Source organism: Schistocerca serialis, unplaced genomic scaffold, assembly GCF_023864345.2.
Source record: "Schistocerca serialis cubense isolate TAMUIC-IGC-003099 unplaced genomic scaffold, iqSchSeri2.2 HiC_scaffold_1417, whole genome shotgun sequence".
Classification (NCBI taxonomy): domain Eukaryota; kingdom Metazoa; phylum Arthropoda; class Insecta; order Orthoptera; family Acrididae; genus Schistocerca; species Schistocerca serialis.
This window is the reverse complement of record NW_026047644.1, coordinates 24,818,297-24,890,385: the sequence shown is the minus strand read 5'-3', so window position 1 is coordinate 24,890,385 and position 72,089 is coordinate 24,818,297.

Below are 72,089 nucleotides of genomic sequence, written 5' to 3'. Positions count from 1 at the left end.
GAAGCTTCGGAATCTAAAACTGGACTCACAGGAGAGGTTCCAATCATAGAAAGTGAGAGTGTCAGTCCTCTTGTACTTAAGTCGGCATTGTGCCTTTTGAATTTAATTCCGATGCAATTTCTGTGTTTCATCGTCAATAAGAAGGAGCAAGGTATACAGTAAACCTGAAGTGAAGCATCGGAATCTGAAACTGGACTCGTAGGAAAGGTTCAAATCATTGAAAGTGAGAGTGTCTGTCCTCTTGTACTTAAGTCGCCATTGTGCCTTTTGTATTAAAATCGGATCCAATTTCTGTGTTTCATCGTCAATAAGAAGGACTAAGGGATACAGTAAACCTGAAGTGAAGCATCGGAATCTAAAACTGGACTCACTGGAGGGGTTCAAATCGTAGAAAGTTAGAGTGTCATTACTCTTGTACTTCAGTCGGCATTGTGACTTTTGTATTAAATTCGGATGCAAACTCTGTGTTTCATCGTCAATAAGAAGGTCCAAGTGATACAGTAAACCAGAAGTGAAGCATCGAAATCTAAAACTGGTCTCACAGGAGAGGTTCAAATCATAGATAGTGAGAGTGTCAGTCCTCTTGTACTTAAGTCGGTATTATGCCATTTGTATTAAATTCGGGTGCAATTTCTGTGTTTCATCGTCAATAAGAAGGTCCAAGGGATACAGTAAACCTGAAGTGAAGCATCAGAATCTAAAACTGGACTCACAGGAAAGGTTCAAATCATAGAAAGTGACAGAGTCGGTTCTCTTGTACTTAAGTCGGCATTGTGCCATTTGTATTAAATTCGGACAAAATTTCTGTGTTCCATCGTCAATAAGAAGGTCCAAGGGACATAGAAAACCTGAAGTGAAGCATCGGAATCTAAAACTGGACTCACGGGAGAGGTTAAACTCATAGAAAGTTAGAGAGTCAGTCCTCTTGTACTTAACTCGGTATTGTGCTATTTGTATTAAATTCGGATTCAATTCCTGTGTTTCACAGTCAATAAGAACGTCCAAGGGATACAGTAAACCTGAAGTGAAACATCGGAATCTAAAACTGTACTCACAGGAGAGTTTCAAATCATAGAAAGTTAGAGTGTCACTCCTCTTGTACTTAAGTCGGTATTGTGCCTTTTGTATTAAATTCGGATGCAATATCTGTGTTTCATCTTCAATAACAAGGTCCAAGGTATACAGTAAACCTGAAGTGAAGCATCGGAATCTAAAACAGGACTTGCAGGAGAGGTTCAAATCATAGAAAGTTAGAGTGTCAGTCCTCTTTTACTTAGTCGGCATTGTGCCTTTTGTATAAAAATTCGGATGAAATTTCTGGGTTTCATCGTCAATAAGAAGGTCCAAGGGATACAGTAAACCTGAAGTGAAGCATCAGAATCTAAAACTGGACTCACACGAGAGGTTCAAATCATAGAAAGAGAGAGTGTCAGTCCTCTTGTACTTAAGTCGCCATTGTGCCTTTTGTATTAAATTCGGATGCAATTTCTGTGTTTCATCGTCATTAAGAAGGTCCAAGGGATACAGTGAACCTGAAGTGAAGCATCGGATTCTTAAACTGGACTCACAGGAGAGGTTCAAATCATAGAAAGTTAGTGTGTCAGTCCTCTTGTACTTAAGTCGGCATTGTACCTTTTGTATTAAAATCGGATGTAAACTCTGTGTTTCATCGTCAATAAGAAGGTCCAAGGGATACAGTAAACCTAAAACGAAGCATCGGAATCTAAAACTGGACTCACAGGAGTGGTTCAAATCATAGAAAGTGAGAGTGTCAGTCCACTTGTACTTAAGTCGACATTGAGCCTTTTGAATTTAATTCCGATGCCATTTCTGTGTTTCATCGCCAATAAGAAGGTGCAGGGTATACAGTAAACCTGAAGTGAAGCATCGGAATCTAAAATAGGACTTGCAGGAGAGGTTCAAATCATAGAAAGTTAGAGTGTGAGTCCTCTTTTAGTTAAGTCGGCATTGTGCTTTTTGTATTAAATTCGGATGAAATTTCTGTGTTTCATCGTCAATAAGAAGGAGCAAGGTATACAGTAAACCTGAAGTGAAGCATCGGAATCTGAAACTGGACTCGTAGGAAAGGTTCAAATCATTGAAAGTGAGAGTGTCTGTCCTCTTGTACTTAAGTCGCCATTGTGCCTTTTGTATTAAAATCGGATCCAATTTCTGTGTTTCATCGTCAATAAGAAGGTCCAAGGGATACAGCGAACCTGAAGTGAAGCATCGGAATCTGAAACTGGACTCACAGGAGAGGTTAAAATCATAGAAAGTGAGAGTGTCAGTCCTCTTGTACTTAAGTCGGCATTGTGCCTTTTGAATTTAATTCCGATGCAATTTCTGTGTTTCATCGTCAATAAGAAGGTGCAAGGTATACAGTAAACCTGAAGTGAAGCATCGGAATCTAAAACTGAACTCACAGGAGAGGTTCAAATAATTGAAAGTGAGAGTGTCAGTCCTCTTCTACTTAGGTCGGCATTGTGCCTTTTGAATTAAATTCCGTTGCAATTTCTGTGTTTCATCGTCAATAAGTAGGTCCAAGGGATACAGTAAACATGAAGTGAAGCATTGGAATCTAAAACTGGACTGACAGGAGAGATTCAAATCATAGAATGTTAAAGTGTCACTCCTCTTGTACATAACTCGGTATTGTGCCCTTTGTATTAAATTCGGATGCAATTTCTGTGTTTCATCGTCAATAAGAAGGTCCAAGGGATACAGTAAACCTGAAGTGATGCATCGGCATCTAACACTGGACTCACAGAAGAGCTTCAAATCATAGAAAGTAAGAGTGTCAGTCCTCTTGTACTTAAGTCGCCATTGTGATTATTGTATTAAATTCGGATGCAATATCTGTGTTTCATCGTCAATAAGAAGGTGCAAGGTATACAGTAAACCTAAAGTGAAGCATCGGAATCTAAAAGTGGACTCACAGGAGAGGTTCAAATCATAGAAAGTGATAGTGTCAGTCCTCTTGTACTTGTCGGCATTGTGGCATTTGTATTAAATTTGGATGCAATTTCTGTGTTTCATCGTCAATAAGAAGGTCCAAGGGATACAGTAAACCTGAAGTGATGCATCGGCATCTAACACTGGACTCACAGAAGAGCTTCAAATCATAGAAAGTAAGAGTGTCAGTCCTCTTGTACTTAAGTCGCCATTGTGATTATTGTATTAAATTCGAATGCAATTTCTGTGTTTCATCGTCAATAAGAAGGTCCAAGGGATACAGTAAACCTGTAGTGAAGCATCGGAATCTAAAACTGGACTCACAGAAGTGGTTCAAATCATAGAAAGTTAGAGTGTCAGTCCTCTTGTACTTAAGTCGGCATTGAACCTTTTGTATTAAATTCGGATGCAAACACTGTGTTTCATCGTCAATAAGAAGGTCCAAGGGATACAGTAAACCTGAAGTGAAGCTTCGGAATGTAAAACTGGACTCACAGGAGAGGTTCTAATCATAGAAAGTGAGAGTGTCAGTCCTCTTGTACTTAAGTCGGCATTGTGCGTTTTGAATTTAATTCCGATGCAATTTCTGTGTTTCATCGTCAATAAGAAAGAGCAAGGTAAACAGTAAACCTGAAGTGAAGCATCGGAATCTGAAACTGGACTCGTAGGAAAGGTTCAAATCATTGAAAGTGAGAGTGTCTGTCCTCTTGTACTTAAGTCGCCATTGTGCCTTTTGTATTAAATTCGGATCAAATTTCTGTGTTTCATCGTCAATAAGAAGGACCAAGGGATACAGTAAACCTGAAGTGAAGCATCGGAATCTAAAACTGGACTCACAGGAGGGGTTCAAATCGCAGAAAGTTAGAGTGTCATTACTCTTGTACTTAAGTCGGCATTGTGACTTTTGTATTAAATTCGGATGCAAACTCTGTGTTTCATCGTCAGTAAGAAGGTCCAAGTGATACAGTAAACCAGAAGTGAAGCATCGAAATCTAAAACTGGTCTCACAGGAGAGGTTCAAATCATAGATAGTGAGAGTGTCAGTCCTCTTGTACTTAAGTCGGTATTGTGCCATTTGTATTAAATTCTGGTGCAATTTCTGTGTTTCATCGTCAATAAGAAGGTCCAAGGGATACAGTAAACCTGAAGTGAAGCATCAGAATCTAAAACTGGACTCACAGGAAAGGTTCAAATCATAGAAAGTGACAGAGTCGGTTCTCTTGTACTTAAGTCGGCATTGTGCCATTTGTATTAAATTCGGACAAAATTTCTGTGTTTCATCGTCAATAAGAAGGTCCAAGGGATATAGAAAACCTGAAGTGAAGCATCGGAATCTAAAACTGGACTCACGGGAGAGGTTAAAATCATAGAAAGTTAGAGAGTCGGTCCTCTTGTACTTAACTTGGTATTGTGCTATTTGTATTAAATTCGGATTCAATTCCTGTGTTTCATAGTCAATAGGAACGTCCAAGGGATACAGTAAACCTGAAGTGAAACATCGGAATCTAAAACTGTACTCACAGGAGAGTTTCAAATCATAGAAAGTTAGAGTGTCAGTCCTCTTTTACTTAGTCGGCATTGTGCCTTTTGTATTAAATTCGGATGAAATTTCTGGGTTTCATCGTCAATAAGAAGGTCCAAGGGATACAGTAAACCTGAAGTGAAGCATCAGAATCTAAAACTGGACTCACACGAGAAGTTCAAATCATAGAAAGAGAGTGTGTCAGTCCTCTTGTACTTAAGTCGCCATTGTGCCTTTTGTATTAAATTCGGGTGTAATTTCTGTGTTTCATCGTCAGTAAGAAGGTCCAAGGGATACAGTAAACCTGAAGTGAAGCATCGGATTCTTAAACTGGACTCACAGCAGAGGTTCAAATCATAGAAAGTTAGGGTGTCAGTCCTTTTGTACTTAAGTCGGCATTGTACCTTTTGTATTTAATTCGGATGCAAACTCTGTGTTTCATCGTCAGTATGAAGGTCCAAGGGATACAGCAAACCTGAAGTGAAGCATCGGAAACTGAAACTGGACTCACAGGAGAGGTTAAAATCATAGAAAGTGAGAGTGTCAGTCCTCTTGTACTTAAGTCGGCATTGTGCCTTTTGAATTTAATTCCGATGCAATTTCTGTGTTTCATCGTCAATAAGAAGGTGCAAGGTATACAGTAAGCCTGAAGTGAAGCATCGGAATCTAAAACTGAACTCACAGGAGAGGTTCAAATAATAGAAAGTGAGAGTGTCAGTCCTCTTCTACTTAGGTCGGCATTGTGCCTTTTGAATTAAATTCCGTTGCAATTTCTGTGTTTCATCGTCAATAAGTAGGTCCAAAGGATACAGTAAACATGAAGTGAAGCTTCGGAATCTAATACTGGACTGACAGGAGAGATTCAAATCATAGAATGTTAAAGTGTCACTCCTCTTGTACATAAGTCGGTATTGTGCCTTTTGTATTAAATTCGGATGCAATTTCTGTGTTTCATCGTCAATAAGAAGGTCCAAGGGATACAGTAAACCTTAAGTGAAGCATCGGAATCTAAAACTGGACTCACTGGAGAGGTTCAAATCATAGAAAGTTAGAGTGTCAGTCCTCTTTCACTTAGGTCGGCATTGTGCCTTTTGTATTAAATTCCTATGCAATTTCTGTGTTTCATCGTCAATCAGAAGGTGCAAGGTATACAGTAAACCTGAAGTGAAGCATCGGAATCTAAAACTGGACTCACAGGAGATGTTCAAATCATAGAAAGTGAGAGTGTCAGTCCTCTTGTACTTAAGTCGGCATTGTGCCATTTGTATTAAATTTGGATAAAATTTCTGTGTTTCATCGTCAATCAGATGGTCAAAGGTATACAGTAAACCTGAAGTGAAGCATCGGAATCTAAAACTGGACTCACGGGTGAGATTCAAATCAAAGAAAGTTAGAGTGTCACTCCTCTTTTACTTAAGTCGGTATTGTGCCATTTGTATTACATTCGGATGCAATTTCTGTGTATCATCGTCAATAAGAAAGTCCAAGGGATACAGTAAACCTGAAGTGAAGCATCAGAATCTAAAACTGGACTCACAGGAGAGGTCAAATCATAGAAAGTTAGAATGTCAGTCCTCCTGTACTTAAGTCGGCATTGTGCCTTTTGTATTAAATTCGGATGCAATATCTGTGTTTCATCGTCAATAAGAAGGTGCAAGGTATACAGTAAACTTAAAGTGAAGCATCGGAATCTAAAAGTGGACTCACAGGAGAGGTTCAAATCATAGAAAGTGAGAGTGTCAGTCCTCTTGTACTTGTCGGCATTGTGGCATTTGTATTAAATTTGGATGCAATTTCTGTGTTTCATCGTCAATAAGAAGGTCCAAGGGATACAGTAAACCTGAAGTGAAGCATCGGAATCTAAAACTGGATTCACGGGAGAGGTTAAAATCATAGAAAGTTAGAGAGTCAGTCCTCTTGTACTTAAGTCGGTATTGTGCTATTTTTATTAAATTCGGATTCAATTCCTGTGTTTCATAGTCAATAAGAACGTCCAAGGGATACAGTAAACCTGAAGTGAAACATAAGAATCTAAAACTGTACTCACAGGAGAGATTCAAATCATAGAAAGTTAGAGTGTCACTCCTCTTGTACTTAAGTCGGTATTGTGCCTTTTGTATTAAATTCGGATGCAATATCTGTGTTTTATCTTCAATAACAAGGTCCAAGGTATACAGTAAACCTGAAGTGAAGCATCGGAATCTAAAACTGGACTTGCAGGAGAGGTTCAAATCATAGAAAGTTAGAGTGTCAGTCCTCTTTTACTTAGTCGGCATTGTGCCTTTTGTATTAAATTCGGATGAAATTTCTGGGTTTCATCGTCAACAAGAAGGTCCAAGGGATACAGTAAACCTGAAGTGAAGCATCAGAATCTAAAACTGGACTCACACGAGAGGTTCAAATCATAGAAAGAGAGAGTGTCAGTCCTCTTGTACTTAAGTCGCCATTGTGCCTTTTGTATTAAATTAGGATGCAATTTCTCTGTTTCATCGTCATTAAGAAGGTCCAAGGGATACAGTGAACCTGAAGTGAAGCATCGGATTCTTAAACTGGACTCACAGGAGAGGTTCAAATCATAGAAAGTTAGTGTGTCAGTCCTCTTGTACTTAAGTCGGCATTGTACCTTTTGTATTAAATTCGGATGTAAACTCTGTGTTTCATCGTCAATAAGAAGGTCCAAGGGATACAGTAAACCTAAAGTGAAGCATCGGAATCTAAAACTGGACTCACATGAGTAGTTCAAATCATAGAAGGTGAGAGTGTCAGTCCACTTGTACTTAAGTCGGCATTGAGCCTTTTGAATTTAATTCCGATGCAATTTCTGTGTTTCATCGTCAATAAGAAGGTGCAGGGTATACAGTAAACCTGAAGTGAAGCATCGGAATCTAAAACTGGACTCACAGGAGAGGTTCAAATCATAGAAAGTTAGAGTGTCAGTCCTCTTGTACTTAAGTCGGCATTGTGCCTTTTGTATAAAATTCGGATGCAAACTCTGTGTTTCATCGTCAATAAGACGGTCCAAGGGATACAGTAAGCCTGAAGTGAACCTTCGGAATCTAAAACTGGACTCACAGGAGAGGTTCAAATCATCGAAAGTTATAGTGTCAGTCCTCTTGTGCTTAAGTCGGCATTGTGATTTTTGAATTTAATTCCGATGCAATTTCTGTGTTTCATTGTCAATAAGTAGGTCTAAGTGATACAGTAAACCTGAAGTTAAGCATCGGAATCTAAAACTGGACTCACAGGAGAGGTTCAAATCATAGAAAGTGAGAGTGTCAGTCCTCTTGTACTTAAGTCGGCATTGTGCCATTTGTAGTAAATTTGGATAAAATTTCTGTGTTTCATCGTCAATCAGATGGTCAAAGGTATACAGTAAACCTGAAGTGAAGCATCGGAATCTAAAACTGGACTCACAGGAGAGATTCAAATCATAGAAAGTTAGAGTGTCACTCCTCTTGTACTTAAGTCGGTATTGTGCCATTTGTATTACATTCGGATGCAATTTCTGTGTTACATCGTCAATAAGAAGGTCCAAGGGATACAGTAAACCTGACGTGAAGCATCAGAATCTAAAACTGGACTCACAGGAGAGGTTCAAATCATAGAAAGTGAGAGTGTCACTCCTCTTGTACTTAAGTCGCCATTGTGCCTTTTGTATTAAATTCGTATGTAATTTCTGTGTTTCATCGTCAATAAGAAGGTCCAAATGATACAGTAAACCTGAAGTGAAGCATCGGATTCTTAAACTGGACTCACAGAAGGGGTTCAAATCATAGAAAGTTAGTGTGTCAGACCTCTTGTACTTAAGTCGGCATTGTACCCTTTGTATTTAATTCGGATGCAAACTCTGTGTTTCATCGTCAGTATGAAGGTCCAAGGGATACAGCATACCTGATGTGAAGCATCGGAATCTGAAACTGGACTCACAGGAGAGGTTAAAATAATAGAAAGTGAGAGTGTCAGTCCTCTTGTACTTATGTCGGCATTGTGCCTTTTGAATTTAATTCCGATGCAATTTCTGTGTTTCATCGTCAATAAGAAGGTGCAAGGTATACAGTAAACCTGAAGTGAAGCATCGGAATCTAAAACTGGACTCACAGGAGAGGTTCAAATAATAGAAAGTGAGAGTGTCAGTCCTCCTCTACTTAGGTCCGTATTGTGCCTTTTGAATTAAATTCCGTTGCAATTTCTGTGTTTCATCGTCAATAAGAAGGTCCAAGGGATACAGTAAACCTTAAGTGAAGCATCGGAATCTAAAACTGGACTCACTGGAGAGGTTCAAATCATAGAAAGTTAGAGTGTTAGTCCTCTTTTACTTAGGTCGGCATTGTGCCTTTTGTATTAAATTCGGATGCAATTTCTGTGTTTCATCGTCATTAAGAAGGTCCAAGGGATACAGTGAACCTGAAGTGAAGCACCGGATTCTTAAACTGGACTCACAGGAGAGGTTCAAATCAAAGAAAGTTAGTGTGTCAGTCCTCTTGTACTTAAGTCGGCATTGTACCTTTTGTATTAAATTCGGATGCAAACTCTGTGTTTCATCGTCAATAAGAAGGTCCAAGGGATACAGTAAACCTAAAGTGAAGCATCGGAATCTAAAACTGGACTCCCAGGAGTGGTTCAAGTCATAGAAAGTGAGAGTGTCAGTCCTCTTGTACTTAAGTCGGCATTGTGCCTTTTGAATTTAATTCCGATGCAATTTCTGTGTTTCATCGTCAATAAGAAGGTGCAGGGTATACAGTAAACCTGAAGTGAAGCATCAGAATCTAAAACTGGACTCACAGGAGAGGTTCAAATCAAAGAAAGTTAGAGTGTCAGTCCTCTTGTACTTAAGTCGGCATTGTTCCTTTTGTATTAAATTCGGATGCAAACTCTGTGTTTAATCGTCAATAAAAATTTCCAAGGGATACAGTAAGCCTGAAGTGAACTTTCGGAATCTAAAACTGGACTCACTGGAGAGGTTCAAATGATAGAAAGTTATAGTGTCAGTCCTCTTGTACTTAAGTCGGCATTGTGATTTTTGAATTTAATTCCGATGCAATTTCTGTGTTTCATTGTCAATAAGTAGGTCTAAGTGATACAGTAAACCTGAAGTTAAGCATCGGAATCTAAAACTGGACTCACAGGAGAGGTTCATATCATAGAAAGTGAGAGTGTCAGTCCTCTTGTACTTAAGTCGGCATTGTGCCATTTGTATTAAATTTGGATAAAATTTCTGTGTTTCATCGTCAATCAGATGGTCAAAGGTATACAGTAAATCTGAAGTGAGGCATCGGAATGTAAAACTGGACTCACAGGAGAGATTCAAATCATAGAAAGTTAGAGTGTCACTCCTCTTGTACATAAGTCGGTATTGTGCCATTTGTATTACATTCGGATGCAATTTCTGTGTTTCATCGTCAATAAGAAAGTCCAAGGGATATAGTAAACCTGAAGTGAAGCATCAGAATCTAAAACTGGACGCACAGGAGAGGTTCAAATCATGGAAAGTTAGAATGTCAGTCCTCTTGTAATTAAGTCGGCATTGTGCCTTTTGTATTAAATTCGGATGCAATATCTGTGTTTCATCGTAAATAAGAAGTTGCAAGGTATACAGTAAACCTAAAGTGAAGCATCAGAATCTAAAAGTGGACTCACAGGAGAGGTTCAAATCATAGAAAGTGAGAGTGTCAGTCCTCTTGTACTTAAGTCGCCATTGTGATTATTGTATTAAATTCGGATGCAATTTCTGTGTTTCATCGTCAATAAGAAGGTCCAAAGGATACAGTAAACCTGTAGTGAAGCTTCAGAATCTAAAACTGGACTCACAGAAGAGGTTCAAATCATAGAAAGTTAGAGTGTCAGTCCTCTTGTACTTAAGTCGGCATTGAACCTTTTGTATTAAATTCGGATGCAAACATTGTGTTTCATCGTCAATAAGAAGGTCCAAGGGATACAGTAAACCTGAAGTGAAGCTTCGGAATCTAAAACTGGACTCACAGGAGAGGTTGTAATCATAGAAAGTGAGAGTGTCAGTCCTCTTGTACTTAAGTCGGCATTGTGCCTTTTGAATTTAATTCCGATGCAATTTCTGTGTTTCATCGTCATTAAGAAGGAGCAAGGTATGCAGTAAACCTGAAGTGAAGCATCGGAATGTGAAACTGGACTCGTAGGAAAGGTTCAAATCATTGAAAATGAGTGTGTCAGTCCTCTTGTACTTAAGTCGCCATTGTGCCTTTTGTATTAAATTCGGATCCAATTTCTATGTTTCATCGTCAATAAGAAGGACCAAGGGATTCAGTAAACCTGAAGTGAAGCATCAGAATCTAAAAGTGGACCCACAGGAGAGGTTAAAATCATAGAAAGTTATAGTGTCAGTCCTCTTGTACTTAAGTCGGCATTGTGCTATTTGTATTAAATTCGGATTCAATTCCTGTGTTTCATAGTCAATAAGAAGGTCCAAGGGATACAGTAAACCTGAAGTGAAACATCGGAATCTAAAACTGGACTCACAGGAGAGATTCAAATCATAGAAAGTTAGAGTGTCACTCCTCTTGTACTTAAGTCGGTATTGTGCCTTTTGTATTAAATTCGGATGCAATTTCTGTGTTTTATCTTCAATAAGAAGGTCCAAGGTATACAGTAAACCTGAAGTGAAGCATCGGAATCTAAAACTGGACTTGCAGGAGAGGTTCAAATCATAAAAAGTTAGAGTGTCAGTCCTCTTTTACTTAGTCGGCATTGTGCCTTTTGTATTAAATTCGGATGAAATTTCTGTGTTTCATCGTCAATAAGAAGGTCCAAGGGATACAGTAAACCTGAAGTGAAGCATCAGAATCTAAAACTGGACTCACAGGAGAGGTTCAAATTATAGAAAGAGAGAGTGTCAGTCCTCTTGTACTTAAGTCGCCATTGTGCCTTTTGTATTAAATTCGGATGCAATTTCTGTGTTTCATCGTCATTAAGAAGGTCCAAGGGATACAGTAAGCCTGAAGTGAACCTTCGGAATCTAAAACTGGACTCACAGGAGAGGTTCAAATCATAGAAAGTTATAGTGTCGGTTCTCTTGTACTTAAGTCGGCATTGTGCCATTTGTTTGAAATTCGGACAAAATTTCTGTGTTTCATCGTCAATAAGAAGGTCCAAGGGATATAGAAAACCTGAAGTGAAGCATCGGAATCTAAAACTGGACTCACGGGAGAGGTTAAAATCATAGAAAGTTAGAGAGTCAGTCCTCTTGTACTTAAGTCGGTATTGTGCTATTTGTATTAAATTCGGATTCAATTCCTGTGTTTCATAGTCAATAAGAACGTCCAAGGGATACAGTAAACCTGAAGTGAAACATCGGAATCTAAAACTGTACTCACAGGAGAGATTCAAATCATAGAAAGTTAGAGTGTCACTCCTCTTGTACTTAAGTCGGTATTGTGCCTTTTGTATTAAATTCGGATGCAATATCTGTGTTTTATCTTCAATAACAAGGTCCAAGGTATACAGTAAACCTGAAGTGAAGCATCGGAATCTAAAACTGGACTTGCAGGAGAGGTTCAAATCATAGAAAGTTAGAGTGTCAGTCCTCTTTTACTTAGTCGGCATTGTGCCTTTTGTATTAAATTCGGATGAAATTTCTGGGTTTCATCGTCAACAAGAAGGTCCAAGGGATACAGTAAACCTGAAGTGAAGCATCAGAATCTAAAACTGGACTCACACGAGAGGTTCAAATCATAGAAAGAGAGAGTGTCAGTCCTCTTGTACTTAAGTCGCCATTGTGCCTTTTGTATTAAATTCGGATGCAATTTCTCTGTTTCATCGTCATTAAGAAGGTCCAAGGGATACAGTGAACCTGAAGTGAAGCATCGGATTCTTAAACTGGACTCACAGGAGAGGTTCAAATCATAGAAAGTTAGTGTGTCAGTCCTCTTGTACTTAAGTCGGCATTGTACCTTTTGTATTAAATTCGGATGTAAACTCTGTGTTTCATCGTCAATAAGAAGGTCCAAGGGATACAGTAAACCTAAAGTGAAGCATCGGAATCTAAAACTGGACTCACAGGAGTGGTTCAAATCATAGAAGGTGAGAGTGTCAGTCCACTTGTACTTAAGTCGGCATGGAGCCTTTTGAATTTAATTCCGATGCAATTTCTGTGTTTCATCGTCAATAAGAAGGTACAGGGTATACAGTAAACCTGAAGTGAAGCATCGGAATCTAAAACTGGACTCACAGGAGAGGTTGAAATCATAGAAAGTTAGAGTGTCAGTCCTCTTGTACTTAAGTCGGCATTGTGCCTTTTGTATAAAATTCGGATGCAAACTCTGTGTTTCATCGTCAATAAGAAGGTCCAAGGGATACAGTAAGCCTGAAGTGAACCTTCGGAATCTAAAACTGGACTCACAGGAGAGGTTCAAATCATCGAAAATTATAGTGTCAGTCCTCTTGTGCTTAAGTCGGCATTGTGATTTTTGAATTTAATTCCGATGCAATTTCTGTGTTTCATTGTCAATAAGTAGGTCTAAGTGATACAGTAAACCTGAAGTTAAGCATCGGAATCTAAAACTGGACTCACAGGAGAGGTTCAAATCATAGAAAGTGAGAGTGTCAGTCCTCTTGTACTTGTCGGCATTGTGGCATTTGTATTAAATTCGGATGCAATTTCTGTGTTTCATCGTCAATAAGAAGGTCCAAGGGATACAGTAAACCTGAAGTGATGCGTTGGAATCTAACACTGGACTCACAGAAGAGCTTCAAATCATAGAAAGTGAGAGTGTCAGTCCTCTTGTACTTAAGTCGCCATTGTGATTATTGTATTAAATTCGGATGCAATTTCTGTGTTTCATCGTCAATAAGAAGGTCCAAAGGATACAGTAAACCTGTAGTGAAGCTTCAGAATCTAAAACTGGACTCACAGAAGAGGTTCAAATCATAGGAAGTTAGAGTGTCAGTCCTCTTGTACTTAAGTCGGCATTGAACCTTTTGTATTAAATTCGGATGCAAACACTGTGTTTCATCGTCAATAAGAAGGTCCAAGGGATACAGTAAACCTGAAGTGAAGCTTCAGAATCTAAAACTGGACTCACAGGAGAGGTTGTAATCATAGAAAGTGAGAGTGTCAGTCCTCTTGTACTTAAGTCGGCATTGTGCCTTTTGAATTTAATTCCGATGCAATTTCTGTGTTTCATCGTCATTAAGAAGGAGCAAGGTATGCAGTAAACCTGAAGTGAAGCATCGGAATGTGAAACTGGACTCGTAGGAAAGGTTCAAATCATTGAAAATGATAGTGTCAGTCCTCTTGTACTTAAGTCGCCATTGTGCCTTTTGTATTAAATTCGGATCCAATTTCTATGTTTCATCGTCAATAAGAAGGACCAAGGGATTCAGTAAACCTGAAGTGAAGCATCAGAATCTAAAAGTGGACCCACAGGAGAGGTTAAAATCATAGAAAGTTATAGTGTCAGTCCTCTTGTACTTAAGTCGGCATTGTGCTATTTGTATTAAATTCGGATTCAATTCCTGTGTTTCATAGTCAATAAGAAGGTCCAAGGGATACAGTAAACCTGAAGTGAAACATCGGAATCTAAAACTGGACTCACAGGAGAGATTCAAATCATAGAAAGTTAGAGTGTCACTCCTCTTGTACTTAAGTCGGTATTGTGCCTTTTGTATTAAATTCGGATGCAATTTCTGTGTTTTATCTTCAATAAGAAGGTCCAAGGTATACAGTAAACCTGAAGTGAAGCATCGGAATCTAAAACTGGACTTGCAGGAGAGGTTCAAATCATAAAAAGTTAGAGTGTCAGTCCTCTTTTACTTAGTCGGCATTGTGCCTTTTGTATTAAATTCGGATGAAATTTCTGTGTTTCATCGTCAATAAGAAGGTCCAAGGGATACAGTAAACCTGAAGTGAAGCATCAGAATCTAAAACTGGACTCACAGGAGAGGTTCAAATTATAGAAAGAGAGAGTGTCAGTCCTCTTGTACTTAAGTCGCCATTGTGCCTTTTGTATTAAATTCGGATGCAATTTCTGTGTTTCATCGTCATTAAGAAGGTCCAAGGGATACAGTGAACCTGAAGTGAAGCATCGGATTCTTAAACTGGACTCACAGGAGTGGTTCAAATCATAGAAAGTGAGAGTGTCAGTCCTCTTGTACTTAAGTCGGCATTGTGCTATTTGTATTAAATTCGGATTCAATTCCTGTGTTTCATCGTCAATAAGAAGGTCCAAGGGATACAGTAAGCCTGAAGTGAACCTTCGGAATCTAAAACTGGACTCACAGGAGAGGTTCAAATCATAGAAAGTTATAGTGTCGGTTCTCTTGTACTTAAGTCGGCATTGTGCCATTTGTTTGAAATTCGGACAAAATTTCTGTGTTTCATCGTCAATAAGAAGGTCCAAGGGATATAGAAAACCTGAAGTGAAGCATCGGAATCTAAAACTGGACTCACGGGAGAGGTTAAAATCATAGAAAGTTAGAGAGTCAGTCCTCTTGTACTTAAGTCGGTATTGTGCTATTTGTATTAAATTCGGATTCAATTCCTGTGTTTCATAGTCAATAAGAACGTCCAAGGGATACAGTAAACCTGAAGTGAAACATCGGAATCTAAAACTGTACTCACAGGAGAGATTCAAATCATAGAAAGTTAGAGTGTCACTCCTCTTGTACTTAAGTCGGTATTGTGCCTTTTGTATTAAATTCGGATGCAATATCTGTGTTTTATCTTCAATAACAAGGTCCAAGGTATACAGTAAACCTGAAGTGAAGCATCGGAATCTAAAACTGGACTTGCAGGAGAGGTTCAAATCATAGAAAGTTAGAGTGTCAGTCCTCTTTTACTTAGTCGGCATTGTGCCTTTTGTATTAAATTCGGATGAAATTTCTGGGTTTCATCGTCAACAAGAAGGTCCAAGGGATACAGTAAACCTGAAGTGAAGCATCAGAATCTAAAACTGGACTCACACGAGAGGTTCAAATCATAGAAAGAGAGAGTGTCAGTCCTCTTGTACTTAAGTCGCCATTGTGCCTTTTGTATTAAATTCGGATGCAATTTCTCTGTTTCATCGTCATTAAGAAGGTCCAAGGGATACAGTGAACCTGAAGTGAAGCATCGGATTCTTAAACTGGACTCACAGGAGAGGTTCAAATCATAGAAAGTTAGTGTGTCAGTCCTCTTGTACTTAAGTCGGCATTGTACCTTTTGTATTAAATTTGGATGTAAACTCTGTGTTTCATCGTCAATAAGAAGGTCCAAGGGATACAGTAAACCTAAAGTGAAGCATCGGAATCTAAAACTGGACTCACAGGAGTGGTTCAAATCATAGAAGAAGAGAGTGTCAGTCCACTTGTACTTAAGTCGGCATGGAGCCTTTTGAATTTAATTCCGATGCAATTTCTGTGTTTCATCGTCAATAAGAAGGTGCAGGGTATACAGTAAACCTGAAGTGAAGCATCGGAATCTAAAACTGGACTCACAGGAGAGGTTCAAATCATAGAAAGTTAGAGTGTCAGTCCTCTTGTACTTAAGTCGGCATTGTTCCTTTTGTATAAAATTCGGATGCAAACTCTGTGTTTCATCGTCAATAAGAAGGTCCAAGGGACACAGTAAGCCTGAAGTGAACCTTCGGAATCTAAAACTGGACTCACAGGAGAGGTTCACATCATCGAAAATTATAGTGTCAGTCCTCTTGTGCTTAAGTCGGCATTGTGATTTTTGAATTTAATTCCGATGCAATTTCTGTGTTTCATTGTCAATAAGTAGGTCTAAGTGATACAGTAAACCTGAAGTTAAGCATCGGAATCTAAAACTGGACTCACAGGAGAGGTTCAAATCATAGAAAGTGAGAGTGTCAGTCCTCTTGTACTTAAGTCGGCATTGTGCCATTTGTATTATATTTGGATAAAATTTCTGTGTTTCATCGTCAATCAGATGGTCAAAGGTATACAGTAAACCTGAAGTGAAGCATCGGAATCTAAAACTGGACTCACAGGAGAGATTCAAATCATAGAAAGTTAGAGTGTCACTCCTCTTGTACTTAAGTCGGTATTGTGCCATTTGTATTACATTCGGATGCAATTTCTGTGTTACATCGTCAATAAGAAGGTCCAAGGGATACAGTAAACCTGAAGTGAAGCATCAGAATCTAAAACTGGACTCACAGGAGAGGTTCAAATCATAGAAAGTGAGAGTGTCACTCCTCTTGTACTTAAGTCGCCATTGTGCCTTTTGTATTAAATTCGTATGTAATTTCTGTGTTTCATCGTCAATAAGAAGGTCCAAATGATACAGTAAACCTGAAGTGAAGCATCGGATTCTTAAACTGGACTCACAGAAGAGGTTCAAATCATAGAAAGTTAGTGTGTCAGACCTCTTGAACTTAAGTCGGCATTGAACTCTTTGTATTTAATTCGGATGCAAACTCTGTGTTTCATCGTCAGTATGAAGGTCCAAGGGATACAGCATACCTGAAGTGAAGCATCGGAATCTGAAACTGGACTCACAGGAGAGGTTAAAATAATAGAAAGTGAGAGTGTCAGTCCTCTTGTACTTAAGTCGGCATTGTGCCTTTTGAATTTAATTCCGATGCAATTTCTGTGTTTCATCGTCAATAAGAAGGTGCAAGGTAAACAGTAAACCTGAAGTGAAGCATCGGAATCTAAAACTGGACTCACAGGAGAGGTTCAAATAATAGAAAGTGAGAGTGTCAGTCCTCTTCTACTTAGGTCGGCATTGTGCCTTTTGAATTAAATTCCGTTGCAATTTCTGTGTTTCATCGTCAATAAGAAGGTCCAAGGGATACAGTAAACCTTAAGTGAAGCATCGGAATCTAAAACTGGACTCACTTAAGAGGTTCAAATCATAGAAAGTTAGAGTGTTAGTCCTCTTTTACTTAGGTCGGCATTGTGCCTTTTGTATTAAATTCGGATGCAATTTCTGTGTTTCATCGTCATTAAGAAGGTCCAAGGGATACAGTGAACCTGAAGTGAAGCATCGGATTCTTAAACTGGACTCACAGGAGAGGTTCAAATCATAGAAAGTTAGTGTGTCAGTCCTCTTGTACTTAAGTCGGCATTGTACCTTTTGTATTAAATTCGGATGCAAACTCTGTGTTTCATCGTCAATAAGAAGGTCCAAGGGATACAGTAAACCTAAAGTGAAGCATCGGAATCTAAAACTGGACTCACAGGAGTGGTTCAAGTCATAGAAAGTGAGAGTGTCAGTCCTCTTGTACTTAAGTCGGCATTGTGCCTTTTGAATTTATTTCCGATGCAATTTCTGTGTTTCATCGTCAATAAGAAGGTGCAGGGTATACAGTAAACCTGAAGTGAAGCATCGGAATCTAAAACTGGACTCACAGGAGAGGTTCAAATCATAGAAAGTTAGAGTGTCAGTCCTCTTGTACTTAAGTCGGCATTGTTCCTTTTGTATTAAATTCGGATGCAAACTCTGTGTTTAATCGTCAATAAAAATTTCCAAGGGATACAGTAAGCCTGAAGTGAACTTTCGGAATCTAAAACTGGACTCACAGGAGAGGTTCAAATGATAGAAAGTTATAGTGTCAGTCCTCTTGTACTTAAGTCGGCATTGTGATTTTTGAATTTAATTCCGATGCAATTTCTGTGTTTCATTGTCAATAAGTAGGTCTAAGTGATACAGTAAACCTGAAGTTAAGCATCGGAATCTAAAACTGGACTCACAGGAGAGGTTCAAATCATAGAAAGTGAGAGTGTCAGTCCTCTTGTACTTAAGTCGGCATTGTGCCATTTGTATTAAATTTGGATAAAATTTCTGTGTTTCATCGTCAATCAGATGGTCAAAGGTATACAGTAAATCTGAAGTGAAGCATCGGAATGTAAAACTGGACTCACAGGAGAGATTCAAATCATAGAAAGTTAGAGTGTCACTCCTCTTGTACATAAGTAGGTATTGTGACATTTGTATTACATTCGGATGCAATTTCTGTGTTTCATCGTCAATAAGAAAGTCCAAGGGATATAGTAAACCTGAAGTGAAGCATCAGAATCTAAAACTGGACTCACAGGAGAGGTTCAAATCATAGAAAGTTAGAATGTCAGTCCTCTTGTAATTAAGTCGGCATTGTGCCTTTTGTATTAAATTCGGATGCAATATCTGTGTTTCATCGTAAATAAGAAGTTGCAAGGTATACAGTAAACCTAAAGTGAAGCATCAGAATCTAAAAGTGGACTCACAGGAGAGGTTCAAATCATAGAAAGTGAGAGTGTCAGTCCTCTTGTACTCGTCGGCATTGTGGCATTTGTATTAAATTCGGATGCAATTTCTGTGTTTCATCGTCAATAAGAAGGTCCAAGGGATACAGTAAACCTGAAGTGATGCGTTGGAATCTAACACTGGACTCACAGAAGAGCTTCAAATCATAGAAAGTGAGAGTGTCAGTCCTCTTGTACTTAAGTCGCCATTGTGATTATTGTATTAAATTCGGATGCAATTTCTGTGTTTCATCGTCAATAAGAAGGTCCAAGGGATACAGTAAACCTGTAGTGAAGCTTCAGAATCTAAAACTGGACTCACAGAAGAGGTTCAAATCATAGAAAGTTAGAGTGTCAGTCCTCTTGTACTTAAGTCGGCATTGAACCTTTTGTATTAAATTCGGATGCAAACACTGTGTTTCATCGTCAATAAGAAGGTCCAAGGGATACAGTAAACCTGAAGTGAAGCTTCGGAATCTAAAACTGGACTCACAGGAGAGGTTCTAATCATAGAAAGTGAGAGTGTCAGTCCTCTTGTACTTAAGTCGGCATTGTGCCTTTTGAATTTAATTCCGATGCAATTTCTGTGTTTCATCGTCAATAAGAAGGAGCAAGGTATGCAGTAAACCTGAAGTGAAGCATCGGAATGTGAAACTGGACTCGTAGGAAAGGTTCAAATCATTGAAAATAAGTTTGTCAGTCCTCTTGTACTTAAGTCGCCATTGTGCCTTTTGTATTAAATTAGGATCCAATTTCTGTGTTTCATCGTCAATAAGAAGGACCAAGGCATACAGTAAACCTGAAGTGAAGCATCAGAATCTAAAAGTGGACCCACAGGAGAGGTTAAAATCATAGAAAGTTAGAGTGTCAGTCCTCTTGTACTTAAGTCGGCATTGTGCTATTTGTATTAAATTCGGATTCAATTCCTGTGTTTCATAGTCAATAAGAAGGTCCAAGGGATACAGTAAACCTGAAGTGAAACATCGGAATCTAAAACTGGACTCACAGGAGAGATTCAAATCATAGAAAGTTAGAGTGTCACTCCTCTTGTACTTAAGTCGGTATTGTGCCTTTTGTATTAAATTCGGATGCAATTTCTGTGTTTTATCTTCAATAAGAAGGTCCAAGGTATACAGTAAACCTGAAGTGAAGCATCGGAATCTAAAACTGGACTTGCAGGAGAGGTTCAAATCATAAAAAGTTAGAGTGTCAGTCCTCTTTTACTTAGTCGGCATTGTGCCTTTTGTATTAAATTCGGATGAAATTTCTGTGTTTCATCGTCAATAAGAAGGTCCAAGGGATACAGTAAACCTGAAGTGAAGCATCAGAATCTAAAACTGGACTCACAGGAGAGGTTCAAATTATAGAAAGAGAGAGTGTCAGTCCTCTTAAACTTAAGTCGCCATTGTGCCTTTTGTATTAAATTCGGATGCAATTTCTGTGTTTCATCGTCATTAAGAAGGTCCAAGGGATACAGTGAACCTGAAGTGAAGCATCGGATTCTTAAACTGGACTCACAGGAGAGGTTCAAATCATAGAAAGTGAGAGTGTCAGTCCTCTTGTACTTAAGTCGGCATTGTACCTTTTGTATTAAATTCGGATGCAAACTCTGCGTTTCATCGTCAATAAGAAGGACCAAGGGATACAGTAAACCTAAAGTGAAGCATCGGAATCTTAAACTGGACTCACAGGAGTGGTTCAAATCATAGAAAGTGAGAGTGTCAGTACTCTTGTACTTAAGTCGGCATTGTGCCTTTTGAATTTAATTCCGATGCAATTTCTGTGTTTCATCGTCAATAAGAAGGTGCAGGGTATACAGTAAACCTGAAGTGAAGCATCGGAATCTAAAACTGGACTCACAGGAGAGGTTCAAATCATAGAAAGTTAGAGTGTCAGTCCTCTGGTACTTAAGTCGGCATTGTGCCTTTTGTATTAAATTCGGATGGAAACTCTGTGTTTCATCGTCAATAAGAAGGTCCAAGGGATACAGTAAGCCTGAAGTGAACCTACGGAATCTAAAACTGGACTCACAGGAGAGGTTCAAATCATAGAAAGTTATAATGTCAGTCCTCTTGTACTTAAGTCGGCATTGTGATTTTTGAATTTAATTCCGATGCAATTTCTGTGTTTCATTGTCAATAAGTAGGTCTAAGTGATACAGTAAACCTGAAGTTAAGCATCGGAATCTAAAACTGGACTCACAGGAGAGGTTCAAATCATAGAAAGTGAGAGTGTCAGTCCTCTTTTACTTAAGTCGGCATTCTGAGTTTCGAATTTAATTCCGATGCAATTTCTGTGTTTCATCGTCAATAAGAAGGTCGAAGGGATACAGTAAGCCTGAAGTGAAGCATCGGAATCTAAAACTGGACTCACCGGAGGGGTTCAAATCATAGAAAGCGCGAGTGTCAGTCCTCTTTTACTTAAGTCGGAATTGTGCCTTTTGAATTTAATTTCGATGCAATTTCTGTGTTTCACCGTCAATAACAAGGTGCACGGTATACAGTAAAACTGAAGTAAAGCATCGGAATCTGAAACTGGACTCACAGGAGAGGTTCAAATCATTGAAAGTGAGAGTGTCAGTCCTCTTGTACTTAAGTCGCCATTGTGCCTTTTGTATTAAATTCGGATCCAATTTCTGTGTCTCATCGTCAATAAGAAGGTCCAAGGGATACAGTAAACCTGAAGTGAAGCATCGGATTCTTAAACTGGACTCACTGGAGAGGTTCAAATCATAGAAAGTTAGTGTGTCATTACTCTTGTACTTAAGTCGGCATTGTGCCTTTTGTATTAAATTCGGATGCAAACTCTGTGTTTCATCGTCAATAAGAAGGTCCAAGGGATACAGTAAACCTGAAGTGGAGCATCGGAATCTAAAACTGGACTCACAGGAGAGGTTCAAATCATAGATAGTGAGAGTGTCAGTCCTCTTGTACTTAAGTCGGCATTGTGCCATTTGTATTAAATTCGGGTGCAATTTCTGTGTTTCATCGTCAATAAGAAGGTCCAAGGGATACAGTAAACCTGAAGTGAAGCATCGAATTCTTAATCTGGACTCACAGGAGAGGTCCAAATCATAGAAAGTTAGTGTGTCAGTCCTCTTGTACTTAACTCGGCATTGTGACTTTTGTATTAAATTCGGATGCAAACTCTGTGTTTCATCGTCAATAAGAAGGTCCAAGTGATACAGTAAACCTGAAGTGAAGCATCGAAATCTAAAACTGGACTCACAGGAAAGGTTCAAATCATAGAAAGTGACAGTGTCAGTTCTCTTGTACTTAAGTCGGCATTGTGGCATTTGTATTAAATTCGGATGCAATTTCTGTGTTTCATCGTCAATAAGAAGGTCCAAGGGATATAGAAAACCTGAAGTGAAGCATCGGAATCTAAAACTGGACTCATGGGAGAGGTTCAAATCATAAAAAGTTGGAGTGTCAGTCCTCTTGTACTTAAGTCGGCATTGTGCTATTTGAATTAAATTCGGATTCAATTCCTGTGTTTCATAGTCAATAAGAAGGTCCAAGGGATACAGTAAACCTGAAGTGAAACATCGGAATCTAAAACTGGATTCACAGGAGAGATTCAAATCATAGAAAGTTCGAGTGTCACTCCTCTTGTACTTAAGTCGGTATTGTGCCTTTTGTATTAAATTCGGATGCAATTTCTGTGTTTTATCTTCAATAAGAATGTCCAAGGTATACAGTAAACCTGAAGTGGAGCATCGGAATCTAATACTGGACTTGCAGGAGAGGTTCAAATCAAGAAAGTTATAGTGTCAGTCCTCTTGTACTTAAGTCGGCATTGTGATTTTTGAATTTAATTCTGATGCAATTTCTGTGTTTCATTGTCAATAAGTAGGTCTAAGTGATACAGTAAACATGAAGTTAAGCATCGGAATCTAAAACTGGACTCACAGGAGAGGTTCAAATCATAGAAAGTGAGAGTGTCAGTCCTCTTGTACTTAAGTCGGCATTGTGAGTTTCGAATTTAATTCCGATGCAATTTCTGTGATTCATTGTCAATAAGTAGGTCTAAGTGATACAGTAAACCTGAAGTTAAGCATCGGAATCTAAAACTGGACTCACAGGAGAGGTTCAAATCATTGAAAGTGAGAATTTCAGTCCTCTTGTACTTAAGTCGCCATTGTGCCTTTTGTATTAAATTCGGATCCAATTTCTGTGTCTCATCGTCAATAAGAAGGTCCAAGGGATACAGTAAACCTGAAGTGAAGCATCGGAATCTAAAACTGGACTCACAGGAGGTGTTCAAATCATAAAAAGTTAGAGTGTCATTACTCTTGTACTTAAGTCGCCATTGTCCCTTTTGTATTAAATTCGGATGCAAACTCTGTGTTTCATCGTCAATAAGATGGTCCAAGGGATACAGTAAACCTGAAGTGGAGCATCGGAATCTAAAACTGGACTCACAGGAGAGGTTCAAATCATAGAAAGTGAGAGTATCAGTCCTCTTGTACTTAAGTCGCCATTGTGATTTTTGTATTAAATTTGGAAGCAATATCTGTGTTTCATCGTCAATAAGAAGGTCCAAGGGATACAGTAAACCTGAAGTGAAGCATCGGATTCTTAAACTGGACTCACAGGAGAGGTTCAAATCATAGAAAGTTAGTGTGTCAGTCCTCTCGTACATAAGTCGTCATTGTACCTTTTGTAATAAATTCTGATGCAAACTCTGTGTTTCATCGTCAATAAGAAGGTCCAAGGGATACAGTAAACCTGAAGTGAAGCATCGGAATCTAAAACTGGACTCACAGAAGAGGTTCAAATCATTGAAAATTAGAGTGTCAGTCCTCTTGTACTTAAGTCGGCATTGTGCCTTTTGAATTTAATTTCGATGCAATTTCTGTGTTTCATCGTCAATAACAAGGTGCAAGGTATACAGTAAACCTGAAGTAAAGCATCGGAATCTGAAACTGGACTCACAGGAGAGGTTCAAATCATTGAAAGTGAGAGTGTCAGTCCTCTTGTACTTAAGTCGCCATTGTACCTTTTGTATTAAATTCGGATCCAATTTCTGTGTCTCATCGTCAATAAGAAGGTCCAACGGATACAGTAAACCTGAAGTGAAGCATCGGATTCTTAGACTGGACTCACAGGAGAGGTTCAAATCATAGAAAGTTAGTGTGTCATTACTCTTGTACTTAAGACGGCATTGTGCCTTTTGAATTAAATTCGGATGCAAACTCTGTGTTTCATCGTCAATAAGAAGGTCCAAGGGATACAGTAAACCAGAAGTGGAGCATCGGATTCTAAAACTTGACTCACAGGAGAGGTTCAAATCATAGAAAGTGAGAGTATCAGTCCTCTTGTACTTAAGTCGCCATTGTGACTTTTGTATTAAATTTGGATCCAATTTCTGTGTCTCATCGTCAATAAGAAGGTCCAAGGGATACAGTAAACCTGAATTGAAGCATCGGAATCTAAAACTGGACTCACAGGAGGGGTTCAAATCATAGAAAGTTAGAGTGTCATTACTCTTGTACTTAAATCGGCATTGTGCCTTTTGTATTAAATTCGGATGCAAACTCTATGTTTCATCGTCAATAAGAAGGTCCAAGGGATACAGTAAACCTGAAGTGGAGCATCGGAATCTAAAACTGCACTCACAGTAGAGGTTCAAATCATAGATAGTGAGAGTGTCAGTCCTCTTGTACTTAAGTCGGCATTGTGCCATTTGTATTAAATTCGAGTGCAATTTCTGTGTTTCATCGACAATAAGAAGGTCCAAGGGATACAGTAAACCTGAAGTGAAGCATCGAATTCTTAATCTGGACTCACAGGAGAGGTTCAAATCATAGAAAGTTAGTGTGTCAGTCCTCTTGTACTTATGTCGACATTGTGCCTTTTGAATTTAATTCTGATGCAATTTCTGTGTTTCATCGTCAATAAGAAGGAGCAAGGTATGCAGTAAACCTGAAGTGAAGCATCGGAATCTGAAACTGGACTCGTAGGAAAGGTTCAAATCATTGAAAATGAGTGTGTCAGTCCTCTTGTACTTAAGTCGCCATTGTGCCTTTTGTATTAAATTCGGATCCAATTTCTGTGTTTCATCGTCAATAAGAAGGACCAAGGGATACAGTAAACCTGAAGTGAAGCATCAGAATCTAAAACTGGACTCACGGGAGAGGTTAAAATCATAGAAAGTTAGAGTGTCAGTCCTCTTGTACTTAAGTCGGCATTGTGCTATTTGTATTAAATTCGGATTCAATTCCTGTGTTTCATAGTCAATAAGAAGGTCCAAGGGATACAGTAAACCTGAATTGAAACATCGGAATCTAAAACTGGACTCACAGGAGAGATTCAAATCATAGAAAGTTAGAGTGTCACTCCTCTTGTACTTAAGTCGGTATTGTGCCTTTTGTATTAAATTTGGATGCAATTTCTGTGTTTTATCTTCAATAAGAAGGTCCAAGGTATACAGTAAACCTGAAGTGAAGCATCGGAATCTAAAATTGGACTTGCAGGAGAGGTTCAAATCATAGAAAGTTAGAGTGTCAGTCCTCTTTTACTTAGTCGGCATTGTGCCTTTTGTATTAAATTCGGATGAAATTTCTGTGTTTCATCGTCAATAAGAAGGTCCAAGGGATACAGTAAACCTGAAGTGAAGCATCAGAATCTAAAACTGGACTCACAGGAGAGGTTCAAATCATAGAAAGAGAGAGTGTCAGTCCTCTTGTACTTAAGTCGCCATTGTGCCTTTTGTATTAAATTCGGATGCAATTTCTGTGTTTCATCGTCATCAAGAAGGTCCAAGGGATACAGTGAACCTGAAGTGAAGCATCGGATTCTTAAACTGGACTCACAGGAGAGGTTCAAACCATAGAAACTTAGTGTGTCAGTCCTCTTGTACTTAAGTCGGCATTGTACCTTTTGTATTAAATTCGGATGCAAACTCTGCGTTTCATCGTCAATAAGAAGGTCCAAGGGATACAGTAAACCTAAAGTGAAGCATCGGAATCTTAAACTGGACTCACAGGAGTTGCTCAAATCATAGAAAGTGAGAGTGTCAGTCCTCTTGTACTTAAGTCGGCATTGTGCCTTTTGAATTTAATTCCGATGCAATTTCTGTGTTTCATCGTCAATAAGAAGGTGCAGGGTATACCGTAAACCTGAAGTGATGCATCGGAATCTAAAACTGGACTCACAGGAGAGGTTCAAATCATAAAAAGTTAGAGTGTCAGTCCTCTTGTACTTAAGTCGGCATTGTGCCTTTCGTATTAAATTCGGATGGAAACTCTGTGTTTCATCGTCAATAAGAAGGTCCAAGGGATACAGTAAGCCTGAAGTGAACCTTCGGAATCTAAAACTGGACTCACAGGAGAGGTTCAAATCATAGAAAGTTATAATGTCAGTCCTCTTGTACTTAAGTCGGCATTGTGATTTTTGAATTTAATTCCGATGCAATTTCTGTGTTTCATTGTCAATAAGTAGGTCTAAGTGATACAGTAAACCTGAAGTTAAGCATCGGAATCTAAAACTGGACTCACAGGAGAGGTTCAAATCATAGAAAGTGAGAGTGTCAGTCCTCTTTTACTTAAGTCGGCATTTTGAGTTTCGAATTTAATTCCGATGCAATTTCAGTGTTTCATCGTCAATAAGAAGGTCGAAGGGATACAGTAAGCCTGAAGTGAAGCATCGGAATCTGAAACTGGACTCACCGGAGAGGTTCAAATCATAGAAAGCGCGAGTGTCAGTCCTCTTTTACTTAAGTCGGAATTGTGCCTTTTGAATTTAATTTCGATGCAATTTCTGTGTTTCATCGTCAATAACAAGGTGCACGGTATACAGTAAACCTGAAGTAAAGCATCGGAATCTGAAACTGGACTCACAGGAGAGGTTCAAATCATTGAAAGTGAGAGTGTCAGTCCTCTTGTACTTAAGTCGCCATTGTGCCTTTTGTATTAAATTCGGATCCAATTTCTGTGTCTCATCGTCAGTAACAAGGTCCAAGTGATACAGTAAACCTGAAGTGAAGCATCGAAATCAAAAACTGGACTCACAGGAAAGGTTCAAATCATAGAAAGTGACAGTGTCAGTTCTCTTGTACTTAAGTCGGCATTGTGGCATTTGTATTAAATTCGGATGCAATTTCTGTGTTTCATCGTCAATAAGAAGGTCCAAGGGATATAGAAAACCTGAAGTGAAGCATCGGAATCTAAAACTGGACTCACGGGAGAGGTTCAAATCATAGAAAGTTAGAGTGTCAGTCCTCTTGTACTTAAGTCGGCATTGTGCTATTTGTATTAAATTCGGATTCAATTCCTGTGTTTCATAGTCAATAAGAAGGTCCAAGGGATACAGTAAACCTGAAGTGAAACATCGGAATCTAAAACTGGACTCACAGGAGAGATTCAAATCATTGAAAGTTAGAGTGTCACTCCTCTTGTACTTTAGTCGGTATTGTGCCTTTTGTATTAAATTCGGATGCAATTTCTGTGTTTTATCTTCAATAAGAATGTCCAAGGTATACAGTAAACCTGAAGTGGAGCATCGGAATCTAAAACTGGACTTGCAGGAGAGGTTCAAATCAAGAAAGTTATAGTGTCAGTCCTCCTGTACTTAAGTCGGCATTGTGATTTTTGAATTTAATTCTGATGCAATTTCTGTGTCTCATTGTCAATAAGTAGGTCTAAGTGATACAGTAAACCTGAAGTTAAGCATCTGAATCTAAAACTGGACTCACAGGAGAGGTTCAAATCATAGAAAGTGAGAGTGTCAGTCCTCTTTTACTTAAAACGGCATTGTGAGTTTCGAATTTAATTCCGATGCAATTTCTGTGTTTCATCGTCAATAAGAAGGTCCAAGGGATACAGTAAACCTGAAGTGGAGCATCGGAATCTAAAACTGGACTCCCAGGAGAGGTTCAAATCATAGAAAGTGAGAGTATCAGACCTCTTGTACTTAAGTCGCCATTGTGATTTTTGTATGAAATTCGGAAGCAATATCTGTGTTTCATCGTCAATAAGAAGGTCCAAGGGATACAGTACACCTGAAGTGAAGAATCGGATTCTTAAACTGGACTCACAGGAGAGGTTCAAATCATAGAAAGTTAGTGTGTCAGTACTCTCGTACATAAGTCGTCGTTGTACCTTTTGTAATAAATTCTGATGCAAACTCTGTGTTTCATCGTCAATAAGAAGGTCCAAGGGATACAGTAAACCTGAAGTGAAGCATCGGAATCTAAAACTGGACTCACAGAAGAGGTTCAAATCATTGAAAGTTAGAGTGTCAGTCCTCTTGTACTTAAGTCGTCATTGTGCCTTTTGAATTTAATTTCGATGTAATTTCTGTGTTTCATCGTCAATAACAAGGTGCAAGGTATACAGTAAACCTGAAGTAAAGCATCGGAATCTGAAACTGGACTCACAGGAGAGGTTCAAATCATTGAAAGTGAGAGTGTCAGTCCTCTTGTACTTAAGTCGCCATTGTGCCTTTTGTATTAAATTCGGATCCAATTTCTGTGTCTCATCGTCAATAAGAAGGTCCAATGGATACAGTAAACCTGAAGTGAAGCATCGGAATCTTAAACTGGACTCATAGGAGAGGTTCAAACCATAGAAAGTTAGTGTGTCATTACTCTTGTACTTAAGACGGCATTGTGCCTTTTGTATTAAATTCGGATGCAAACTCTGTGTTTCATCGTCAATAAGAAGGTCCAAGGGATACAGTAAACCAGAAGTGGAGCATCGGATTCTAAAACTTGACTCACAGGAGAGGTTCAAATCATAGAAAGTGAGAGTATCAGTCCTCTTGTACTTAAGTCGCCATTGTACCTTTTGTATTAAATTCGGATCCAATTTCTGTGTCTCATCGTCAATAAGAAGGTCCAAGGGATACAGTAAACCTGAAGTGAAGCATCGGATTCTTAAACTGGACTCACAGGAGAGGTTCAAACCATAGAAAGTTAGTGTGTCATTACTATTGTACTTAAGACGGCATTGTGCCTTTTGTATTAAATTCGGATGCAAACTCTGTGTTTCATCGTCAATAAGAAGGTCCAAGGGATACAGTAAACCAGAAGTGGAGTATCGGATTCTAAAACTTGACTCACAGGAGAGGTTCAAATCATAGAAAGTGAGAGTATCAGTCCTCTTGTACTTAAGTCGCCATTGTGACTTCTGTATTAAATTTGGATCCAATTTCTGTGTCTCATCGTCAATAAGAAGGTCCAAGGGATACAGTAAACCTGAATTGAAGCATCGGAATCTAAAACTGGGCTCACAGGAGGGGTTCAAATCATAGAAAGTTAGAGTGTCATTACTCTTGTACTTAAATCGGCATTGTGCCTTTTGTATTAAATTCGGATGCAAACTCTGTGTTTCATCGTCAATAAGAAGGTCCAAGGGATACAGTAAGCCTGAAGTGGAGCATCGGAATCTAAAACTGCACTCACAGTAGAGGTTCAAATCATAGATAGTGAGAGTGTCAGTCCTCTTGTACTTAAGTCGGCATTGTGCCATTTGTATTAAATTCGGGTGCAATTTCTGTGTTTCATCGTCAATAAGAAGGTCCAAGGGATACAGTAAACCTGAAGTGAAGCATCGAATTCTTAATCTGGACTCACAGGAGAGGTTCAAATCATAGAAAGTTAGTGTGTCAGTCCTCTTGTACTTAAGTCGGCATTGTACCTTTTGTATTAAATTCGGATGCAAACTCTGTGTTTCATCGTCAATAAGAAGGTCCAAGGGATACAGTAAACCTGAAGTGAAGCATCGGAATCTAAAACTGGACTCACAGGAGAGGTTCAAATCATACAAAGTGAAAGTGTCAGTCCTCTTGTACTTAAGTCGGCATTGTGCCATTTGTATTAAATTCAGGTGCAATGTCAGTGTTTCAACGTCAATAAGAAGGTCCAAGGGATACAGTAAACCTGAAGTGAAGCGTCGGAATATAAAACTGGACTCACAGGAAATGTTCAAATCATAGAAAGTGAGGGTGTCAGTCTTCTTGTACTTAAGTCGGCTTTGTGGCATTTGTATTAAATTCGGATGCAATTTCTGTGTTTCATCGTCAATAAGAAGGTCCAAGGGGTACAGTAAACCTGAAGTGAAGCATCGGAATCTAAAACTGGACTCACAGGAGACGTTCAATTCATAGAAAGTTAGAGTGTCACTCCTCTTGTACTTGAGTCGGTATTGTGCCTTTTGTATTAAATTCGGGTGCAATTTCTGTGTTTCATCGTCAATAAGAAGGTCCAAGGGATACAGTAACCTGAAGCGAGCATCGGAGTCTAGAACTGGACTCACAGGAGAGGTTCAAATCATAGATAGTTAGAATGTCAGTCCTCCTGTACTTTAGTCGGCATTGTGCCTTTTGTATTAAATTCGGATGCAATTTCTGTGTTTCATCGTCAATAAGAAGGTCCAAGGGATACAGTAAACCTGAAGTGAAGCATCGGAATCTAAAACTGGACTCACAGGAGAGGTTCAAATCATAGACAGTGAGAGTGTCAGTGCTCTTGTAATTAAGTCGGCATTGTGGCATTTGTATTAAGTTCGGGTGCAATTTCTGTGTTTCATCGTCAATAAGAAGGTCCAAGGGATACAGTAAACCTGAAGTGAAGCATCGGAATCTAAAACTGGACTCACAGGAGAGGTTCAAATCATAGAAAGTTAGAGCGTCATTACTCTTGTACTTAAGTCGCCATTGTCCCTTTTGTATTAAATTCGGATGCAAACTCTGTGTTTCATCGTCAATAAGAAGGTCCAAGGGATACAGTAAACCTGAAGTGGAGCATCGGAATCTAAAACTGGACTCACAGGAGAGGTTCAAATCATAGAAAGTGAGAGTATCAGTCCTCTTGTACTTAAGTCGCCATTGTGATTTTTGTATTAAATTCGGAAGCAATATCTGTGTTTCATCGTCAATAAGAAGGTCCAAGGGATACAGTAAACCTGAAGTGAAGCATCGGATTCTTAAACTGGACTCACAGGAGAGGTTCAAATCATAGAAAGTTAGTGTGTCAGTCCTCTCGTACATAAGTCGTCATTGTACCTTTTGTAATAAATTCTGATGCAAACTCTGTGTTTCATCGTCAATAAGAAGGTCCAAGGGATACAGTAAACCTGAAGTGAAGCATCGGAATCTAAAACTAGACTCACAGAAGAGGTCCAAATCATTGAAAGTTAGAGTGTCAGTCCTCTTGTACTTAAGTCGGCATTGTGCCTTTTGAATTTAATTTCGATGCAATTTCTGTGTTTCATCGTCAATAACAAGGTGCAAGGTATACAGTAAACCTGAAGTAAAGCATCGGAATCTGAAACTGGACTCACAGGAGAGGTTCAAATCATTGAAAGTGAGAGTGTCAGTCCTCTTGTACTTAAGTCGCCATTGTGCCTTTTGTATTAAATTCGGATCCAATTTCTGTGTCTCATCGTCAATAAGAAGGTCCAAGGGATACAGTAAACCTGAAGTGAAGCATCGGATTCTTAAACTGGACTCACAGGAGAGGTTCAAATCATAGAAAGTTAGTGTGTCTTTACTCTTGTACATAAGACGGCATTGTGCCTTTTGTATTAAATTCGGATGCAAACTCTGTGTTTCATCGTCAATAAGAAGGTCCAAGGGATACAGTAAACCAGAAGTGGAGCATCGGATTCTAAAACTTGACTCACAGGAGAGGTTCAAATCATAGAAAGTGAGAGTATCAGTCCTCTTGTACTTAAGTCGCCATTGTGACTTTTGTATTAAATTTGGATCCAATTTCTGTGTCTCATCGTCAATAAGAAGGTCCAAGGGATACAGTAAACCTGAATTGAAGCATCGGAATCTAAAACTGGACTCACAGGAGGGGTTCAAATCATAGAAAGTTAGAGTGTCATTACTCTTGTACTTAAATCGGCATTGTGCCTTTTGTATTAAATTCGGATGCAAACTCTGTGTTTCATCGTCAATAAGAAGGTCCAAGGGATACAGTAAACCTGAAGTGGAGCATCGGAATCTAAAACTGCACTCATAGTAGAGGTTCAAATCATAGATAGTGAGAGTGTCAGTCCTCTTGTACTTAAGTCGGCATTGTGCCATTTGTATTAAATTCGGGTGCAATTTCTGTGTTTCATCGTCAATAAGAAGGTCCAAGGGATACAGTAAACCTGAAGTCAAGCATCGAATTCTTAATCTGGACTCACAGGAGAGGTTCAAATCATAGAAAGTTAGTGTGTCAGTACTCTTGTACTTAAGTCGGCATTGTACCTTTTGTATTAAATTCGGATGCAAACTCTGTGTTTCATCGTCAATAAGAAGGTCCAAGGGATACAGTAAACCTGAAGTGAAGCATCGGAATCTAAAACTGGACTCACAGGAGAGGTTCAAATCATACAAAGTGAAAGTGTCAGTCCTCTTGTACTTAAGTCGGCATTGTGCCATTTGTATTAAATTCAGGTGCAATGTCAGTGTTTCAACGTCAATAAGAAGGTCCAAGGGATACAGTAACCTGAAGCGAGCATCGGAGTCTAGAACTGGACTCACAGGAGAGGTCCAAATCATAGATAGTTAGAATGTCAGTCCTCCTGTACTTTAGTCGGCATTGTGCCTTTTGTATTAAATTCGGATGCAATTTCTGTGTTCCATCGTCAATAAGAAGGTGCAAGGTATACAGTAAACCTGAAGTGAAGCATTGGAATCTAAAACTGGACTCACAGGAGAGGTTCAAATCATAGACAGTGAGAGTGTCTGTGCTCTTGTAATTAAGTCGGCATTGTGGCATTTGTATTAAGTTCGGGTGCAATTTCTGTGTTTCATCGTCAATAAGAAGGTCCAAGGGATACAGTAAACATGAAGTGAAGCATCGGAATCTAAAACTGGACTCACAGGAGAGGTTCAAATCATAGAAAGTGAGAGTGTCGGTCTTCCTGTACTTAAGTCGGCATTGTACCTTTTGTATTAAATTCGGTTGCAATCTCTGTGTTTCATCGTCAGTAAGAAGGTCCAAGGGATACAGCAAACCTGAAGTGAAGCATCCGAATCTAAAACTGAACTCACAGGAGTGGTTCAAATCATAGAAAGTGAGAGTGTCAGTCCTGTTGTACTTAAGCCGGCATTGAGCATTTTGAATTTATTTCCGATGCAATTTCGGTGATTCATCGACAATAAGAGGGTGCAAGGTATACAGTAAACCTGAAGTGAAGCATCGGAATCTAAAACTGGACTCACAGGAGAGGTTCAAATAATAGAAAGTGAGAGTGTCTGTCCTCTTCTACTTAGGTCGGCATTGTGCCTTTTGAATTAAATTCCGATGCAATTTCTGTGTTTCATCGACAATAAGAAGGTCCAAGGGATACAGTAAACATGAAGTGAAGCATCGGAATCTAAAACTGGACTCACAGGAGGGGTTCAAATCATAGAAAGTTAGAGTGTCAGTCCTCTTGTACTTAACTCGGCATTGTGCCTTTTGTATTAAATTCGGATGCAAACTCTGTGTTTCATCGTCAAGAAGAAGGTCCAAGGGATACAGTAAACCTGAAGTGAAGCATCGGAATCTAATGCTGGACTCACAGGAGAGGTTCAAATCATAGAAAGTGAGAGTGTCAGTCCTCTTGTACTTAAGTCGGCATTGTGCCATTTGTATTAAATTCGGGTGCGAAATCTGTGTTTCATCGTCAATAAGAAGGTCCAAGGGATACAGTAAACCGGAAGTGAAGCATCGGAATCTAAAACTGGACTCACAGGAAAGGTTCAAATCATAGAAAGTGACAATGTCAGTCCTCTTGTACTTAAGTCGGCATTGTGGCATTTGTATTAAATTCGGATGCAATTTCAGTGTTTCATCGTCAATACGAAGGTCCAAGGGATATAGTAAACCTGAAGTGAAGCATCGGAATCTAAAACCGGACTCACAGGAGAGGTTCAAATCATAGAAAGTTAGAGTGTCACTCGTCTTGTACTTAAGTCGGTATTGTGCCATTTGTATTGCATTCGGATGCAATTTCTGTGTTTCATCGTCATTAAGAAAGTCCAAGGGATACAGTAAACCTGAATTGACGCATCGGAATCTGAAACTGGACTCAGAGGAGAGGTTCAAATCATAGAAAGTGAGAGTGTCAGTCCTCTTGTACTTAAGTCGGCATTGTACCTTTTGTATTAAATTCGGATGCAAATTCTATGTTCATCGTCAATAAGAAGGTGCAAGGTATACAGTAAACCTGGAGTGAAGCATCGGAATTTAAAACCGGACTATCAGGAGAGGTTCAAATCATAGAAAGAGAGAGTGTCAGTGCTCTTGTACTTAAGTCGGCATTGTGGCATTTGTATTAACCTCGGATGTAATTCCTGTGTTTCATAGTCAGTAAGAAGGTCCAAGGGATAAGTAAACCTGAAGTTAAACATCGGAATCTAAAACTGGACTCACAGGAGAGGTTCAAATCATAGAATGTTAGAGTGTCGCTCCTCTTGCACTTAAGTCGGTATTGTGCCTTTCGTATTAAATTCGGACGCAATTTATGTGTTTTATTGTCAATAAGAAGGTCCAAGCGATACAGTAAACCTGAAGTGAAGCATCGGAATCTAAAACCGGACTCACAGGAGTGGTTCAAATCATAGAAAGTGAGAATGTCAGTCCTCTTGTACTTAAGTCGGCATTGTGCCTTTTGAATTTAATTCCGATGCAATTTCTGTGTTTCATCGTCAATAAGAAGGTGCAAGGTATACAGTAAACCTGATATGACGCATCGGAATCTTAAACTGGACTCAGAGGAGAGGTTAAATCATAGAAAGTGAGAGTGTCAGTCCTCTTCTACTTAGGTCGGCGTTGTGCTTTTTGAATTAAATTCCGATGCAATTTCTGTGTTTCTTCGTCAATAAGTATGTCCAAGGGATACAGTAAACATGAAGTGAAGCATCGGAATCTAAAAGTGGACTCACAGGAGAGATTCAAATCATAGAATGTTAAAGAGTCACTCCCCTTTTACTTAAGTCGGTATTGTGCCTTTTGTATTAAATTGGGATGCAATTTCTGTCTTTCATCGTCAATAACAAGGTCCAAGAGATACAGTAAACCTTAAGTGAAGCATCGGAATCTAAAACTGGACTCACTGGAGAGGTTCAAATCATAGAAAGTTAGAGTGTCAGTCCTCTTTTACTTAGGTCGGCATTGTGCCTTTTGTATTAAATTCCGATGCAATTTCTGTGTTTCATCGTCAATCAGAAGGTGCAAGGTATACAATATACCTGAAGTGAAGCATCGGAATCTAAAACTGGACTCACAGGAGACGTTCAAATCATAGAAAGTTAGAGTGTCACTCCTCTTGTACTTAAGTCGGCATTGTGCCATTTGTATTAAATTCTGATAAAATTTCTGTGTTTCATCGTCAATAAGATGGTCAAAGGTATACAGTAAACCTGAAGTGAAGCATCGGAATCTAAAACTGGACTCACAGGAGAGGTTCAAATCATAGAAAGTTAGAGTGTCACTCCCCTTGTACTTAAGTCGGTATTGTGCCATATGTATTACATTCGGATGCAATTTCTGTTTTTCATCGTCAATAAGAAAGTCCAAGGGATACTGTAAACCTGAAGTGAAGCATCGGAATCTAAAACTGGACTCACAGGAGAGGTTCAAATCATAGAAAGTTAGAATGTCAGTCCTCTTGTACTTAAGTCGGCATTGTGCCTTTTGTACTAAATTAGGATGCAATTTCTGTGTTTCATCGTCAATAAGAAGGTGCAAGGTATACAGTAAACCTAAAGTGAAGCATCGGAATCTAAAACTGGACTCACAGGAGAGGTTCAAATGATAGAAAGTGAGAGTGTCAGCCTTCATTGTACTTAAGTAGCCATTGTGCCTTTTGGATTAAATTCGGTTCCAATTTCTGTGTTTCGTCGTCAATAAGAAGGTTCAAGGGATACAGTAAACCTGATGTGAAGCATCGGAATCTAAAACTGGACTCACAGGAGGGGTTCAAATCATAGAAAGTTAGTGTGTCAGTCCTCTTGTACTTAAGTCGGCATTGTACAGTTTGTATTAAATTCGGATGCAAACTCTGTGTTTCATCGTCAATAAGAAGGTCCAAGGGATACAGTAAACCTGAAGTGAAGCATCGGAATCTAAAATTGGACTCAACAGGAGAAGTTCAAATCATAGAAAGTGAGAGTGTCAGTCCTCTTGTACTTAAGTCGGCACTGTGCCTTTTAAATTTAATTCCGATGCAATTTCTGTGTTTCATCGTCAATAAGAAGGTGCAGGGTATACAGTAAACCTGAAGTGAAGCATCGAAATCTAAAACTGGACACACAGGAGAGGTTCAAATCATAGAAAGTTAGAGTGTCAGTCCTCTTGTACTTAAGTCGGCATTGTGATTTTTGAATTTAATTCCGATGCAATTTCTGTTTTTCATCGTCAATAAGAAGGTCTAAGTGATACAGTAAACCTGAAGTTAAGCATCGGAATCTAAAACTGGACTCACAGGAGAGGTTCAAATCATAGAAAGTGAGAGTGTCAGTCCTCTTGTACTTAAGTCGGCATTGTGCCTTTTAAATTTAATTCCGATGCAATTTCTGTGTTTCATCGTCAATAAGAAGGTGCAGGGTATACAGTAAGCCTGAAGTGAAGCATCGGAATCTATAACTGGACACACAGGAGAGGTTCAAGTCATAGAAAGTTAGAGGGTCAGTCCTCTTGTACTTAAGTCGGCATTGTGATTTTTGAATTGAATTCCGATGCAATTTCTGTGTTTCATCGTCAATAAGAAGGTCTAAGTGATACAGTAAACCTGAAGTTAAGCATCGGAATCTAAAACTGGACTCACAGGAGAGGTTCAAATCATAGAAAGTGAGAGTGTCAGTCCCCTTTTACTTAAGTCGGCATTGTGAGTTTCGAATTTAATTCCGATCCAATTTCTGTGTTTCATCGTCAATAAGAAGGTCCAAGGGATACAGTAAACATGAAGTGAAGCATCGGAATCTAAAACTGGACTCACAGGAGAGGTTCAAATCATAGAAAGTGAAAGTGTCACTCCTCTTGTACATGAGTCGGTATTGTGCATTTGAATTAAATTCGGGTGCAATTTCTGTGTTTCATCGTCAATAAGAAGGTCCAAGGGATACATTAACCTGAAGCGAGCATCGGAATCTAGAACTGGTCTCACAGGAGAGGTTCAAATCATAGATAGTTAGAATGTCAGTCCTCATGTTCTTTAGTCGGCATTGTGCCTTTTGTATTAAATTCGGATGCAATTTCTGTGTTTCATCGTCAATAAGAAATTGCAAGGTATGCAGTAAACCAGAAGTGAAGCATCGGAATCTAAAACTGGACTCACAGGAGAGGTTCAAATCATAGACAGTGAGAGTGTCAGTCCTCTTGTAATTAAGTCGGCATTGTGGCATTTGTATTAAATTCGGGTGCAATTTCTGTGTTTCATCGTCAATAAGAAGGTCCTAGGGATACAGTAAACCTGAAGTGAAGCATCGGAATCTAAAACTGGACTCACAGGAGAGGTTCAAATCATAGAAAGTGAGAGTGTCAGCCTTCTTGTACTTAAGTCGGCATTGTACCTTTTGTATTAAATTCGGATGCAAACACTGTGTTTCATCGTCAATAAGAAGGTCCAAGGTATACAGTAAACCTGAAGTGAAGCGCCGGAATCTAAAACTGGACTCACAGGAGAGGTTCAAAGCATAGAAAGTGAGAGTGTCAGTCCTCTTGTACTTAAGTCGGCATTGTGCCATTTGAATTTAATTCCGATGCAAATTCTGTGTTTCATCGTCAATAAGAAGTTGCAAGGTATACAGTAAACCTGAAGTGGAGCATCGGAATCTGAAACTGGACACACAGGAGAGGTTCAAATCATAGAAAGTTAGAGTGTCAGTCCTCTTGTACTTAAGTCGGCATTGTGATTTTTGAATTTAATTCCGATGCAATTTCTGTGTTTCATCGTCAATAAGAAGGTCCAAGGGATACAGTAAACCTGAAGTGAAGCATCGGAATCTAAAACTGGACTCACAGGAGAGGTTCAAATCATAGATAGTTAGAGTGTCACTCCTCTTGTACATGAGTCGGTATTGTGCCTTTTATATTAAATTCGGGTGCAATTTCTGTGTTTCATCGTCAATAAGAAGGTCCAAGGGATACATTAACCTGAAGCGAGCATCGGAATCTAGAACTGGTCTCACAGGAGAGGTTCAAATCATAGATAGTTAGAAGGTCAGTCCTCATGTACATTAGTCGGCATTGTGCCTTTTGTATTAAAATCGGATGCAATTTCTGTGTTTCATCGCCAATAAGAAGGTGCAAGGTATACAGTAAACCTGAAGTGAAGCATCGGAATCTAAAACTGGACTCACAGGAGAGGTTCAAATCATAGACAGTGAGAGTGTCAGTCCTCTAGTAATTAAGTCGGCATTGTGGCATTTATATTAAATTCGGGTGCAATTTCTGTGTTTCATCGTCAATAAGAAGGTCCAAGGGATACAGTAAACCTGAAGTGAAGCATCGGAATCTAAAACTGGACTCACAGGAGAGGTTCAAATCATAGGAAGTGAGAGTGTCAGTCCTCTTGTACTTAAGTCGGCATTGTACCTTTTGTATTAAATTCGGTTGCAAACTCTGTGTTTCATCGTCAGTAAGAAGGTCCAAGGTATACAGCAACCCTGAAGTGAAGCATCCGAATCTAAAACTGGACTCACAGGAGTGGTTCAAATCATAGAAAGTGAGAGTGTCAGTCCTGTTGTTCTTAAGCCGGCATTGAGCATTTGGAATTTATTTCCGATGCAAAATCTGTGTTTCATCGACAATAAGAAGGTGCAAGGTATACAGTAAACCTGAAGTGAAGCATCGGAATCTAAAACTGGACTCACAGGAGAGGTTCAAATAATAGAAAGTGAGAGTGTCAGTCCTCTTCTACTTAGGTCGGTATTGTGGCTTTTGAATTAAATTCCGATGCAATTTCTGTGTTTCATCGACAATAAGTAGGTCAAAGGGATACAGTAAACATGAAGTGAAGCATCCGAATCTAAAACTGGTCTCACAGAGGTGATTCATATCATAGAAAGTTAAAGTGTCACTCCTCTTGTACTTAAGTCGGTATTGTGCCTTTTGCATTAAATTCTGATGCAATTTCTGTGTTTCATCGTCAATAAGAAGGTCCATCGGATACAGTAAACATGAAGTGAAGCCTCGGAATCTGAAACTGGACTCACAGGAGGGGTTCAAATCATAGAAAGTTAGAGTGTCAGTCCTCTTGTACTTAAGTCGGCTTTGTGCCTTTTGTATTAAATTCGGATGCAAACTCTGTGTTTCATCGTCAATAAGAAGGTCCAAGGGATACAGTAAACCTGAAGTGAAGCATCGGAATCTAAAACTGGACTCACAGGAGAGGTTCCAATCATAGAAAGTGAGAGTGTCAGTCCTCTTGTACTGAAGGCGGCATTGTGCCATTTGTATTAAATTCGGGTGCGATTTCTGTGTTTCATCGACAATAAGAAGGTCCAAGGGATACAGTAAACCAGAAGTGAAGCATCGGAATCTAAAACTGGACTCACAGGAAAGGTTCAAATCATAGAAAGTGACTGTGTCAGTACTCTTGTAGTTAAGTCGGCATTGTGGCATTTGTATTACATTCGGACGCAATTTCTGTGTTTCATCGTCAATAAGAAGGTCCAAGGCATATAGTAAACCTGAAGTGAAGCATCGGAGCCTAAAACTGGAATCACAGGAGAGGTTCAAATCATAGAAAGTTAGAGTGTCACTCCTCTTGTACTTAAGTCGGTATTGTGCCATTTGTATTACATTCGGATGCAATTTCTGTGTTTCATCGTCAATAAGAAAGTCCAAGGGATACAGTAAACCTGAATTGACGCAACGGAATCTGAAACTGGACTCAGAGGAGAGGATCAAATCATAGAAAGTGAGAGTGTCAGTCCCCTTCTACTTAGGTCGGCGTTGTGCTTTTTGAATTAAATTCCGATGCAATTTCTGTGTTTCTTCGTCAATAAGTATGTCCAAGGGATACAGTAAACATGAAGTGAAGCATCGGAATCTAAAAGTGGACTCACAGGAGAGATTCAAATCATAGAATGTTAAAGTGTCACTCCCCTTGTACTCAAGTCGGTATTGTGCCTTTTGTATTAAATTCGGATGCAATTTCTGTCTTTCATCGTCAATAAGAAGGTCCAAGGGATACAGTAAACCTTAAGTGAAGCATCGGAATCTAAAACTCCACTCACTGGAGAGGTTCAAATCATAGAAAGTTAGAGTGTCAGTCCTCTTTTACTTAGGTCGGCATTGTTCCTTTTGTATTAAATTCCGATGCAATTTCTGTGTTTCATCGTCAATCAGAAGGCGCAAGGTATACAGTAAACCTGAAGTGAAGCATCAGATTCTAAAAGTGGACTCATAGGAGAGGTTCAAATCATAGAGAGTGAGAGTGTTAGTCCTCTTGTACTTAAGTCGGCATTGTGCCATTTGTATTAAATTCAGATAAAATTTCTGTGTTTCATCGTCAATAAGATGGTCAAAGGTATACAGTTAACCTGAAGTGAGGCATCCGTATCTAAAACTGGACTCACAGGAGAGGTTCTAATCATTGAATGTGAGAGTGTCAGTCCTCATGTATTTAAGTCGCCATTGTGCCTTTTGGATTAAATTCGGATCCAATTTCTGTGTTTCGTCGTCAATAAGAAGGTTCAAGGAATACAGTAAACCTGAAGTGAAGCATCGGAATCTAAAACTGGACTCACAGGAGGGGTTCAAATAATAGAAAGTTAGTGTGTCAGTCCTCTTGTACTTAAGTCGGCATTGTACCTTTTGTATTAAATTCGGATGCAAACTCTGTGTTTCATCGTCAATAAGAAGGTCCAAGGGATACAGTAAACCTGAAGTGAAGCATCGGAATCTAAAACTGGACTCACAGGAGAGGTTCAAATCATAGAAAGTGAGAGTGTCAGTCCTCTTGTACTTAAGTCGGCATTGTGCCTTTTAAATTTAATTCCGATGCAATTTCTGTGTTTCATCATCAATAAGGAGGTGCAGGGTATACAGTAAACCTGAAGTGAGGCATCGGAATCTAAAACTGGACACACAGGAGAGGTTCAAATCATATTAAGTTAGAGTGTCAGTCCTCTTGTACTTAAGTCGGAATTGGTATTTTTGAATTTAATTCCGATGCAATTTCTGTGTTTCATCGTGAATAAGAAGGTCCAAGGGATACAGTTAACCTGAAGTGATGCGTCGGAATCTAAAACTGGACTCACAGGAGAGTTTCAAATCATAGAAAGTGAAAGTGTCAGTCCTCTTGTACTTAAGTCGGCATTGTGCCATTTGTATAAAATTCAGGTGCAATGTCAGTGTTTCATCGTCAATAAGAAGGTCCAAGGGATACAGTAAACCTGAAGTGAAGCATCGGAATCTAAAACTGGACTCACAGGAAATGTTCAAATCATAGAAAGTGAGGGTGTCAGTCCTCTTGTACTTAAGTCGGCTTTGTGGCATTTGTATTAAATTCGGATGCAATTTCTGTGTTTCATCATCAATAAGAAGGTCCAAGGGATACAGTAAACCTGAAGTGAAGCATCGGAATCTAAAACTGGACCCACAGGAGAGGTTCAAATCATAGATAGTTAGAGTGTCACCCCCTCTTGTACATGAGTCGCTATTGTGCCTTTTGTATTAAATTCGGGTGCAATCTCTGTGTTTCATCGTCAATAAGAATGTCCAAGGGATACATTAACCTGAAGCGAGCATCGGAATCTAGAATTGGACTCACAGGTGAGGTTCAACTCATAGATAGGATGTCAGTCCTCATGTACTTTAGTCGGCATTGTGCGTTTTGTATTAAATTCGGATGCAATTTCTGTGTTTCATCGTCAATAAGAAGGTGCAAGGTATACAGTAAACCTGAAGTGAAGCATCGGAATCTAAAACTGGACTCACAGGAGAGGTTCAAATCATAGACAGTGAGAGTGTCAGTCCTCTTGTAATTAAGTTGGCATTGTGGCATTTGTATTAAATTTGGGTGCAATTTCTGTGTTTCATCGTCAATACGAAGGTCCAAGGGATACAGTAAACCTGAAGTGAAGCATCGGAATCTACAACTGGACTCACAGGAGAGGTTCAAATCATAGAAAGTGAGAGTGTCGGTCCTCTTGTACTTAAGTCGGCATTGTACCTTTTGTATTAAATTCGGTTGCAAACTCTGTGTTTCATCGTCAGTAAGAAGGTCCAAGGGATACAGCAAACCTGAAGTGAAGCATCGGAATCTAAAACTGGACTCACTGGAGAGGTTCAAATCATAGAAAGTTAGAGTGTCAGTCCTCTTTTACTTAGGTCGGCATTGTGCCCTTTGTATTAAATTCCGATGATATTTCTGTGTTTCATCGTCAATCAGAAGGTGCAAGGTATACAGTAAACATGAAGTGAAGCATCAGAATCTAAAACTGTGCTCACAGGAGAGGTTCAAATCATAGAGAGTGAGAGTGTCAGTCCTCTTGTACTTAAGTCGGCATTGTGCCATTTGTATTAAATTCGGATAAAATTTCTGTGTTTCATCGTCAACAAGATGGTCAAAGGTGTACAGTAAACCTGAAGTGAAGCATCGGAATCTAAAACTGGACTCACAGGAGAGGTTCAAATCATAGAAAGTGAGAGTGTCAGTCCTCTTGTACATAAGTCTGCATTGTGGCTTTTGAATTTAATTCCGATGCAATTTCTGTGTTTCGTCGTCAATAAGAAGTTGCAAGGTATACAGCAAACCTGAAGTGAAGCATCGGAATCTGAAACTCGACTCACAGGAGAGGTTCAAATCATAGAAAGTTAGAATGTCAGTCCTCTTGTACTTAAGTCCGCATTGTGCCTTTTGTATTAAATTCGGGTGCAATTTCTGTGTTTCATCATCAATAAGAAGGTCCAAGGGATACAGTGAACCTGAAGTGAAGCATCGGAATCTAAAACTGGACCCACAGGAAAGGTTCAAATCATAGAAAGTGACAGTGTCAGTGCTCTTGTAGTTAAGTCGGCATGGTGGCAATTGTATTAAATTCGGATGCAATTTCTGTGTTTCATCGTCAATAAGAAGGTCCAAGGGATATAGTAAACCTGAAGTGAAGCATTGGAATCTAAAATTGGACTCACAGGAGAGGTTCAAATCATGGAAAGTTAAAGTGTCACTCCTCTTGTACTTAAGTCGGTATTGTGCCACTTGTATTACATTCGGATGCAATTTCTGTGTTTCATCGTCAATAAGAAGGTCCAAGGGATACAGTAAACCAGAAGTGAAGCATCGGAATCTAAAACTGGACTCACAGGAAAGGTTCAAACCATAGAAAGTGACAGTGTCAGTCCTCTTGTACTTAAGTCGGTATTGTGGGATTTGCATTAAATTCGGATGCAATTTCAGTGTTTCATCGTCAATAAGAAGGTCCAAGGGATACAGTAATCCTTAAGTGAAGCATCGGAATCTAAAACTGGACTCACTGGAGAGGTTCAAATCATAGAAAGTGGGAGTGTCAGTCCTCTTGTACTTAAGTCGGCATTGTAGCATTTGTATTAAATTCGGGTGCAATTTCTGTGTTTCATTGTCAATAAGAAGTCCAAGGGATACAGTAAACCTGAATTGAAGCATCGGAATCTAAAACTGGACTCATAGGAGAGGTCAAATCATAGAAAGTTTGAGTGTCACTCCTCTTGTACTTAAGTCGGTATTGTGCACATTGTATTGCATTCGGATGCAATTTCTGTGTTTCATTGTCAATAAGAAAGTCCAAGGGATACAGTAAACCTGAAGTGACGCATCGGAATCTGAAACTGGACTCAGAGGAGAGGTCAAATCATAGAAAGTGAGAGTGTCAGTACTCTTGTACTTAAGTCGGCATTGTACCTTTTTTATTAAATTCGGATGCAAATTCTATGTTCATCGTCAACAAGAAGGTGCAAGGTATACAGTAAACCTGGAGTGAAGCATCGGCATTTAAAACAGGACTATCAGGAGAGGTTCAAATCATAGAAAGTGTGAGTGTCAGTGCTCTTGTACTTAAGTCGGCATTGTGCCATTTGTATTAAACTCGGATGCAATTCCTGTGTTTCATAGTCAATAAGAAGGTCCAAGGGATACAGTAAACCAGAAGTGAAGCATCGGAATCTAAAACTGGACTCACAGGAAAGGTTCAAATCATGGAAAGTTAGAGTGTCACTCCTCTTGTACTTATGTCGGTATTGTGCCACTTGTATTACATTCGGATGCAATTTCTGTGTTTCATCGTCAATAAGAAGGTCCAAGGGATACAGTAAACCAGAAGTGAAGCATCGGTATCTAAAACTGGACTCACAGGAAAGGTTCAAATCATAGAAAGTGACAGTGTCAGTCCTCTTGTACATAAGTCGGTATTGTGGGATTTGCAGTGTTTCATCGTCAATAACAAGGTCCAATGGATACAGTAAACCTGAAGTGAAGCATCGGAATCTAAAACTTACTCACAGGAGAGGTTCAAATCATAGAAAGTTAGAATGTCAGTCCTCTTGTACTTAAGTCCGCATTGTGCCTTTTGTATTAAATTCGGATCCAATTTCTGTGTTTCATCGTCAATAACAAGGTCCAAGGGATACAGTAAACCTGAAGTGAAGCATCGGAATCTAAAACTGGACTCACAGGAGGGGTACAAATCATAGAAAGTTAAAGTAACAGTCCTCTTGTACTTTAGTCGGCATTGTGCCTTTTGTATTAAATTCGGATGCAAACTCTGTGTTTCATCGTCAATAAGAAGGTCCAAGGGATACAGTAAACCTGAAGTGAAGCATCGGAATCTAAAACAGGACTCACAGGTGAGGTTCAAATCATAGAAAGTGTGAGTGTCAGTGCTCTTGTACTTAAGTCGGCATTGTGCCATTTGTATTAAACTCGGATGCAATTCCTGTGTTTCATAGTCAATAAGAAGGTCCAAGGGATACAGTAAACCAGAAGTGAAGCATCGGAATCTAAAAATGGACTCACAGGAAAGGTTCAAATCATGGAAAGTTAGAGTGTAACTCCTCTTGTACTTATGTCGGTATTGTGCCACTTGTATTACATTCGGATGCAATTTCTGTGTTTCATCGTCAATAAGAAGGTCCAAGGGATACAGTAAACCAGAAGTAAAGCATCGGTATCTAAAACTGGACTCACAGGAACGGTTCAAATCATAGAAAGTGAGAGTGTCAGTCCTTTTGTACTTAAGTCGGCATTGTGCAATTTGTATTAAATTCGGGTGCAATTTCTGTGTTTCATCATCAATAAGAAGGTCCAAGGGATACAGTGAACCTGAAGTGAAGCATCGGAATCTAAAACTGGACCCACAGGAAAGGTTCAAATCATAGAAAGTGACAGTGTCAGTGCTCTTGTAGTTAAGTCGGCATGGTGGCAATTGTATTAAATTCGGATGCAATTTCTGTGTTTCATCGTCAATAAGAAGGTCCAAGGGATATAGTAAACCTGAAGTGAAGCATTGGAATCTAAAATTGGACTCACAGGAGAGGTTCAAATCATGGAAAGTTAAAGTGTCACTCCTCTTGTACTTAAGTCGGCATTGTGCCACTTGTATTACATTCGGATGCAAATTCTGTGTTTCATCGTCAATATGAAGGTCCAAGGGATACAGTAAACCAGAAGTGAAGCATCGGAATCTAAAACTGGACTCACAGGAAAGGTTCAAACCATAGAAAGTGACAGTGTCAGTCCTCTTGTACTTAAGTCGGTATTGTGGGATTTGCATTAAATTCGGAAGCAATTTCAGTGTTTCATCGTCAATAAGAAGGTCCAAGGGATACAGTAATCCTTAAGTGAAGCATCGGAATCTAAAACTGGACTCACTGGAGAGGTTCAAATCATAGAAAGTTAGAGTGTCTGTCCTCTTTTACTTAGGTCGGCATTGTGCATTTTGTATTAAATTCCGATGCAATTTCTGTGTTTCATCGTCAATCAGAAGGTGCAAGGTATACAGTAAACCTGAAGAGAAGCATCGGAATCTAAAACTGGACTCACAGGAGAGGTTCAAATCATAGAAAGTTAGAATGTCAGTCCTCTTGTACTTAAGTCCGCATTGTGCCTTTTGTAATAAATTCGGATCCAATTTCTGTGTTTCATCGTCAATAACAAGGTCCAAGGGATACAGTAAACCTGAAGTGAAGCATCGGAATCTAAAACTGGACTCAGAGGAGGGGTACAAATCATAGAAAGTTAAAGTGAGAGGCCTCTTGTACTTTAGTCGGCATTGTGCCTTTTGTATTAAATTCGGATGCAAACTCTGTGTTTCATCGTCAATAAGAAGGTCCAAGGGATACAGTAAACCTGAAGTGAAGCATCGGAATCTAAAACAGGACTCACAGGTGAGGTTCAAATCATAGAAAGTGAGAGTGTCAGTCCTCTTGTACTTAAGTCGGCATTGTAGCATTTGTATTAAATTCGGGTGTAATTTCTGTGTTTCATCGTCAATAAGAAGGTCCAAGGGATACAGTAAACCAGAAGTGAAGCATCGGAATCTAAAACTGGACTCACAGGAAAGGTTCAAATCATAGAAAGTGACAGTGTCAGTCCTCTTGTACTTAAGTCGGCATTGTGGCATTTGCTTTAAATTCGGATGCAATTTCGGTGTTTCATCGTCAATAAGAAGGTCCAAGGGATATAGTAAACCTGAATTGAAGCATCGGAATCTAAAACTGGACTCATAGGAGAGGTTCAAATCATAGAAAGTTTGAGTGTCACTCCTCTTGTACTTAAGTCGGTATTGTGCCCTTTGTATTGCATTCGGATGCAATTTCTGTGTTTCATTGTCAATAAGAAAGTCCAAGGGATACAGTAAACCTGAAGTGACGCATCGGAATCTGAAACTGGACTCAGAGGAGAGGTCAAATCATAGAAAGTGAGAGTGTCAGTGCTCTTGTACTTAAGTCGGCATTGTACCTTTTTTATTAAATTCGGATGCAAATTCTATGTTCATCGTCAACAAGAAGGTGCAAGGTATACAGTAAACCTGGAGTGAAGCATTGGCATTTAAAACAGGACTATCAGGAGAGGTTCAAATCATAGAAAGTGTGAGTGTCAGTGCTCTTGTACTTAAGTCGGCATTGTGCCATTTGTATTAAACTCGGATGCAATTCCTGTGTTTCATAGTCAATAAGAAGGTCCAAGGGATACAGTAAACCAGAAGTGAAGCATCGGTATCTAAAACTGGACTCACAGGAAAGGTTCAAATCATAGAAAGTGACAGTGTCAGTCCTCTTGTACTTAAGTCGGTATTGTGGGATTTGCATTAAATTTGGATGCAATTTCAGTGTTTCATCGTCAATAAGAAAGTCCAATGGATACAGTAAACCTGAAGTGAAGCATCGGAATCTAAAACTTACTCACAGGAGAGGTTCAAATCATAGAAAGTTAGAATGTCAGTCCTCTTGTACTTAAGTCCGCATTGTGCCTTTTGTATTAAATTCGGATCCAATTTCTGTGTTTCATCGTCAATAACAAGGTCCAAGGGATACAGTAAACCTGAAGTGAAGCATCGGAATCTAAAACTGGACTCACAGGAGGGGTACAAATCATAGAAAGTTAAAGTGACAGTCCTCTTGTACTTTAGTCGGCATTGTGCCTTTTGTATTAAATTCGGATGCAAACTCTGTGTTTCATCGTCAATAAGAAGGTCCAAGGGATACAGTAAACCTGAAGTGAAGCATCGGAATCTAAAACAGGACTCACAGGTGAGGTTCAAATCATAGAAAGTGAGAGTGTCAGTCCTCTTGTACTTAAGTCGGCATTGTGCCATTTGTATTAAATTCGGGTGCAATTTCTGTGTTTCATCGTCAATAAGAAGGTCCAAGGGATACAGTAAACCTGAAGTGATGCATCGGAATCTGAAACTGGACTCACAGGAGAGGTTCAAATCATAGAAAGTGAGAGTGTCAGTCCTCTTGTACTTATGTCGGCATTGTGGCATTTGCATTAAATTCGGATGCAATTTCAGTGTTTCATCGTCAATAAGAAGGTCCAAGGGATATAGTAAACCTGAATTGAAGCATCGGAATCTAAAACTGGACTCATAGGAGAGGTTCAAATCATAGAAAGTTTGAGTGTCACTCCTCTTGTACTTAAGTCGGTATTGTGCCCTTTGTATTGCATTCGGATGCAATTTCTGTGTTTCATTGTCAATAAGAAAGTCCAAGGGATACAGTAAACCTGAAGTGACGCATCGGAATCTGAAACTGGACTCAGAGGAGAGGTCAAATCATAGAAAGTGAGAGTGTCAGTGCTCTTGTACTTAAGTCGGCATTGTACCTTTTTTATTAAATTCGGATGCAAATTCTATGTTCATCGTCAACAAGAAGGTGCAAGGTATACAGTAAACCTGGAGTGAAGCATTGGCATTTAAAACAGGACTATCAGGAGAGGTTCAAATCATAGAAAGTGTGAGTGTCAGTGCTCTTGTACTTAAGTCGGCATTGTGCCATTTGTATTAAACTCGGATGCAATTCCTGTGTTTCATAGTCAATAAGAAGGTCCAAGGGATACAGTAAACCAGAAGTGAAGCATCGGTATCTAAAACTGGACTCACAGGAAAGGTTCAAATCATAGAAAGTGACAGTGTCAGTCCTCTTGTACTTAAGTCGGTATTGTGGGATTTGCATTAAATTTGGATGCAATTTCAGTGTTTCATCGTCAATAAGAAAGTCCAATGGATACAGTAAACCTGAAGTGAAGCATCGGAATCTAAAACTTACTCACAGGAGAGGTTCAAATCATAGAAAGTTAGAATGTCAGTCCTCTTGTACTTAAGTCCGCATTGTGCCTTTTGTATTAAATTCGGATCCAATTTCTGTGTTTCATCGTCAATAAGAAGGTCCAAGGGATACAGTAAACCTGAAGTGAAGCATCGGAATCTAAAACAGGACTCACAGGTGAGGTTCAAATCATAGAAAGTGAGAGTGTCAGTCCTCTTGTACTTAAGTCGGCATTGTGCCATTTGTATTAAATTCGGGTGCAATTTCTGTGTTTCATCGTCAATAAGAAGGTCCAAGGGATACAGTAAACCAGAAGTGAAGCATCGGAAACTAAAACTGGACTCACAGGAAGGGTTCAAATCATAGAAAGTGACAGTGTCAGTCCTCTTGTACTTAAGTCGGCACTGTGGCATTTGCATTAAATTCGGATGCAATTTCAGTGTTTCATCGTCAATAAGAAGGTCCAAGGGATATAGTAAACCTGAATTGAAGCATCGGAATCTAAAACTGGACTCACAGGAGAGGTTCAAATCATAGAAAGTTTGAGTGTCACTCCTCTTGTACTTAAGTCGGTATTGTGCCCTTTGTATTGCATTCGGATGCAATTTCTGTGTTTCATCGTCAATAAGAGAGTCCAAGGGATACAGTAAACCTGAAGTGACGCATCGGAATCTGAAACTGGACTCAGAGGAGAGGTTCAAATCATAGAAAGTGAGAGTGTCAGTGCTCTTGTACTTAAGTCGGCATTGTACCTTTTTTATTAAATTCGGATGCAAATTCTATGTTCATCGTCAACAAGAAGGTGCAAGGTATACAGTAAACCTGGAGTGAAGCATCGGCATTTAAAACCGGACTATCAGGAGAGGTTCAAATCATAGAAAGTGTGAGTGTCAGTGCTCTTGTACTTAAGTCGGTATTGTGGGATTTGCATTAAATTCGGATGCAATTTCAGTGTTTCATCGTCAATAAGAATGTCCAAGGGATACAGTAAACCTGAAGTGAAGCATCGGAATCTAAAACTGGACTCACAGGAGAGGTTCAAATCATAGAAAGTTAGAATGTCAGTCCTCTTGTACTTAAGTCCGCATTGTGCCTTTTGTATTAAATTCGGATCCAATTTCTGTGTTTCATCGTCAATAACAAGGTCCAAGGGATACAGTAAACCTGAAGTGAAGCATCGGAATCTAAAACTGGACTCACAGGAGGGGTACAAATCATAGAAAGTTAAAGTGACAGTCCTCTTGTACTTTAGTCGGCATTGTGCCTTATGTATTAAATTCGGATGCAAACTCTGTGTTTCATCGTCAATAAGAAGGTCCAAGGGATACAATAAACCTGAAGTGAAGCATCGGAATCTAAAACAGGACTCACAGGTGAGGTTCAAATCATAGAAAGTGAGAGTGTCAGTCCTCTTGTACTTAAGTCGGCATTGTGCCATTTGTATTAAATTCGGGTGCAATTTCTGTGTTTCATCGTCAATAAGAAGGTCCAAGGGATACAGTAAACCAGAAGTGAAGCATCGGAATCTAAAACTGGACTCACAGGAAAGGTTCAAATCATAGAAAGTGACAGTGTCAGTCCTCTTGTACTTAAGTCGGCATTGTGGCATTTGCATTAAATTCGGATGCAATTTCAGTGTTTCATCGTCAATAAGAAGGTCCAAGGGATATAGTAAACCTGAATTGAAGCATCGGAATCTAAAACTGGACTCACAGGAGAGGTTCAAATCATAGAAAGTTTGAGTGTCACTCCTCTTTTACTTAAGTCGGTATTGTGCCCTTTGTATTGCATTCGGATGCAATTTCTGTGTTTCATCGTCAATAAGAAAGTCCAAGGGATACAGTAAACCTGAAGTGACGCATCGGAATTTGAAACTGGACTCAGAGGAGAGGTTCAAATCATAGAAAGTGAGAGTGTCAGTGCTCTTGTACTTAAGTCGGCATTGTACCTTTTTTATTAAATTCGGATGCAAATTCTATGTTCATCGTCAACAAGAAGGTGCAAGGTATACAGTAAACCTGGAGTAAAGCATCGGAATTTAAAACCGGACTATCAGGAGAGGTTCAAATCATAGAAAGTGTGAGTGTCAGTGCTCTTGTACTTAAGTCGGCATTGTGCCATTTGTATTAAACTCGGATGCAATTCCTGTGTTTCATAGTCAATAAGAAGGTCCAAGAGATAAGTAAACCTGAAGTGAAACATCAGAATCTAAAACTGGACTCACAGGAGAGGTTCAAATCATAGAAAGTTAGAGTGTCGCTCCTCTTGTACTTAAGTCGGTATTGTGCCTTTTGTATTAAATTCGGACGCAATTTATGTGTTTTATCGTCAATAAGAAGGTCCAAGGGATACTGTAAACCTGAAGTGAAGCATCGGAATCTAAAACCGGGCTCACAGGAGAGGTCCAAATCATAGAAAGTTAGAGTGTCAGTCCTCTTGTACTTAAGTCGACATTGTACCTTCTGTATTAAATTCGGATCCAAACTCTGTGTTTCATCGTCAATAAAAGGGACCCAGGTATACAGTAAACCTGAAGTGACGCATCGGAATCTGAAACTGGACTCAGAGGAGAGGTTCAAATCATAGAAAGTGAGAGTGTCAGTCCTCTTCTACTTAGGTCGGCATTGTGCCTTTTGAATTAAATTCCGATGCAAATTCTGTGTTTCTTCGTCAATAAGTAGGTCCAAGGGATACAGTAAACATGAAGTGAAGCATCGGAATCTAAAAGTGGACTCACAGGAGAGATTCAAATCATAGAATGTTAAAGTGTCACTCCCCTTGTACTTAAGTCGGTATTGTGCCTTTTGTATTAAATTCGGATGCAATTTCTGCCTTTCATCGTCTATAAGAAGGTCCCATGGATACAGTAAACCTTAAGTGAAGCATCGGAATCTAAAACTGGACTCACTGGAGAGGTTCAAATCATAGAAAGTTAGAGTGTCAGTCCTCTTTTACTTAGGTCGGCATTGTGCCTTTTGTATTAAATTCCGATGCAATTTCTGTGTTTCATCGTCAATCAGAAGGTGCAAGGTATACAGTAAACCTGAAGTGAAGCATCAGAATCTAAAACTGTACTCACAGTGGAGGTTCAAATCATAGAGAGTGAGAGTGTCAGTCCTCTTGTACTTAAGTCGGTATTGTGCCATTTGTATTACATTCGGATGCAATTTCTGGGTTTCATCGTCAATAAGAAAGTCCAAGGGATACAGTAAACCTGAAGTGAAGCATCGGAATCTAAAACTGGACTCACAGGAGAGGTTCAAATCATAGAAAGTTAGAATGTCAGTCCTCTTGTACTTAAGTCGGCATTGTGCCTTTTGTATTAAATTCGGATGCAATTTCTGTGTTTCATCGTCAATAATAAGGTGCAAGGTATACAGTAAACCTAAAGTGAAGCATCGGAATCTAAAACTGGACTCACAGGAGAGGTTCAAACCATAGAAAGTTAGAGTGTCAGCCTTCTTGTACTTATGTCGGCATTGTACCTTTGGTATTAAATTCGGATGCAAACACTGTGTTTCATCGTCAATAAGAAGGTCCAAGGGATACAGTAAACCTGAAGTGAAGCTTCGGAATCTAAAACTGGTCTCACAGAAGAGGTTCAAATCATAGAAAGTGAGAGTGTCAGTCCTCTTGTACATAAGTCGGCCTTGTGCCTTTTGAATGTAATACCGATGCAATTTCTGTGTTTCATCGTCAATAAGAAGTTGCAAGGTATACAGTAAACCTGATGTGAAGCATCGGAATCTGAAACTGGACTCACAGGAGAGGTTCAAATCATTGAAAGTGAGAGTGTCAGTCCTCTTGTACTTAAGTCGGCATTGAGCCTTTTGTATTAAATTCGGATGCAACCTCTGTGTTTCATCGTCAACAAGAAGGTCCAAGGGATACAGTAAACCTGAAGTGAAGCATCGGAATCTAAAACTGGACTCACAGGAGAATTTCAAATCATAGAAAGTGAGAGTGTCAGTCCTCTTGTACTTAAGTCGGCATTGTGCCATTTGTATTAAATTCGGGTGCAATTTCTGTGTTTCATCGTCAATAAGAAAGTGCAAGGGATACAGTAAACCTGAAGTGAAGCATCGGAATCTAAAACTGGACTCACAGGAGAGGTTCAAATCGTAGAGAGTGAGAGTATCGGTCCTCTTGTACTTAAGTCGACATTGTGCCATTTGTATTAAATTCGGATGCAATTTCTGTGTTTCATCGTCAATAAGAAGGTCCAAGGGATACAGTAAACCTGAAGTGAAGCATCGGAATCTAAAACTGGACTCACAGGAGAGGTTCAAATCATAGAAAGTTAGAGTGTTTGTCCTCTTTTACTTAAGTCGGCATTGTGCTTTTTGTATTAAATACCGGTGCAATTTCTATGTTCATCGTCAATAAGAAGGTGCAAGGTATACAGTAAACCTGAAGTGATGCATCGGAATCTGAAACTGCACTCACAGGAGAGGTTCAAATCATAGAAAGTGAGAGTGTCAGTCCTCTTGTAGTTAAGTCGCCATTGTGCGTTTTGTATTAAATTCGGATGCAATTTCTGTGTTTCATAGTCAAGAAGAAGGTCCAAGGGATACAGTAAACCTGAAGGGAAGCATCGGAATCTAAAACTGGACTCACAGGAGAGGTTCAAATCATAGAAAGTGAGAGTGTCTGTCCTCTTGTACTTTAGTCGGCATTGTGTCATTTGTATTAAATTCGGGTGCAATATCTGTGTTTCATCGTCAATAAGAAGGTCCAAGGTATACAGTAAACCTGAAGTGAAGCATCGGAATCTAAAACTGGACTCACAGGAAAGGTTCAAATCGTAGAAAGTGAGAGTGTCACTCCTCTTGTACTTGAGTCGGTATTGTGCTTTTGTATTAAATTGGGGAGCAATTTCTGTGTTTCATCGTCAATAAGAATGTCCAAGGGATACAATAAACCTGAAGTGAAGCATCGGAATCTAAAACTGGATTCACAGGAGAGGTTCAAATCATAGAAAGTTAGAATGTCAGTCCTCTTGTACTTAAGTCAGCATTGTGCCCTTTGTATTAAATTCGGATGCAATTTCTGTGTTTCTTCGTCAATAAGAAGGAGCAAGGTATTCAGTAAACCTGAAGTAAAGCATCGGAATCTAAAACTGGACTCACAGGAGAGGTTCAAATCATAGAAAGTGAGAGTGTCAGTCCTCTTGTACTTAAGTCGGCATTGTGGCATTTGTATTTAATTAGGATGAAATATCTTTGTTTCATCGTCAATAAGAAGGTCCAAGGGATACAGTAAACCTGAAGTGAAGCATCGGAATCTAAAACTGGACTCACAGGAGAGGTTCAAATCATAGAAAGTGAGAGTGTCAGTACTCTTGTACTTTAGTCGCCATTGTGATTTTTGTATTAAATTCGGATGCAATTTCTGTGTTTCATCGTCAATACGAAGGTCCAAGGGATACAGTAAACCTGAAGTGAAGCATCGGAATCTAAAACTGGACTCTCAGGAGAGGTTCAAATAATAGAAAGTGAGAGTGTCAGTCCTCTTGTACTTAAGTCGGCATTGTGTCATTTGTATTAAATTTGGGTGCAATTTCTGTGTTTCATCGTCAATAAGAAGGTCCAAGGGATACAGTAAACCGAAGAGAAACATCGGAATCTAAAACTGGACTCACAGGAATGGTTCAAATCATAGAAAGTGAGAGTGTCCGTCCTCTTGTACTTATGTCGGCATTGTGGCATTTGTATTAAACTCGGATGCAATTCCTGTGTTTCACAGTCAATAAGAAGGTCCAAGGGATAAGTAAACCTGAAGTGAAACATCAGAATCTAAAACTGGACTCACAGGAGAGGTTCAAATCATAGAAAGTTAGAGTGTCGCTCCCCTTGTACTTAAGTCGGTATTGTGCCTTTTGTATTAAATTCGGACGCAATTTATGTGTTTTATCGTCAATAAGAAGGTCCAAGGGATACAGTAAACCTGAAGTGAAGCATCGGTATCTAAAACCGGACTCAAAGGAGAGGTTCAAATCATAGAAAATTAGAGTGTCAGTCCTCTTGTACTTAAGTCGGCATTGTCCCTTTTGCATTAAATTCGGATGCAAACTCTGTGTTTCATCGTCAATAAAAAGGTCCAAGGGATACAGTAAACATGAAGTGAAGCATCGGAATCTAAAACTGGACTCACAGGAGAGGTTCAAATCATAGAAAGTGAGAGTGTCAGCCTTCTTGTACTTAAGTCGGCATTGTACCTTTTGTATTAAATTCGGATGCAAACACTGTGTTTCATCGTCAATAAGAAGGTCCCAGGGATACAGTAAACCTTAAGTGAAACATCGGAATCTAAAACTGGACTCACTGGAGAGGTTCAAATCATAGAAAGTTAGAGTATCAGTCCTCTTTTACTTAGGTCGGCATTGTGCCTTTTGTATTAAATTCCGATGCAATTTCTGTGTTTCAACGTCAATCAGATGGTGCAAGGTATACAGTAAACCTGAAGTGAAGCATCAGAATCTAAAACTGGACTCACAGGAGAGGTTCAAATCATAGAGAGTGAGAGTGTCAGTCCTCTTGTACTTAAGTCGGCATTGTGCCATTTGTATTAAATTCGGATAAAATTTCTGTGTTTCATCGTCAATAAGATGGTCAAAGGTATACAGTAAACCTGAAGTGAAGCATCGGAATCTAAAACTGGACTCTCAGGAGAGGTTCAAATCATAGAAAGTGAGAGTGTCAGTCCTCTTGTACTAAGTCGGCATTGTGTCATTTGTATTAAATTTGGGTGCAATTTCTGTGTTTCATCGTCAATAAGAAGGTCCAAGGGATACAGTAAACCTGAAGTGAAACATCGGAATCTAAAGCTGGACTCACAGGAATGGTTCAAATCATAGAAAGTGAGAGTGTCCGTCCTCTTGTACTTATGTCGGCATTGTGGCATTTGTATTAAACTCGGATGCAATTCCTGTGTTTCACAGTCAATAAGAAGGTCCAAGGGATAAGTAAACCTGAAGTGAAACATCAGAATCTAAAACTGGACTCACAGGAGAGGTCCAAATCATAGAATGTTAGAGTGTCGCTCCTCTTGTACATAAGTCGGTATTGTGCCTTTTGTATTAAATTCGGACGCAATTTATGTGTTTTATCGTCAATAAGAAGGTCCAAGGGATACAGTAAACCTGAAGTGAAGCATCGGTATCTAAAACCGGACTCAAAGGAGAGGTTCAAATCATAGAAAGTTAGAGTGTCAGTCCTCTTGTATTTAAGTCGGCATTGTACCTTTTGCATTAAATTCGGATGCAAACTCTGTGTTTCATCGTCAATAAAAAGGTCCAAGGGATACAGTAAACATGAAGTGAAGCATCGGAATCTAAAACTGGACTCACAGGAGAGGTTCAAATCATAGAAAGTGAGAGTGTCAGCCTTCTTGTACTTAAGTCGGCATTGTACCTTTTGTATTAAATTCGGATGCAAACACTGTGTTTCATCGTCAATAAGAAGGTCCAAGGGATACAGTAAACCTGAAGTGAAGCATCGGAATCTAAAACTGGACTCACAGGAGAGGTTCAAATCATAGAAAGTGAGAGTGTCAGTCCTCTTGTACTTAAGTCGGCATTGTGCCTTTTGAATTTAATTCCGATTCAATTTCTGTGTTTCATCGTCAATAAGAAGTTGCAAGGTATACAGTAAACCTGAAGTGAAGCATCGGAATCTGAAACTGGACTCACAGGAGAGGTTCAAATCATTGAAAGTGAGAGAGTGAGTCCTCTTGTACTTAAGTCGCCATTGTGCCTTTTGGATTAAATTCGGATCCAATTTCTGTGTTTCGTCGTCAATAAGAAGGTTCAAGGGATACAGTAAAACTGAAGTGAAGCATCGGAATCTAAAACTGGACTCACAGGAGGGGTTCAAATCGTAGAAAGTTAGAGTGTCAGTCCTCTTGTACTTAAGTCGGCATTGAGCCTTTTGTATTAAATTCGGATGCAAACTCTGTGTTTCATCGTCAATAAAAGGTCCAAGGGATACAGTAAACCTGAAGTGAAGCATCGGAATCTAAAACTGGACTCACAGGAGAGGTTCAAATCATAGAAAATTAGAGTGTTTGTCCTCTTTTACTTAAGTCGGCATTCTGTTTTTGTTTAAATTCTGATGCAATTTCTATGTTCATCGTCAATAAGAAGGTGCAAGGTATACAGTAAACCTGGAGTGAAGCATCGGAATTTAAAACGGGTCTCACAGAAGAGGTTCAAATCATAGAAAGAAAGAGTGTCAGTCCTCTTGCACTTAAGTCGGCATTGTGCCATTTGTTTTAAATTCGGATGCAATTCCTGTGTTTCATTGTCAATAAGAAGGTCCAAGGGATACAGTAAACCTGAAGTGAAACATCGGAATCTAAAACTGGACTCACAGGAGAGGTTCAAATCATAGAAAGTTAGAGTGTCACTCCTCTAGTACTTAAGTCGGTATTGTGCCTTTTGTATTAAATTCAGATGCAATTTCTGTGTTTTATCGTCAATAAGATGTTCCAAGGTATACAGTAAACCTAAAGTGAAGCATCGGCATCTAAAACCGGACTCACAGGAGAGGTTCAAATCATAGAAAGTTGAAGTGTCAGTCCTCTTGAACTTAAGTCGGCATTGTACCTATTGTATTAAATTCGGATGCAATTTCTGTGTTTCATCGTCAATAAGAAGTTCCAAGGGATACAGTAAACCTTAAGTGAAGCTTCGGAATCTAAAACTGGACTCACAGGAGAGGTTCAAATCATTGAAAGTGAGAGAGTGAGTCCTCTTGTACTTAAGTCGCCATTGTGCCTTTTGGATTAAATTCGGATCCAATTTCTGTGTTTCGTCGTCAATAAGAAGGTTCAAGGGATACAGTAAAACTGAAGTGAAGCATCGGAATCTAAAACTGGACTCACAGGAGGGGTTCAAATCGTAGAAAGTTAGAGTGTCAGTCCTCTTGTACTTAAGTCGGCATTGAGCCTTTTGTATTAAATTCGGATGCAAACTCTGTGTTTCATCGTCAATAAGAAGGTCCAAGGGATACAGTAAACCTGAAGTGAAGCATCGGAATCTAAAACTGGACTCACAGGAGAGGTTCAAATCATAGAAAGTGAGACTGTTAGTCCTCTTGTACTTAAGTCGGTATTGTGGCAATTGTATTAAATTCGGATGCAATATCTGTGTTTCATCGTCAATAAGAAGGTCCAAGTTATATAGTAAACCTGAAGTGAAGCATCGGAATCTAAAATTGGACTCACAGGAGAGGTTCAAATCATAGAAAGTTAGAGTGTCACTCCTCTTGTACTTAAGTCGGTATTGTGCCATTTGTATTACATTCGGATGCAATTTCTATATTTCATCGTCAATAAGAAAGTCCAAGGGATACAGTAAACCTGAAGTGAAGCATCGGAATCTAAAACTGGACTCACAGGAGAGGTTCAAATCATAGAAAATTAGAGTGTTTGTCCTCTTTTACTTAAGTCGGCATTCTGTTTTTGTATTAAATTCTGATGCAATTTCTATGTTCATCGTCAATAAGAAGGTGCAAGGTATACAAAAAACCTGGAGTGATGCATCGGAATCTAAAACTGGACTCACAGGAGAGGTTCAAATCATAGAAAGTGAGAGTGTCAGTCCTCTTGTACTTAAGTCGGCATTGAGCCTTTTGTATTAAATTCGGATGCAAACTCTGTGTTTCATCGTCAATAAGAAGGTCCAAGGGATACAGTAAACCTGAAGTGAAGCATCGGAATCTAACACTGGACTCACAGGAGAGGTTCAAATCATAGAAAGTTAGAGTGTCACTCCTCTAGTACTTAAGTCGGTATTGTGCATTTTGTATTAAATTCAGATGCAATTTCTGTGTTCTATCGTCAATAAGATGTTCCAAGGTATACAGTAAACCTAAAGTGAAGCATCGGCATCTAAAACCGGACTCACAGGAGAGGTTCAAATCATAGAAAGTTAAAGTGTCAGTCCTCTTGAACTTAAGTCGGCATTGTACCTTTTGTATTAAATTCGGATGCAATTTCTGTGTTTCATCGTCAATAAGAAGGTCCAAGGGATACAGTAAACCTTAAGTGAAGCTTCAGAATCTAAAACTGGACTCACAGGAGAGGTTCAAATCATAGAAAGTGAGAGTGTCAGACCTCTTGTACTTAAAGCGGCATTGTGCCTTTTGAATTTAATTCCGATGCAATTTCTGTGTTCCATCGTCAATAAGAAGGTGCAAGGTATACAGTAAACCTGAAGTGATGCATCGGAATCTAAAACTGGACTCACAGGAGAGGTTCAAATCATAGAAAGTGAGAGTTTCAGTCCTCTTGTACTTAAGTCTCCATTGTGCCTTTTGTATTAAATTCGGATGCAATTTCTGTGTTTCATCGTCAAGAAGAAGGTCCAAGGGATACAGTAAACTTGAAGTGAAGCATCGGAATCTAAAACTGGACTCACAGGAGAGGTTCAAATCATAGAAAGTGAGAGTGTCAGTGCTCTTGTACTTAAGTCGGCATTGTACCTTTTTTATTAAATTCGGATGCAAATTCTATGTTCATCGTCAACAAGAAGGTGCAAGGTATACAGTAAACCTGGAGTGAAGCATCGGAATTTAAAACCGGACTATCAGGAGAGGTTCAAATCATAGAAAGTGTGAATGTCAGTGCTCTTAAACTTAAGTCGGCATTGTGCCATTTGTATTAAACTCGGATGCAATTCCTGTGTTTCATAGTCAATAAGAAGGTCCAAGGGATAAGTAAACCTGAAGTGAACATCAGAATCTAAAACTGGACTCACAGGAGAGGTTCAAATCATAGAAAGTTAGAGTGTCGCTCCTCTTGTACTTAAGTCGGTATTGTGCCTTTTGTATTAAATTCGGACGCAATTTATGTGTTTTATCGTCGATAAGAAGGTCCAAGGGGTACAGTAAACCTGAAGTGAAGCATCGGAATCTAAAACGGGATTCACAGGAGAGGTTCAAATCATAGAAACTTAGAGTGTCAGTCCTCTTGTACTTAAGTCGGCATTGTACATTCTGTATTAAATTCGGATGCAAACTCTGTGTTTCTTCGTCAATAAAAAGGTCCAAGGTATACAGTAAACCTGAAGTGACGCATCGGAATCTGAAACTGGACTCAGAGGAGAGGTTGAAATCATAGAAAGTGAGAGTGTCAGTCCTCTTCTACTTAGGTCAGCATTGTGCCTTTTGAATTAAATTCCGATCCAAATTCTGTGTTTCTTCGTCAATAAGTAGGTCCAAGGGATACAGTAAACATGAAGTGAAGCATCGGAATCTAAAAGTGGACTCACAGGAGAGATTCAAATCATAGAATGTTAAAGTGTCACTCCCCTTGTACTTAAGTCGGTATTGTGCCTTTTGTATTAAATTCGGATGCAATTTCTGTCTTTCATCGTCTATAAGAAGGTCCCAGGGATACAGTAAACCTTAAGTGAAGCATCGGAATCTAAAACTGGACTCACTGGAGAGGTTCAAATCATAGAAAGTTAGAGTGTCAGTCCTCTTTTACTTAGGTCGGCATTGTGCCTTTTGTATTAAATTCCGATGCAATTTCTGTGTTTCATCGTCAACAGAAGGTGCAAGTTATACAGTAAACCTGAAGTGAAGCATCAGAATCTAAAACTGTACTCACAGGAGAGTCTCAAATCATAGAGAGTGAGAGTGTCAGTCCTCTTGTACTTAAGTCAGCATTGTGCCATTTGTATTAAATTCGGATAAAATTTCTGTGTTTCATCGTCAATAAGATGGTCAAAGGTATACAGTAAACCTGAAGTGAAGCATCGGAATCTAAAACTGGACTCACAGGAGAGTTTCAAATCATAGAAAGTTAGAGTGTCACTCCTCTTGTACTTAAGTCGGCATTGTACCTTTTGTATTAAATTCGGATGCAAACACTGTGTTTCATCGTCAATAAGAAGGTCCAAGGGATACAGTAAACCTGAAGTGAAGCTTCGGAATCTAAAACTGCTCTCACAGGAGAGGTTCAAATCATAGAAAGTGAGAGTGTCAGTCCTCTTGTACATAAGTAGGCATTGTGCCTTTTAAATTTAATTCCGATGCAATTTCTGTGTTTCATCGTCAATAAGACGTTGCAAGGTATACAGTAAACCTGAAGTGAAGCATCGGAATCTGAAACTGGACTCACAGGAGAGGTTCAAATCATTGAAAGTGAGAGTGTCAGTCCTCTTGTACTTAAGTCGGCATTGAGCCTTTTGTATTAAATTCGGACGCAATTTATGTGTTTTATCGTCAATAAGAAGGTCCAAGGGATACAGTAAACCTGAAGTGAAGCATCGGAATCTAAAACTGGACTCACAGGAGAGTTTCAAATCATAGAAAGTGAGAGTGTTAGTCCTCTTGTACTTAAGTCGGTATTGTGGCAATTGTAATAAATTCGGATGCAATATCTGCGTTTCATCGTCAATAAGAAGGTCCAAGTTATATAGTAAACCTGAAGTGAAGCATCGGAATCTAAAATTGGACTCACAGGAGAGGTTCAAATCATAGAAAGTTAGAGTGTCACTCCTCTTGTACTTAAGTCGGTATTGTGCCATTTGTATTACATTCGGATGCAATTTCTATATTTCATCGTCAATAAGAAAGTCCAAGGGATACAGTAAACCTGAAGTGAAGCATCGGAATCTAAAACTGGACTCACAGGAGAGGTTCAAATCATAGAAAATTAGAGTGTTTGTCCTCTTTTACTTAAGTCGGCATTCTGTTTTTGTATTAAATTCTGATGCAATTTCTATGTTCATCGTCAATAAGAAGGTGCAAGGTATACAGTAAACCTGGAGTGAAGCATCGGAATTTAAAACGGGTCTCACAGAAGAGGTTCAAATCATAGAAAGAAAGAGTGTCAGTCCTCTTGCACTTAAGTCGGCATTGTGCCATTTGTTTTAAATTCGGATGCAATTCCTGTGTTTCATTGTCAATAAGAAGGTCCAAGGGATACAGTAAACCTGAAGTGAAGCATCGGAATCTAAAACTGGACTCACAGGAGAGGTTCAAATCATAGAAAGTTAGAGTGTCACTCCTCTAGTACTTAAGTCGGTATTGTGCCTTTTGTATTAAATTCAGATGCAATTTCTGTGTTTTATCGTCAATAAGATGTTCCAAGGTATACAGTAAACCTAAAGTGAAGCATCGGCATCTAAAACCGGACTCACAGGAGAGGTTCAAATCATAGAAAGTTGAAGTGTCAGTCCTCTTGAACTTAAGTCGGCATTGTACCTATTGTATTAAATTCGGATGCAATTTCTGTGTTTCATCGTCAATAAGAAGGTCCAAGGGATACAGAAAACCTTAAGTGAAGCTTCGGAATCTAAAACTGGACTCACAGGAGAGGTTCAAATCATTGAAAGTGAGAGAGTGAGTCCTCTTGTACTTAAGTCGCCATTGTGCCTTTTGGATTAAATTCGGATCCAATTTCTGTGTTTCGTCGTCAATAAGAAGGTTCAAGGGATACAATAAAACTGAAGTGAAGCATCGGAATCTAAAACTGGACTCACAGGAGGGGTTCAAATCGTAGAAAGTTAGAGTGTCAGTCCTCTTGTACTTAAGTCGGCATTGAGCCTTTTGTATTAAATTCGGATGCAAACTCTGTGTTTCATCGTCAATAAGAAGGTCCAAGGGATACAGTAAACCTGAAGTGAAGCATCGGAATCTAAAACTGGACTCACAGGAGAGGTTCAAATCATAGAAAGTGAGACTGTTAGTCCTCTTGTACTTAAGTCGGTATTGTGGCAATTGTATTAAATTCGGATGCAATATCTGTGTTTCATCGTCAATAAGAAGGTCCAAGTTATATAGTAAACCTGAAGTGAAGCATCGGAATCTAAAATTGGACTCACAGGAGAGGTTCAAATCATAGAAAGTTAGAGTGTCACTCCTCTTGTACTTAAGTCGGTATTGTGCCATTTGTATTACATTCGGATGCAATTTCTATATTTCATCGTCAATAAGAAAGTCCAAGGGATACAGTAAACCTGAAGTGAAGCATCGGAATCTAAAACTGGACTCACAGGAGAGGTTCAAATCATAGAAAATTAGAGTGTTTGTCCTCTTTTACTTAAGTCGGCATTCTGTTTTTGTATTAAATTCTGATGCAATTTCTATGTTCATCGTCAATAAGAAGGTGCAAGGTATACAAAAAACCTGGAGTGATGCATCGGAATCTAAAACTGGACTCACAGGAGAGGTTCAAATCATAGAAAGTGAGAGTGTCAGTCCTCTTGTACTTAAGTCGGCATTGAGCCTTTTGTATTAAATTCGGATGCAAACTCTGTGTTTCATCGTCAATAAGAAGGTCCAAGGGATACAGTAAACCTGAAGTGAAGCATCGGAATCTAACACTGGACTCACAGGAGAGGTTCAAATCATAGAAAGTTAGAGTGTCACTCCTCTAGTACTTAAGTCGGTATTGTGCATTTTGTATTAAATTCAGATGCAATTTCTGTGTTCTATCGTCAATAAGATGTTCCAAGGTATACAGTAAACCTAAAGTGAAGCATCGGCATCTAAAACCGGACTCACAGGAGAGGTTCAAATCATAGAAAGTTAAAGTGTCAGTCCTCTTGAACTTAAGTCGGCATTGTACCTTTTGTATTAAATTCGGATGCAATTTCTGTGTTTCATCGTCAATAAGAAGGTCCAAGGGATACAGTAAACCTTAAGTGAAGCTTCGGAATCTAAAACTGGACTCACAGGAGAGGTTCAAATCATAGAAAGTGAGAGTGTCAGTCCTCTTGTACTTAAAGCGGCATTGTGCCTTTTGAATTTAATTCCGATGCAATTTCTGTGTTCCATCGTCAATAAGAAGGTGCAAGGTATACAGTAAACCTGAAGTGATGCATCGGAATCTAAAACTGGACTCACAGGAGAGGTTCAAATCATAGAAAGTGAGAGTTTCAGTCCTCTTGTACTTAAGTCGCCATTGTGCCTTTTGTATTAAATTCGGATGCAATTTCTGTGTTTCATCGTCAAGAAGAAGGTCCAAGGGATACAGTAAACTTGAAGTGAAGCATCGGAATCTAAAACTGGACTCACAGGAGAGGTTCAAATCATAGAAAGTGAGAGTGTCAGTGCTCTTGTACTTAAGTCGGCATTGTACCTTTTTTATTAAATTCGGATGCAAATTCTATGTTCATCGTCAACAAGAAGGTGCAAGGTATACAGTAAACCTGGAGTGAAGCATCGGAATTTAAAACCGGACTATCAGGTGAGGTCCAAATCATAGAAAGTGTGAATGTCAGTGCTCTTAAACTTAAGTCGGCATTGTGCCATTTGTATTAAACTCGGATGCAATTCCTGTGTTTCATAGTCAATAAGAAGGTCCAAGGGATAAGTAAACCTGAGGTGAACATCAGAATCTAAAACTGGACTCACAGGAGAGGTTCAAATCATAGAAAGTTAGAGTGTCGCTCCTCTTGTACTTAAGTCGGTATTGTTCCTTTTGTATTAAATTCGGACGCAATTTATGTGTTTTATCGTCAATAAGAAGGTCCAAGGGGTACAGTAAACCTGAAGTGAAGCATCGGAATCTAAAACGGGACTCACAGGAGAGGTTCAAATCATAGAAAGTTAGAGTGTCAGTCCTCTTGTACTTAAGTCGGCATTGTACCTTCTGTATTAAATTCGGATGCAAACTCTGTGTTTCTTCGTCAATAAAAAGGTCCAAGGTATACAGTAAACCTGAAGTGACGCATCGGAATCTGAAACTGGACTCAGAGGAGAGGTTGAAATCATAGAAAGTGAGAGTGTCAGTCCTCTTCTACTTAGGTCAGCATTGTGCCTTTTGAATTAAATTCCGATCCAAATTCTGTGTTTCTTCGTCAATAAGTAGGTCCAAGAGATACAGTAAACATGAAGTGAAGCATCGGAATCTAAAAGTGGACTCACAGGAGAGATTCAAATCATAGAATGTTAAAGTGTCACTCCCCTTGTACTTAAGTCGGTATTGTGCCTTTTGTATTAAATTCGGATGCAATTTCTGTCTTTCATCGTCTATAAGAAGGTCCCAGGGATACAGTAAACCTTAAGTGAAGCATCGGAATCTAAAACTGGACTCACTGGAGAGGTTCAAATCATAGAAAGTTAGAGTGTCAGTCCTCTTTTACTTAGGTCGGCATTGTGCCTTTTGTATTAAATTCCGATGCAATTTCTGTGTTTCATCGTCAACAGAAGGTGCAAGTTATACAGTAAACCTGAAGTGAAGCATCAGAATCTAAAACTGTACTCACAGGAGAGTCTCAAATCATAGAGAGTGAGAGTGTCAGTCCTCTTGTACTTAAGTCAGCATTGTGCCATTTGTATTAAATTCGGATAAAATTTCTGTGTTTCATCGTCAATAAGATGGTCAAAGGTATACAGTAAACCTGAAGTGAAGCATCGGAATCTAAAACTGGACTCACAGGAGAGTTTCAAATCATAGAAAGTTAGAGTGTCACTCCTCTTGTACTTAAGTCGGCATTGTACCTTTTGTATTAAATTCGGATGCAAACACTGTGTTTCATCGTCAATAAGAAGGTCCAAGGGATACAGTAAACCTGAAGTGAAGCTTCGGAATCTAAAACTGCTCTCACAGGAGAGGTTCAAATCATAGAAAGTGAGAGTGTCAGTCCTCTTGTACATAAGTCGGCATTGTGCCTTTTGAATTTAATTCCGATGCAATTTCTGTGTTTCATCGTCAATAAGACGTTGCAAGGTATACAGTAAACCTGAAGTGAAGCATCGGAATCTGAAACTGGACTCACAGGAGAGGTTCAAATCATTGAAAGTGAGAGTGTCAGTCCTCTTGTACTTAAGTCGGCATTGAGCCTTTTGTATTAAATTCGGACGCAATTTATGTGTTTTATCGTCAATAAGAAGGTCCAAGGGATACAGTAAACCTGAAGTGAAGCATCGGAATCTAAAACTGGACTCACAGGAGAGTTTCAAATCATAGAAAGTGAGAGTGTCAGTGCTCTTGTACTTAAGTCGGCATTGTACCTTTTTTATTAAATTCGGATGCAAATTCTATGTTCATCGTCAACAAGAAGGTGCAAGGTATACAGTAAACCTGGAGTGAAGCATCAGAATTTAAAACCGGACTATCAGGAGAGGTTCAAATCATAGAAAGTGTGAATGTCAGTGCTCTTAAACTTAAGTCGGCATTGTGCCATTTGTATTAAACTCGGATGCAATTCCTGTGTTTCATAGTCAATAAGAAGGTCCAAGGGATAAGTAAACCTGAAGTGAAACATCAGAATCTAAAACTGGACTCACAGGAGAGGTTCAAATCATAGAAAGTTAGAGTGTCGCTCCTCTTGTACTTAAGTCGGTATTGTGCCTTTTGTATTAAATTCGGACGCAATTTATGTGTTTTATCGTCAATAAGAAGGTCCAAGGGATACAGTAAACCTGAAGTGAAGCATCGGAATCTAAAACGGGACTCACAGGAGAGGTTCAAATCATAGAAAGTGAGAGTGTCAGTCCTCTTGTACTTAAGTCAGCATTGTGCCTTTTGAATTAATTTCCGATCCAAATTCTGTGTTTCTTCGTCAATAAGTAGGTCCAAGGGATACAGTAAACATGAAGTGAAGCATCGGAATCTAAAAGTGGACTCACAGGAGAGATTCAAATCATAGAATGTTAAAGTGTCACTCCCCTTGTACTTAAGTCGGTATTGTGCCTTTTGTATTAAATTCGGATGCAATTTCTGTCTCTCATCGTCTATAAGAAGGTCCAGGGATACAGTAAACCTTAAGTGAAGCATCGGAATCTAAAACTGGACTCACTGGAGAGTTTCAAATCATAGAAAGTTAGAGTGTCAGTCCTCTTTTACTTAGGTCGGCATTGTGCCTTTTGTATTAAATTCCGATGCAATTTCTGTGTTTCATCGTCAACAGAAGGTGCAAGTTATACAGTAAACCTGAAGTGAAGCATCAGAATCTAAAACTGTACTCACAGGAGAGGTTCAAATCATAGAGAGTGAGAGTGTCAGTCCTCTTGTACTTAAGTCAGCATTGTGCCATTTGTATTAAATTCGGATAAAATTTCTGTGTTTCATCGTCAATAAGATGGTCAAAGGTATACAGTAAACCTGAAGTGAAGCATCGGAATCTAAAACTGGACTCACAGGAGAGGTTCAAATCATAGAAAGTGAGAGTGTCAGTACTCTTGTACTTTAGTCGCCATTGTGATTTTTGTATTAAATTCGGATGCAATTTCTGTGTTTCATCGTCAATAAGAAGGTCCAAGGGATACAGTAAACCTGAAGTGAAGCATCGGAATCTAAAACTGGACTCTCAGGAGAGGTTCAAATCATAGAAAGTGAAAGTGTCAGTCCTCTTGTACTAAGTCGGCATTGTGTCATTTGTATTAAATTTGGGTGCAATTTCTGTGTTTCATCGTCAATAAGAAGGTCCAAGGGATACAGTAAACCTGAAGTGAAACATCGGAATCTAAAGCTGGACTCACAGGAATGGTTCAAATCATAGAAAGTGAGAGTGTCCGTCCTCTTGTACTTATGTCGGCATTGTGGCATTTGTATTAAACTCGGATGCAATTCCTGTGTTTCACAGTCAATAAGAAGGTCCAAGGGATAAGTAAACCTGAAGTGAAACATCAGAATCTAAAACTGGACTCACAGGAGAGGTCCAAATCATAGAAAGTTAGAGTGTCGCTCCTCTTGTACATAAGTCGGTATTGTGCCTTTTGTATTAAATTCGGACGCAATTTATGTGTTTTATCGTCAATAAGAAGGTCCAAGGGATACAGTAATCCTGAAGTGAAGCATCGGTATCTAAAACCGGACTCAAAGGAGAGGTTCAAATCATAGAAAGTTAGAGTATCAGTCCTCTTGTACTTAAGTCGGCATTGTACCTTTTGCATTAAATTCGGATGCAAACTCTGTGTTTCATCGTCAATAAAAAGGTCCAAGGGATACAGTAAACATGAAGTGAAGCATCGGAATCTAAAACTGGACTCACAGGAGAGGTTCAAATCATTGAAAGTGAGAGTGTCAGCCTTCTTGTACTTAAGTCGGCATTGTACCTTTTGTATCAAATTCGGATGCAAACACTGTGTTTCATCGTCAATAAGAAGGTCCCAGGGATACAGTAAACCTTAAGTGAAGCATCGGAATCTAAAACTGGACTCACTGGAGAGGTTCAAATCATAGAAAGTTAGAGTGTCAGTCCTCTTTTACTTAGGTCGGCATTGTGCCTTTTGTATTAAATTCCGATGCAATTTCTGTGTTTCAACGTCAATCAGAAGGTGCAAGGTATACAGTAAACCTGATGTGAAGCATCAGAATCTAAAACTGGACACACAGGAGAGGTTCAAATCATAGAGAGTGAGAGTGTCAGTCCTCTTGTACTTAAATCGGCATTGTGCCATTTGTATTAAATTCGGATAAAATTTCTGTGTTTCATCGTCAATAAGATGGTCAAAGGTATACAGTAAACCTGAAGTGAAGCATCGGAATCTAAAACTGGACACACAGGAGAGGTTCAAATCATAGAATGTTAGAGTGTCACTACTCTGGTACTTAAGTCGGTATTGTCCCATTTGTATTACATTCGGATGCAATTTCTGGGTTTCCTCGTCAATAAGAAAGTCCAAGGGATACAGAAAACCTGAAGTGAAGCATCGGAATCTAAAACTGGACTCACAGGAGAGGTTCAAATCATAGAAAGTGAGAGTGTCAGCCTTCTTGTACTTAAGTCGGCATTGTACCTTTTGTATTAAATTCGGATGCAAACACTGTGTTTCATCGTCAATAAGAAGGTCCAAGGGATACAGTAAACCTGAAGTGAAGCATCGGAATCTAAAACTGGTCTCACAGGAGAGGTTCAAATCATAGAAAGTGAGAGTGTCAGTCCTCTTGTACTTAAGTCGGCATTGTGCCTTTTGAATTTAATTCCGATGCAATTTCTGTGTTTCATCGTCAATAAGAAGTTGCAAGGTATACAGTAAACCTGAAGTGAAGCATCCGAATCTGAAACTGGACTCACAGGAGAGGTTCAAATCATTGAAAGTGAGAGAGTGAGTCCTCTTGTACTTAAGTCGCCATTGTGCCTTTTGGATTAAATTCGGATCCAATTTCTGTGTTTCGTCGTCAATAAGAAGGTTCAAGGGATACAGTAAAACTGAAGTGAAGCATCGGAATCTAAAACTGGACTCACAGGAGGGGTTCAAATCGTAGAAAGTTAGAGTGTCAGTCCTCTTGTACTTAAGTCGGCATTGAGCCTTTTGTATTAAATTCGGATGCAAACTCTGTGTTTCATCGTCAATAAGAAGGTCCAAGGGATACAGTAAACCTGAAGTGAAGCATCGGAATCTAAAACTGGACTCACAGGAGAGGTTCAAATCATAGAAAGTGAGAGTGTTAGTCCTCTTGTACTTAAGTCGGTATTGTGGCAATTGTATTAAATTCGGATGCAATATCTGTGTTTCATCGTCAATAAGAAGGTCCAAGTTATATAGTAAACCTGAAGTGAAGCATCGGAATCTAAAATTGGACTCACAGGAGTGGTTCAAATCATAGAAAGTTAGAGTGTCACTCCTCTTGTACTTAAGTCGGTATTGTGCCACTTGTATTACATTCGGATGCAATTTCTATATTTCATCGTCAATAAGAAAGTCCAAGGGATACAGTAAACCTGAAGTGAAGCATCGGAATCTAAAACTGGACTCACAGGAGAGGTTCAAATCATAGAAAATTAGAGTGTTTGTCCTCTTTTACTTAAGTCGGCATTCTGTTTTTGTATTAAATTCTGATGCAATTTCTATGTTCATCGTCAATAAGAAGGTGCAAGGTATACAGTAAACCTGGAGTGAAGCATCGGAATTTAAAACCGGTCTCACAGAAGAGGTTCAAATCATAGAAAGAAAGAGTGTCAGTCCTCTTGCACTTAAGTCGGCATTGTGCCATTTGTTTTAAATTCGGATGCAATTCCTGTGTTTCATTGTCAATAAGAAGGTCCAAGGGATACAGTAAACCTGAAGTGAAACATCGGAATCTAAAACTGGACTCACAGGAGAGGTTCAAATCATAGAAAGTTAGAGTGTCACTCCTCTAGTACTTAAGTCGGTATTGTGCCTTTTGTATTAAATTCAGATGCAATTTCTGTGTTTTATCGTCAATAAGATGTTCCAAGGTATACAGTAAACCTAAAGTGAAGCATCGGCATCTAAAACCGGACTCACAGGAGAGGTTCAAATCATAGAAAGTTGAAGTGTCAGTCCTCTTGAACTTAAGTCGGCATTGTACCTTTTGTATTAAATTCGGATGCAATTTCTGTGTTTCATCGTCAATAAGAAGGTCCAAGGGATACAGTAAACCTTAAGTGAAGCTTCAGAATCTAAAACTGGACTCACAGGAGAGGTTCAAATCATTGAAAGTGAGAGAGTGAGTCCTCTTGTACTTAAGTCGCCATTGTGCCTTTTGGATTAAATTCGGACCCAATTTCTGTGTTTCGTCGTCAATAAGAAGGTTCAAGGGATACAGTAAAACTGAAGTGAATCATCGGAATCAAAAACTGGACTCACAGGAGGGGTTCAAATCGTAGAAAGTTAGAGTGTCAGTCCTCTTGTACTTAAGTCGGCATTGAGCCTTTTGTATTAAATTCGGATGCAAACTCTGTGTTTCATCGTCAATAAGAAGGTCCAAGGGATACAGTAAACCTGAAGTGAAGCATCGGAGTCTAAAACTGGACTCACAGGAGAGGTTCAAATCATAGAAAGTGAGAGTGTTAGTCCTCTTGTACTTAAGTTGGTATTGTGGCAATTGTATTAAATTCGGATGCAATATCTGTGTTTCATCGTCAATAAGAAGGTCCAAGTTATATAGTAAACCTGAAGTGAAGCAACGGAATCTAAAATTGGACTCACAGGAGAGGTTCAAATCATAGAAAGTTAGAGTGTCACTCCTCTTGTACTTAAGTCGGTATTGTGCCATTTGTATTACATTCGGATGCAATTTCTATATTTCATCGTCAATAAGAAAGTCCAAGGGATACAGTAAACCTGAAGTGAAGCATCGGAATCTAAAACTGGACTCACAGGAGAGGTTCAAATCATAGAAAATTAGAGTGTTTGTCCTCTTTTACTTAAGTCGGCATTCTGTTTTTGTATTAAATTCTGATGCAATTTCTATGTTCATCGTCAATAAGAAGGTGCAAGGTATACAGTAAACCTGGAGTGATGCATCGGAATCTAAAACTGGACTCACAGGAGAGGTTCAAATCATAGAAAGTGAGAGTGTCAGTCCTCTTGTACTTAAGTCGGCATTGAGCCTTTTGTATTAATTTCGGATGCAAACTCTGTGTTTCATCGTCAATAAGAAGGTCCAAGGGATACAGTAAACCTGAAGTGAAGCATCGGAATCTAAAACTGGACTCACAGGAGAGGTTCAAATCATAGAAAGTTAGAGTGTCACTCCTCTAGTACTTAAGTCGGTATTGTGCCATTTGTATTAAATTCAGATGCAATTTCTGTGTTTTATCGTCAATAAGATGTTCCAAGGTATACAGTAAACCTAAAGTGAAGCATCGGCATCTAAAACCGGACTCACAGGAGAGGTTCAAATCATAGAAAGTTAAAGTGTCAGTCCTCTTGAACTTAAGTCGGCATTGTACATTTTGTATTAAATTCGGATGCAATTTCTGTGTTTCATCGTCAATAAGAAGGTCCAAGGTATACAGTAAACCTTAAGTGAAGCTTCGGAATCTAAAACTGGACTCACAGGAGAGGTTCAAATCATAGAAAGTGAGAGTGTCAGTCCTCTTGTACTTAAGGCGGCATTGTGCCTTTTGAATTTAATTCCGATGCAATTTCTGTGTTCCATCGTCAATAAGAAGGTGCAAGGTATACAGTAAACCTGAAGTGATGCATCGGAATCTAAAACTGGACTCACAGGAGAGGTTCAAATCATAAAAAGTGAGAGTGTCAGTCCTCTTGTACTTAAGTCGCCATTGTGCCTTTTGTATTAAATTCGGATGCAATTTCTGTGTTTCATCGTCAAGAAGAAGGTCCAAGGGATACAGTAAACTTGAAGTGAAGCATCGGAATCTAAAACTGGACTCACAGGAGAGGTTCAAATCATAGAAAGTGAGAGTGTCAGTGCTCTTGTACTTAAGTCGGCATTGTACCTTTTTTATTAAATTCGGATGCAAATTCTATGTTCATCGTCAACAAGAAGGTGCAAGGTATACAGTAAACCTGGAGTGAAGCATCGGAATTTAAAACCGGACTATCAGGAGAGGTTCAAATCATAGAAAGTGTGAATGTCAGTGCTCTTAAACTTAAGTCGGCATTGTGCCATCTGTATTAAACTGGGATGCAATTCCTGTGTTTCATAGTCAATAAGAAGGTCCAAGGGATAAGTAAACCTGAAGTGAAACATCAGAATCTAAAACTGGACTCACAGGAGAGGTTCAAATCATAGAAAGTTAGAGTGTCGCTCCTCTTGTACTTAAGTCGGTATTGTGCCTTTTGTATTAAATTCGGACGCAATTTATGTGTTTTATCGTCAATAAGAAGGTCCAAGGGATACAGTAAACCTGAAGTGAAGCATCGGAATCTAAAACGGGACTCACAGGAGAGGTTCAAATCATAGAAAGTTAGAGTGTCAGTCCTCTTGTACTTAAGTCGGCATTGTACCTTCTGTATTAAATACGGATGCAAACTCTGTGTTTCTTCGTCAATAAAAAGGTCCAAGGTATACAGTAAACCTGAAGTGAAGCATCGGAATCTGAAACTGGACTCAGAGG